Source organism: Corylus avellana, chromosome ca7 (assembly GCF_901000735.1).
Source record: "Corylus avellana chromosome ca7, CavTom2PMs-1.0".
In the NCBI taxonomy this organism is placed as follows: domain Eukaryota; kingdom Viridiplantae; phylum Streptophyta; class Magnoliopsida; order Fagales; family Betulaceae; genus Corylus; species Corylus avellana.
Genome location: NC_081547.1, coordinates 28,003,226 through 28,069,898, shown reverse-complemented (window position 1 = coordinate 28,069,898; position 66,673 = coordinate 28,003,226). Strand labels below are relative to the sequence as shown.

Genomic DNA, 66,673 nt, shown 5'->3' with positions numbered 1-66,673 from the left:
ATATATATATATATTAGAGTAATACAACTTAGCACGTAGTTCACATGCATGGCATTTAACACATTGAAAAATGTTTGGAGTATTGCAATTCTTATAATTTCTTTACAAATCGACTATATTTATCGAAAGACTTTAGGTTTTCAAAGTTAATAGTTTTCTTCTGGAGCAATTTGAAAGAACAAATTTCTAACATTTCTAATATTTTAGTTATATTTGTCCGCGGCATAAAAAAATACCTGAAAGAAATTGGGTATTTCACCAGTAGTCCTTCAGTCCTTCGATCGAAGGTCAACCGACACCCAAGTGGGCCAAGTTAGAGAGCTTCCATGGAGGGAATGCTTTTTGGTGACTGGTGTATGAGAAAGGGGAGAGAGACCTTTCGTTAGGTCTCATGAGCCTCTCTTGGGCTCTTGTGATTGTGGGCCTTATTTTGGCTATTGGGCCCATCTTGGGCCTTATCTGGAGTGGGCCTCATACTAGGCCTTTATCAAGGCTTGACAATTGTGTGCCTTTTAATCGGTTGAGTTCAAGAGTAGACTGAATTCGGAGCTATCAAAAGTTGTAATATTCCTAATAACATTCTTACCATATTAGTCACTAACTAATTAAATTGACAAGTCAAATTTGTTTATTTAATCATTCAAGTGTTTAATTATTTAGTAACTAACATGATAATTGTAATGTTCATGTAAGAATTTTTTAATAAAAACTGTGTATTGGCATCCTGTCGTAGCATATATAAGATGTTGAAAGTGCTATCTATAAAGAACTTCAACGCATACAAGATTCTTGTGGCAAAGACCCCCTTAATATTCACAATCAAAAGAAAAAGTAAAAGGAAAGGAGAAGCATCCCAAGTCCCAACCAGAATAAGTATACTGTCTAATGATAATTGGGAAAAAAGTTGGAGGCAAAGAGGAGAATAGAACAGCATGCCTCCACACTTATCCATTTCTTTGACAACTTATTTTATGAGAAAGAATATTTCTTTTTCATATATAGATAAGAAAACAACCTAGTAAAAACAAGCTATATCTTTTTCATATAGCCAATTTATGTGCTTCTTATAAAATTCGCTTTTTTAAACACCACTTTGAATATATGCCACCAATTTAAATGGACCATTAGAAGCTCGGAACCCAATATAATTTATCAACAAAGATTATATGCTTGATGCTTGTATGGTAATGAGTATCTTCCTCAATTAATAGAAAGCGACTCGACAAGAACAGCCACAGCTTCTAGCTCTTGATCTTTTGGACCATTGAACAACTTTAATTAATTTACCCCACCATTCCGAGGAAGAAATAGACGTTTGATAATGTTCTCTTTTCAAAACAAAAGTATTAAAAGAACATTCGCTTTTATGACATGTTAAAACACTTTTTTAAACAAAGAAAATAGGAGAAAATTCACTTTAGCTTCTTGAACTTCCACGCGATTTGATAAACCCTCTCTAAACTTTTAAATCTCTCAATTTGAACCCCTAAACTTTCAATTGCTCTCAATGTAGTAGACCCCTCCATTAATTTTAGCCGTTAAAAATACCAAAAAAGACCAAAATATTCCTTATTTTTTGGAATTAAGGGTAAAGTTGAAATTTTATACAAAATTCAGGGATATAAACATCATGTAACGTTTAAAATCTAATGGAGAGGTCCACATTGAGAGCAATTCAAAGTTCAGACATTGAGAGCAATTGAAAGTTCAGGAGTCCAAAGTAAGAGATTTGAAACTTTGGGGGGTTTGTCTAATCGCATGGAAATTCAAGGGGCTAAACTAAAGTTTATTCAAAAAAGTAAAATACACCCTTCAAAAGGCGTTAACAAACGGAGCCAAAATTATAATCAAAAAGCAAGGTATAAGATGGAGGGAATGATGACTTTGGGCAACAGAGGAGGGTTGCCAATGGTGCCAAGTATAAGTGTATAACGCAAATAATCGTAAGACCCACAAGAGGAAACATAGTCATTGAGAATGATTGCTGTAGAGACAGAAATTTTTTACAAATCAGCCTTTAAAAGTGATGTGTCCTTAGCATGTGTGAAGTACACATCACATACTCATGACACGATAGCTTTTAAAGACTTAATTGTAAAAAATTTGTGTCAAAAAAGAAACAATGGGAGCCATATATAGTAAGGCCTGTGTTCCATGATGTGCTCAACTTCAAAGCAAGCTCATTTACAATCAACTTTTCGGTACTGCTTTTGTGATATTTCAGCCACTGATTTTTGAGATATTTTAGAAAGCAATGAAAAAATATACAAAATAGGTTGCACATTTGAATTTTAATGATTGTTACGTGCCTTTGATCATTCTACTTTAAATTGCTCTGCAACACCCAACAAGTTATAATTTTTTATGGGATCGTTGTCAAAATTTTAGAATATTGGACCACGCATGAATAAATGTAGGAATCTACAAATGAAAAAAGGGGAAGATTTCCTTTAATAATTTAGTTTGAGCCCAAAATATAACTGAATTTGTTGAAATATATATATACATAGATCTGAAAATTATTCAAAGTTTTTTGTTAGGGTGAAAATTCTATAGAGAACAAAGTGACAAAAGTCGAAAAGAATTATTGTTAGAATAGAATGTAATGTATGTCTCTGACATCTACTTTATTTATAGTCTTGTTATAACTCTTTACCAACAATTATATCTTACCACTTATCACTTATCATAACTTTCATAAATTTTATAGATTCCCTAAATAATCGAAATTGTCATTGGTTGACATGCTTCAAAGAGCTTTGAGTTACATTGATCTTTACTCAAAAGATTATTGTTTGAGTTGTCTTGGCCTACACTTCTTTAAATTTTTGAATAATTGCTTGAACAGTAATACATATTTGGAGTTGCAATCATCTGCTTTGCTATCTCACGATCTAGAAAAGAAAGTCTATCACAATTAAACGGTACAGTTTTCGTCGCTTGTCCTTAGAAAAGTATTTCCTCACCGATTTGACCACATGAAAGTGTAACCAGTAGGCAGGGGGTTTTTTGTTGGAACTTGGGTCATGTTCAGTTCTGCAGCTATCGACGACTTTCTCACGTCAAGCCCTCCTGAAATTTGATTTAACCTAGTGCATAGGCCTTATTGTTCCGTTGATGACCCTAGAAAATGAAAATTGTCCTTATTAAGGCATGACGTTTATAGGCAAAAAGTTTAAAATAACTTTTGTAAGAAATGCTGGTCAGAAGTTCTACTTGGTCAAATTTAACTGGTAGCTTTTTGTTTTCAGCTCAAAGCTAATAATGAGGAACCTACCGCATCAAGACTAAGAAAAGAATCCCCCCCAACTATAAAGCAATGCAAAGCAAGCACACTACTAACCAGTGATATTCTCTTCCTTCATGAGCAAAGATGGAGCTAGAAATGGAGAGAAAAAAGATGGGTGGTCGAGCAGAAAGCGAAGAAGACAAATGGGTGCATGATTCTTCTGTGGATCATAAGGGAAGAGTTCCTCTCCGTGCTTCAACTGGTGTATGGAAAGCCTCCTCCTTTATCATCAGTAAGTGGATACTTAGCCAACATTATTAATCTAAGTCTCCATGATTCTCCGGTTTCTATCTGCTTTGTTATTTTATTCCAACTTTAAGATTATCACACTTCATTTATGATTTAACCCATGATTCTTCCTAATTCGGCCATGTTGACAAGTTTTCTTCATAAGGTGATGGATTGTGGAGGAATATTCATATTAACCCATTTATTTCATTTGAATTTGGGAGGATTACAGGGTGAGGAGTTGAATAGCAGAGCATTTAAATCCTTGACAATTTGCTATATGTGTTTGGCAGCAGCTAATAATGGCACTTTAGAACAATTTTTAGAGTAATTGAGATGTATTCTATAGCATTGCTTGTTCCTAAAAGGCTAATGATTAATGGTATTGAAAACTGTTTTTTGGTTTTGGTTTAAAAAAGTAATTTGAAAAAAAATGTTTCTTATTTTTATTTTGAAAAGTATTCTGAAAAGGGTATTAATATTATTAGTCATGTCAGCTTAATTTGCCATGTATTTTATATTTGGTGCAGCAATTGAGTTCAGTGAGAGGTTGAGCTACTTTGGGCTAGCAGCAAATCTCATCTCATACCTCACCAAAGTGATCCATCAGGACCTCAAAACAGCAGCCAAAAATGTAAACTACTGGGCAGGAGTAACAACATCGATGCCTCTTCTTGGAGGGTTCCTAGCAGATGCCTACACTGGCAGATTCACTATGGTCCTGTTTGCATCCCTCGTATATCTCATGGTACAACCATCACCTTCTTATCATGACAAAATTAATCATCAATAGCCATATTAGCAGGGGTGATCCTAGAAATACATTAAAATTCAAAAGAAATTTTCAAATTTTTGAGCAACCATAAACCCTTCGAAGGCAGGGGTGGTTCCACCCCTACATATTAGGTCCTCTGAAAATTGGTATATGTTAGAATATATGATAAAAATTAAACTACTACTTATTTCGAAAGCTTACGCTGATAAGAGTGTGCCCAAAATCTCTCTTGATAAATGAGCTAGGCTACACATGAATATTTAATTGAAATAAGAAATAAATGATGGAAACTAAGTTCGAATTCAAGACCTCTTTTTTGATATTATGTTAAACCACCAGTTATCATATACTCTAACGATGTCTAATTTTGTTGCTACCAAAACCAGGGTTTAAGCCTGTTGACAATGTCTCAATTCATCCCAAGCCTAAAGCCATTCAACAATGGGAGGTCTCATCATCAGCCTAGGAAGATTCATGAGGTGGTATTTTTCCTTGCATTGTATTTGATCTCTGTTGGAACTGGAGGACACAAGCCCTGCTTAGAAAGCTTTGGAGCCGATCAATTCGATGATGATCACTTGGAAGAGAGGAAGAAGAAGATGTCTTACTTCAACTGGTGGAATTTCGCACTTTGTTGTGGGCTTGTGCTTGGTGTGACAGTAATTGCTTATGTTCAAGACAATGTGAGCTGGGGTGTTGCTAGTCTGATCCTCACTTTCACTATGGCAACTACAATAATAATCTTCTTTATGGGAAAGCCTTGCTACCGATACAGAATACCAGAAGGGAGCCCTTTAACACCTATGTTGCAGGTCTTAGTTGCAGCCATAAGAAAGAGAAATTTACCAGCTCCATCAAATCCTGCTGTATTATATGAAGTTCCCAAGTCTAAGTCTCAAGGAAGGCTTCTGTGTCATACTAGTAGGCTCAGGTAAGCAAAGCCCATGACACTAGCTAATGTCTTTCAAGTGGTAACTGAAGAAACTCACAATGAAAGAAATCGAAAAAATAAAGACAATAGTAGAATAAGAGAAAATTAACAAAGACAGAATTTTTGGGTTGTTCGATGTTATAACCTTATGTTCACCTTTAGGGAAGAGCTCGAAAGGGCAACATTTTCAATATAAAAGACTCTTATTTCTAAGAGAGGATTGGGATAGGTGAAAATAATATAAGTAAATCAAATTCAAATCTGACTACCTAAAAAGTATGAGATTACAATCAAATCTGATCATATGTTCTAATAGTAACACATTGCCATAATATGTAACACATGTCATGGAATCCTAACATTTAAGATATGTTAAATTACCTTTAACACTCTCCTTCACATGTGGGTTCAAACTCATTTTTTAATAAGTAAGGCCTAACCGTGGAATATTTAATTTAAATTGTGGTGAATTGACGGAGTTAACGTTTGATTTCATGACCTTTGGCTTTGATACTATGTTAAATTGTCAGTTATCCTAAAAGCTTAAGCTGATAGAAAAAGGTAAATTTAATTACTTAATCATTACTTTAACAAGATCTTCTGCGTGTGTATTTTGATTCATAGGTTTCTTGACAAGGCTGCAATAATTGAGGATAAGGAGAGCATATCTATTGAGCAGAATCCTTGGAGATTAGCGACAGTGACTATGGTGGAGGAGACAAAGCTTATTTTGAACATGATTCCCATATGGCTAACTTCCTTAACATTTGGGATATGCATGGCACAGGGCTCAACATTCTTCATTAAACAAGCCACTACAATGAACCTTAGGATTGCTGACAACTTCAAGCTCCCACCAGCTTCCATTTACTCTCTTGGGGCAGTTGGAATGATAATCTCTGTCACCACCTGCGAGAAGATTATAGTCCCAATGCTAAGGAAAGCTACAGGCAACGAAAGAGGCTTCAACATCCTCCAGAGGATTGGCATTGGCATGATATTTTCCATTGCAGCCATGTCTGTGGCAGCCTTGGTGGAAATGAAGAGGCTAAGAGCTGCTGAGAAGGAAACAATTGGAGGGAAAACTGGGCCAGTGTCTCTGAGTGTGTTCTGGTTAGCTCCACAAAGCATAATCCTTGGAATGGCAGACGGGTTCACTTTGGTTGGCTTGCAAGAGTATTTCTATGACCAAGTTCCAGACTCCATGAGAAGCTTAGGAATTTCCTTCTATCTTAGTGTGATTGGGGGAGGGAACTTCTTAAGCAGCTTTCTGATTACCCTTGTGGATCATGTCACGGAGAAGTTGGGGAGAAGTTGGTTTGTAGAGGATGTGAACAGGTGCCGTTTGGACAATTTCTATTGGCTGTTGGCAGCCATGAGTGGGTTGAATTTGTGTGTTTATGTGATTCTGGCTATGAAGTATACTTACAAAAAAGTGCAGCGAAGGGTGATTGTGGCTGATTGTAACAAGGGTGATGGGGTAGAGTTGATGCCTTGACATGCAAGTGATGTGATTATAAAAACTCTGTAAAATGCATTGGTGCTTGTTTATTAAAATTATTGTGTTAGATTGGGAACAGAGTGTATTTCCTGATTACATAGCTTCCATTGTAAAATTAACTCCTCCACGTAAAATAATGTTTGAAAAATGTTTTCTTTATTTTTCGGTATTTTTATTATCAATAACTTACTTATCAAAACTAATTAATTTAAAATATTAAGTAAATATTTTCAACCTTTTCTTCATACTTATGAGCAAAGTAACAAAAAATTATCTATTTTTTTTTCTAATATTATTTTTTTTTCTCTCCATGTGTCACTCTCAAGATAAAAATTTTGACTAGTCATAGTTATAATTTCTTACCATTACGAAGAACTTGTAAAGTCTCAAATTATAAAATTCAATTGTTTCTTATATCGAAGACTTTAAAAATGACATCAATTAAAAAGGTAATATGTTACCGAGAAGAATTGAGTATATTTTCATTACGTTCTTCTTTTGTTGTATAAAAATTTTGAGCCAAAAGTTATATTTTGTATTTCGATTTTATGAATAATAAGCATTTCTTGAAAAATAATAAGTCTTTTAAAAGGAAAAATCTTTTTAACTAATTCAATAAGCCTTTTAAAACTTAAAAGGAAATATTTATTAATCCTAAGGGATCCTTTGTCCTAAGAAGCTCACCAAATTCCAAACATCCACCCACGTGTCATTCGCGAGGTGGAAATTGTATTCACCGCCTCGTAACACCAACTTCAGTCTTGCACACCATTACGCACGCCAGCCAAACTCAACTTGAAAGAATATTCGCAAACAAAATAATCAGGTATATTCGGCAACGGGAGATATTAGGTGCGTCCGGTTCTATTTTATCACAACAAGACAATAACAGCTGCAATCTGACTCGAGAATCCTACAGATCAGCGACTCTGGCTGGTGATACCTGCCTTTTGAAATAGAACTGCCCGTATAGAAGGAAAATTACCTCAGCGGTTAAGTTTACGATGACGCACAGCCTAGCGCACTAACTTTGCCCCGTAAGCCAAGCAATGTCCAAACGACGTCATTCTCTAAGATAAAACGACGTCGGATCTGGTATTTCTCTCCTACGGCGTTCAAATCAAGCGGAGGGAACAAAACCAAGTTACAGACCTTAAAGCACAAGCAACAAGAAGGAGAAGAAGAAGAGGAATAAAGTTAGGGTTTCGTAGTCCTTCACTTATCTGCATTAATTTCTCGATCTATGCGATTCAGCGAAGTCTGTTTCTGCTTATGATCAAGTTCTTCTAGGGCACAAATTTAGAGAGATAAAGAGAAGCTTACGCGAGAGAGCTAGGACCATGCAAACAGAGGCGAGAGTAGGAGTGGTGGTGGAAGGAGGAGGGCAGAGAGCTATAAACTCGGGCCACGTCGATGGCGGTGCGAGGAAGCTCGCGCAGCAATCGCAGATCGGAACGGTGTCGCAGCTTCTTGCCGGAGGCGTCGCCGGAGCTCTCAGTAAGACCTGTACGGCGCCGCTTGCTCGGCTTACGATACTTTTCCAGGTTTGAGTCTCGTCTTCGCTTTTCTTTGTCTTTTGGTTCACAGAGTTTGGTTGGTTGAGTCAGTTAGGTTTTTATGTGATATGCCAATGTATGAATTTTGGGTTTGATTTGTTTTGTTTGGGGAAATGTTGGGTAAAGAATGAATTTTTGAGCTATGTGGATTTATGTTTTATTTTTTAGAAATTTGGCTCAAAGAATATGCTTCTGGGTATGCTTGAGTGGCACGAGCCCTTAGGTTGATATATTCTTGTTATGGTTATGCGTGATGAGAAATGTGTAGGAAAAAAATTGCGAGATTATGTTGGTTGGTGAACATTGCGTTCGATGATCTCATCTTTTCTTCTTTTTAGGTGCAAGGTATGCACTCTGATGTTGCAACATTGAGAAAGGCTAGCATATGGCGTGAGGCTTCGCGGATTGTTAGTGAAGAAGGAGTTCGAGCTTTTTGGAAAGGGAATCTGGTTACAATTGCTCACCGTCTACCTTATTCTTCTGTCAATTTCTATGCATATGAGCACTATCAAGAGGTTGGTAGAAAATTTCTATAGATATAATTGCAGAATATGGGGATAGTGCTTCTAGTCATGCCCTTATACCTTGATCATTGATTAGACTGTGTTGCAGATGCTAAGGGTGATTCCGGGACTGGAAAACCACAGAGAAAATATGGGTGCAGGCCTTTGTGTGCATTTTGTTGCTGGTGGTTTGGCTGGAATAACGGCTGCTTCAATTACTTATCCATTGGATCTTGTAAGGACACGCCTTGCAGCTCAGGTAATATCACATTTGGCTGGAAGGAAAAGTTGTGGTTTATTTTTCCAGTTCTTACCGTTCTCATTTTATAAGTTTTTTAAGCATTGATAGGTATGGTTTGGGAACATTACTACTGTTCTCATTGTGATCTTCTTTTTTTGTTCTTTTCTTTTTTTTTTTTCTTTTTTTTTTCTTTTTGTAAAGTTAGTGTTTAAGTTGTTTGCAATGCGGCTTAAACATAGGATGTATCAACTAGATTATATGTTTTTTTATTTTGTTGGTGATTTTATAAGGTTAAATTCATGAGTCAAATTTGTAATTTCTTTTAGACTTTCATATTTACAAAAAAGTTTTTTTTTTTTTTTTTTTAATCTAACACTAATCTGCATTTATATAGATGCATGCAAATTTTCCAATTCAAATATGGGCCTTGTTCAGCCACTATGGACAATAGACATTATATATAATATTCCATATAAGATCTGTGAAGTTTTTCAATTTATATCTCCTTACAATCATTTGAAATGAGATCTGTTCACAAATCAATGTTTTCCAGTTTTCTCATCATATGCCCTTTTGCCTGCCATGGATTGGATAGCCTACCAAAAAATGAGGTCCAGTACTTGTCAAGAGTTCATGTGAGATTAAGGTTTTGTTATTTTTTGGCAGATGTGATATGAATTAATGGCATAATCTTTTGAAGGTGTATCCTAAAATGATGGTCCTAAGGCCTGTACCTCGATTTGTCATGTGTTAGGTGATGTGGGTCAAGTTGGCACCTTAGTCAAGTTTCCATAGGAGTCAGCATTCTATCTCCTTGTCCCAGGGTAGATTTAGTTTCATATTATGTGGATCTGAGCTGTTGTAGAGGGCCATGTATTTTTTTCCCCTTAGAGAACTGGCTTGGTTGGGTTATTGAGCCCTTTATTTGGGGACATGTATTTAAGTTTCTATTCTTGAAATCCAAGTATAATGAGAAAAGGAGTCAAGAAATATTTGCCTTGTTGACTTTAAATTTTCATTTGTAGTTATGAATTCTTATTTTGAATTTGAAATTACTTTCTCCACTAACTCAACTGGTTTGAACTCTACAGACAAATTTAATATACTACAGAGGTATTTGGCATGCTTTACAAACCATCTGCAAAGAGGAGGGCATTTTGGGTCTCTATAAGGGGCTGGGAGCAACACTCTTGGTATTCTTCCGTTTTCAATTGTGATTGCATTCCAAGTTCTTTTTCAGTGTGTAGTTAATTGCTGTTCTGTTGCTAATGCAGGGTGTCGGACCAAGTATAGCTATCAGTTTTTCAGCGTATGAAACCTTGAGATCTTTCTGGAAGTCGCATAGGTATCACATCATTAATTCATTCTGTAATTTTATCGATCTGATGTCGCTTCTTACAATGCTATTGCCTGCATCCCATTTTGTGGCCTATTACCTGATATTCACTATCTTCACATCAGGCCCGAGGATTCTACTGCTATTGCCAGTCTGGCTTGCGGAAGTCTTTCAGGAATCGCGTCATCAACAGGTGAGTGATCTTAGACCTCCTACATCAGAAGCTTCTCATGTGTTAATTATATGTAGGATGATTTTTGAATCTTGTGCCAATTAAACACAATGTTATTGTAGTCTAATAAACGCTATAGTAGGACCAGACCAGGGAAAAAAAGCATTAAAGCTGCAAAGACCAATGCACCAATTGCGGTACACTAGAGTTGTAATTTGCTACTTTCTCTATACTAGCTGCAGATTTTATTTGAATACTCGACCTTTGGATAATAGTTTGTCTGCTCTATGTACTATTACTAAAAGAAACAGAAGAATATGTAATTCATTTGTTTGTCTTTCATATTTCTGTGAATCTGTCTTGGATGTTATGATTCTTATTGGACTCCTTTCAATTAAACCTTGTATTAAATGCAAATTGGGAGCTGCTTCAGTTAATGAGCTTTTGGTTAAGCTATTTCATTTGTTTAATTAGAAATTGTCAATATTAAATAAAATAAATTAATACGTGCAGCTGTGACTATGCTTTTGATGCAGAGAAACAGGGTGTGGTGCAGACTCTGCACCAAGTATCTAACCAGACTGACTGACCCCTAGAGCCAGAGACCAAAGTGGAGTTGTTTTTTAATCTGGCATTTGAGAAATTTAGTAAGGAAGTCAACAAAAAACTACCTTTTTCTTTTCATTCATCTAACGTTATCCTTTATATAAAGATCTTTCTTGGATTGACTTCATCTTTTCAACACTTCCTCGATAACTTGTCTCCCCAAGCTTTGCAGTGGGTTCCATTATGGGGTGGCTCTACTCGCAGGTGAACCTTTTGTTTTTTTCTCTCAGTTAATCAAATGTGAGAGGTGTCCTCCTTGAGGTATGCTTCTCAGTTAGGCTCTGGTTGCAACTGATTGATGGGTGTTGGTATCCTTCAAGCCTTGCCAATACTTGTGAGGACTCCTTTCATTTATTTCTTTCAGAAAATGAAACGGGCAAAATCTTTTTATTTCTTATTTAACTGCAATGACTTCAGAAAGATTCATAAAGGTGGTGGTGGTGCAAATCCAGAAGCAAAAGCCTAACTGACAGTCTATTTTTTGGAAGCAAATTAGTTGCTTCTGATTGAATAGATCTGTTGCATGTGTCAAAACGTTTGCTATGACAAACATAAACCATGCATATCCATAATCTTAATGTACATCCAATAATCGTAGCCTATCCATATTGTGTCAAAAGATTCACCTTTCTAGGTTCGCCTGGTGGACTTGAGTGTCTGATGTGAGTTTGTTATTCAGCCTTCACTTATGGCCTAATCGCTGATAGCATGTACTCTTCCTGTTTAAGTCATTTTACATATGGTTGTGTTCAAATGCTAGCATTATCTTCTGGCGGATCTTATAAAGTGAAGTCTCATACAATCTATGACCTCATCGACAAGAATGAAACCTAGGGTTCGTTTGGTAAACGATTTCGTTTTTGTTTCGATTCGATACTGTAGCAAAAATTGATTGATGTGAAAAAAAGTAAAAAAAGTAAGAATTTTTTTTTAAAAAAAAGTAAAAAAGTAAGAATGTTTGGTATGGAAAAATGAAAAAAATTTGTTTTGTAGTGATTTTTTTTATTTGAATAGTAATAAAAAAATGATTGATGTGATGTAAAAAGTAAGAGAATGTTAGAAAAATGAAAAAGTGAGATGAATAGTATTGTGCCGAAATCATGCCAAAACCGTTTATCAAACGGACCCCTAATTTATTGTGTGCAAGTTCAAAAATCATTCAGAGAGAAGTATATTTATCATCTCTTTGGTAGGATATTATTTTGGATAGAGCTTTAAAGTTTCTCTTAGAGTGCATTTTTCAGTTTAACAGGTCAACCATCATTTACTGCATCTAGGAATGACCATTGAGTCCATTAAAAAATTGCTTCTTCATCATTTTCTGGAAGCTGCTAATGGGTTCAACTTCTGGAAGCTGCTCATGCATTTCAACTTTTCTTGGGCATGTGTACTAGTTGTATGTGGTAGTGGTGTACCACATTTTCTATTGGCATGGAAAGTAGACAATTGATTTGGATGTTAGATGTGTCGTAGACATGATAATTCAGATGTGAGATTTTTGTAGATGGTTTTTAATTCATAATATGTATATACATTTTGGATGAATGAAATTTTTCCAGAAAGAACACATTTACAACACTACAGACGAGTAAATCCATACATCACCCTTGTATCACCCGAAAGTTGATGTGTCGTGGTCCCCCATAGCATGTGGTGTATGGAAATGGGTTTCTTTTGTTTGGGGGACCACGCCACGTTAGCTTTGAGGCGATACAAGGGTGATGTATATCATTGCTCAATCCAGAATCTTTGGAACAGAAGCTACAATCAGTAGCTTTACTACATCAGACAACCAACTATACATCTCTCAACCAAAAGAAAACAATTAAACCAATACAAAACAGTTTCAAACTATAGCAACTATAATCATTCTGCAGCAAAGTATATTTTCTGAAATTCCCCAACTTCTACAAAGCTCTATGTTTCCTTGTGTCTTGTTGAATTTTCCACGAGCCATAATCCTATCTCTTATCTCCCAAGTGAAACTCTGCAACAACTTTTCTTTTGTTTTAATCTGGTTTCCAAATTTTAGATAATTTCTCTGTCGCCACAGGTGATAAACTGTCGCACCCCAGCACATTTTGCATAAGACAGCTTTCATCTTCCTTCCATTCCATTCTTTTATGCCCTGTTTTAGAATATCTTCCGACGCCGTAGGAGGACCATCAATTTGACACTTCTTCATAACCTCCCTCCCAATTCCTTTTACCAAAAACCTCAAGCAAAAAACAAGTGATCTCTCCCCTCAATGCAACAATACAATGACATTACTATGTTAAAACCCCATTGCATCAATCTTTTACCTGTAGATAAACTATCCCTCTAGCCAACCAAAGAACAAACGCATGCTTTGGGATGGCCAATGAGTACCGAACTATATTCCACCAATCAACCGTTAGCATATGTTGCCGAATAACATTCCATGTATCAGAACAAGTGCAAGTACTCTTCTTTGAAATTGACCATACAGGTTGGTCATTTTCCCCAATCCTCACCATACATAATTTTCTCTGCATCCCAAACCACCTCGTCTGATCTAGCAGCTGGCCAACACCATTCTTTATATTTCAAAACACTTGCTAATCTTGCTTCCACCTTACTTCCTGCATCATAAACCAATCTATGACCATATCTCAGATAAAGAAAGCTTTCCGGATGCCATTCATCAAGCCACAAATGAGTATTGGTTCCATCTCCAGACTGAAATTGAATGAAATTTGTTGCCACATCTTGTAGCTTCAATATTTTTTTCCCAACTCCAAGAACATACTGCCAGTATATTCACTTGTCATAAGCATTTCCCTTTCAGCAAATACTCTTTAGTCCAAGCTACCCATAGGGATCCAGATTGTGCACATATATTCCAAATGTGTCCAAGGATTGCAGTCTTGTTCCATTCTTCCAATTTTTTCAACCCCAAGCCACCTTCTTTCTTTGGCACACAAATGGAATTCCATTCTACTTTTGCTGTAGCATGATGAGTATCATTATCTCCCCATAAAAATTAGGAAACTTCTGCTCCATGGTAGCAATGACCTTCTTAAGAAGTTGAATATACTTGACCATAATATTTCTCCATGGTATTATAATGGTGGTTCTCATTTGTGAGCCTTGTGTTTGACTGGCTTCAAGATGTCGTTTGTGTAGAGTTAATTAGTTTTTTTTTTATAAGTAAAATAATATTAACAATGAGACCTGAAAATGTTCATGGCCTTGATAAATCTAGTGTGAAAACTTCAGTTTAACAAATGCCGCCTGGTTATACGAGCATTGTTCATATCTTTTCATATGTTTTTCACTACAATATGCAGCAACATTTCCGCTGGATCTTGTGAGGCGCCGTAAGCAATTGGAAGGGGCAGGTGGCCGAGCTCATGTCTATACAACAGGCCTTTTTGGTACATTTAGGCACATAATCCGGACAGAAGGCTTACATGGGTTGTACCGAGGGATTCTGCCTGAATACTACAAGGTGGTGCCTGGTGTAGGTATTTGTTTTATGACTTATGAGACACTGAAGAAGCTTTTGGCTGCCTGAATACTACGAGGTGGTGCCTGGTGTAGGTATTTGTTTTATGACTTATGAGACGCTGAAGAAGCTTTTGGCTGATATTACGGACGGTTCATAGTTGCCACCACTCTCTGGGAGCCCAGACTGCAATTAACAGGATGGGGTGGTTGAATTGTTATGTAAGCTCATTTCTTTTCTTGGGTTCTCTCATGGTAGTTGATTTTGTGCTGCTGTGAGAATTGCATTTTTGCATGTATAGATAGGATACAGAACAATTAAATTTCATACCTAAGTGTACCGACAGACACTTGTCGTCCTGAGAATTCTCAGTGATCATCCCTTCTCAACACCTTTATTTTTAGTTGCAAATTTTTGCTGTTCTTTATTCATGCATCCTTTATAAATTTGAAATTGTAGGGTGATCAAATCTCAAAGAAATTGGGGTGAATGAGCCATATCTCACCTCTTTTATTTGAAGCTCCTAAGAGTCTTGCTTTACTGGTTCTATTGTCGGTGTTCTTTTCAAACTGCAAATATTGTTTCTGTATGGTCCATGGACATAGTTGCTGAGTTTCAGTCTTTTTGGCGCCTTCAGATTTGGGGCTTGTGGATCGGTTATAAAAATAGCTTAGGTAGCACGAAAATGGCCAAGTTGTGTGAAAGTTGTGTGGGAGAGAATCCTGTGTTTCAATTTATTTGGTGAATTCGGATTAGTTGGTTAGTGTTTTGGTTATGTGGGCTTGCCAGCCCATAAGCCCAACATTTTGTTTCTTGGTTACGCATACACAAATCCAATCTGCTAGTTTTTCTTTAGGGCACCTTGCTCGACCGACAGAATTCAGATGGTCTGTTTGGTTTAAAGGGTGCTAAGCACCAAAGCCAGAAGGATGGTGTGCATGAGCGATTGACCCGTCACGACGAACCACAGGTTGGCTTCAATGAGTAGATCGTTTGTAGCAATATTAACAATCATCCTAAGTAAATTGTGGTGCGTACGATAGACTATAAAAAGTAGGAAAACTTGTTCTGTATGGGATTTGGGAAGTACCTGTCTTTTCTTTTCTTTTTTCTTTTTCTGGGCATTGTTCTCAATCAAGCAAAATGTTCAGAGCAACAAACAGTGAACCAATGACTTGGAAGTTTCAGAGAGTTTATTGAGCAATGTTGCCTGACGTCATAGCCATTTTTATGATGCATAGAGTTTGCTAAAGAGTATCCAGATAAAAGAAATTACTCATTTACTTTACACATTCAGTAAGAAAAGGCATATTATTAGGCTGGAAGAGTTATTTTGGACGCACGTCTCCCCCCCTATGTAAATTGAAGGGGGTGGGGTTGCGTCCAAGCTTTTGTTGCAAGCTGAATTCTTTTCCAGAGAAAGCAGTTTCTTTAATGGGCATAAAAGACGGAGGAGATACAGCAATTGAGAACATTTCTTCCTATTACAATGGGAAACTTCCGGTCATATGGATGTGGTCAAGAGTACGACGTAAACCATACCTATTGACAGCTGCATTAGCGGCCCTAAATCCTCCTCCATATGCCGGGGAAGCATCATTGGCGATTTGGTGCATGAAAAATTCACCCAGTTTATTTTCCACGTCAGACTTTCCACCTTTTTTCGATGATGATGATGATGATGAGGAAGAAGCTACTGATGTAGATGGCATGTTTTTAAATCCAGGCATCACTTCTGACTCAAGCCACATGTATGAAAGCATCTGACAGATACCTTCCTCTACCTCGGGGTTAAGATTACGGTAGCCTGCATAATTCAAAGCAATGAAGATGAGAAATGATGTATATCCAAAGATATCATCCATGGAGGAGATTTCAGAAGGGCAGTCTACCTTTCAGGCGTAACCAGCCATGCATTAACTCATGGGCAAGAATAGCACCTGTGAGTAATCTGTATCCAGCAAAGATATTAAAAACAGTAAGATATGGGATATTTTGTGAAGAAGTGAATCTTCTTGTGTTGCACACGTATAAGACCTCCAGATCTTCTTGTTTTAGTGTTTAAGCTTTTTGAATAAATGTTGTCAATTCAAAAATATACATTTTCATTTCGACAAATAAAAGATTTGAACTGCATGTTCATTTCATTTGAGTTAAAAGCTGCCGATCCAGTTTTTCTTTAAAAATAGCAGGGTAGTGAAGTATCACTACAAGCTAACTTTTCCCAAAAAATTGGTTTCAGCAAACCAATAAATTTGGTTCCAAACTGATGTGTCATCATCCCATGTGATCTGTTATTTTAGTAAATAAAGGCATAAGATGATGGGATGGTGACCATGACACATCGATTTGGAACCAAGCTTTTGGGAAAAAAAAAAAAAAAAGTCTTAAGAAACCTAGCATTTATCACTAAGATATCTCGAAACAAGGAAATCAAGTGAACTTTAAAGCTTTCTTATTTTTCTAATAAAGATTTTATCATTATATATCAAATCCTTTTCGTACATGATAGTCCATCTCTCTCTGCCAAAAAAATCACAAACCTCTTACAAGAATTTTGTTCTGTTACCTAATTGCAATACAGAGTCTTTTTGTCTATATATCAAAACATTGGCATTATAGCAACTCTATAAGAGCTTTATGTTCAAAAAACACAACGCAAAGCCAGCATGTTCACCTAACAGCCACTTTTCACTACTCACTCTAATGTCATGCCATGAGTACTTCTAAATTTGGAGACCGAGTAAAAATTAAAAAAGAAAAAAAACACACACACACACACAGAGCATGGAGGAATTGCCATTGATTATCACCTTGGAAGACCATAGAGAACAAGAATAGCTGTAACTTCACATTTTCGAGTAAGCTTTTGGGGTTGAGTTCTCATTCCCACAAGTCGGTAGCCACCAACTCTCGGCCTTTTGAGTATCTGAATAACATAAAATAATAAATCACAAGGAAAGCACCTCATAAACAATTAATACCCTTATTAATTTCGTTCAAATTTAAGAAAACAAAATTAGATAGTACAAATTTCTGATTACATACACTAGTGACAGTCTGCTCTTCCGAAAGACATAAACCCCTTGTCTCAGGCATGTGATGAAAGCCCTGGAAATAACCAATTCAAAATCAGAGAGGAATTTCATGAAAAAAATAAATAAATACAAACGCATAACAAGAGATCATTTATTACATGCTTCTCCCCGACAATGGCTTCATTAAGTGCTTGTCTTTCAACCAGAAGCATTGGAATTTGCTGATCTAGTTTCATGTTCATTCCTTCATAATAATCTCTTATGGCATGGTAAAGGGGTTGACAATCACCGGTATCCATGATAGCGGATTCCATGCACTCATAGCATAAACGCCGACCATCTTCCAGACAATAGTATCTCGCATTCCAAGACTTGAAGAGGGAGGAAAAGAAAGGGGAAAAATAACAACTATAAGCATATCAATTTGAATTCATACGTATTCAATTTCATCTAAGAAAACATTTTGGAGGTACCATAATATAAGACACATATTCCATTGCTTAAATTATTACCTCTAAACGTTCACAACTACAGCAACGAGCAGTGATATCATGCTCATGTGATGGACAGTATTTTTGAGACCAAAATGGATGGCACCTATACTCGATCAAACCAGCAGCATTTGTTGGAATCTGGATAGTTTTTGTATGTAAAAGTAAGAATGTAAATGACTAAAAAATCATGACGGTAAAGCAAGATTAAATATAAATAAGCTCAACTAGATGGAACATGATGATTGTTCTTCAATCTGGCCCTCCACATAAAAGAGATTAACTAACACTCTTGTTTCCTCACCATATAACTAACAGGATTTCAAGATCTGATCATTTGTAATAGATATGCTTCAGACTTTCTTACATTACTCAGTCATTATAAAACATCCATTTTATGTAGCAAACTTTCAAACATCTCAAAAATTCTCTTTTGAAACTAGTCTAGTTTGCACGTACGTGATATCAAAGGGCTCCGGTATATGAATGAAATGTTGAAATTTTAGGTAAAAAAAATATTTGAAATTTAGCCCTGATCGTTGAGACCTGCGAAACCCATTTGGCATATCCCGGTCAGGTAGCAACCCACGTTTAGATGATAAACCCAAAAAATTGTACTTCTTTAACTACATAAACATACTAGTAGAAGATACTTACAAAAAGAAAACATACTAGTAGAAGACAAGGTATGACCTAGAAATAGCAACAACAACAAAAAAGCAAGCAATAGAGATCAAATGAGCCGTAGTAACTTCTCTTACAAAATGGTGGCAAACTTCACATTTGGGATGGGTCAGCTCTTTAAAACAAGACTTGTGATAAGGGTTCCTTCCTGACAAAGAAAACTTGGATCAACAGAAAAAACTGTAAGAGCTCGTTGAAGGAGAAGTTTCATCATCATCACTTGTATGGCTACTTTACATCTAACTTTAAAAACCTCAAAAATCAGTGATACAAGGGGAACAAAATCAAATAGGAAAAGGAATATTTTATTATAGAAAGCCAAGAAGAACTGATTACCTCATGCTCAGTAATTGGGCGACCACACGCACAACAGCAGAAGCAGTCTGGATGGAAAAATGTTCCCATGCATCCCAAATAATTGCCATAGCCTATTTCACGTTTGCAACCATCGCATATCCTGCAAGTATCCACAAAAAAACACATGATCAATCAAGTTCAAGATTGTAAAAGTCACAACTTCCAGACAAGCAATCAATTTTTTTATCTTTTTCCAAATCATTGTAACAATGGTTACGATGATATTTGACAAGTCCAGTAGCAACTATACTGAAATAAATATGGAATTCAAGCAAGCCATGTACGACCTAGATTATCCTCATCAAATCTCTCAATATACAACCAAAACTTTTGGCAAACTGAAATGCCTTCATTACCCAATCAACAAAAGTAAGTTATGTTCTTAAATGAGTCCAAGGGAAACAAGAAAAATAATAACCAATGAATTTAAACATTTGCAAGAATGTTTGTGAAACTGTAAGTAATATGCTGTGGTCCATTATTGACATTTATTGAAAAAATAACTTTTTAATTCTCAACTAAGCTATATGTTTATAAAATAAATTCTTTAGAAGCTAACATGATTGATATAAATGAAAAAATCTCATCAGTATCAATAAGCAGAACACTACCAAATTATTAGTAACTCTCATCAATTAATCAGTTATGCTTTACTTTTTATAGACAATGAAGAATTACAGAGCTTTTCCCGCCAAGAAACTCATTAATTTCTAATATCAACTGGTATAAAAGGTGGCTTGTCTTGACTAAAAGCAACCAACCACAAACTCAATATTACCAAAACACCTAGCATTTGACATGCTCACGCTGCACATAATTACAACCATGGCTACAAAATCTTACCTATATTCCCTTGGATAATATGGTACATGGGAATAAGGAGGATATGTAGGTGAATGTAGGCTACCCTGAAGTGTCCTAGGAAGCTCTTCATCATTGTCAGTCCGCCTTCTATACCCTGGGAAAAAAGAAAACAAGAAACTCAATTTTAAATCATGACTTTGTGACGAGTGTGTGTGCGTGTGCGTGTGAACGTACGTTTCTAAGAGAGCACATAATTATTTGTTTTAAATCTTCAATACTGTAAAAACTTACGATTTCGTCTCTTTGAATCTTCAGACAAGGAAAGTGCGATTGCATGATCTAATTCCTCTTTTTCTTTTTGAGAGCTAGAGCGATCATCCTGATGACAGTAAAAGAACTATTTAAGGAAAAAAAAAATCTTCCTTATTAACTAAGTAGTAAATATGAAAAGATGAACATTATGTGATGTGAATGAAATGGAATGGAATTTTTTCAACTAAATAAGCATCAGCACTTTTAATTTTTAGGAGATGTCAGATACAATTTCATTGCATTGCTCATGAAGGCGTATTTCTCAAAGCAGAAATATTTGTACATATTTTCATTCTGTCTACAAGCTTTATTCTAGTTATATGTAAGCATAACTCTACATGAATTTCAAATAATTTACTGGCATAGATAGAATAGAATTCCATGCAACAATTTAAACAATTCTACATGTTAAAATATAAAATAAATGATTGAATCCATCCCTTCCCTTCTGGGATAAACGGTGATTTAACATAGTATCAGAACAAAAATCCTGAATCAAAACCTCGTTTTTGTCATTTAGCTCTTATTTTAATTAAATATTCCACATATTATGTCTCACTTATTAAAGGAGAATGTGAGCCCACACGTAATAAGAAATATTAAAATATAAATTAAATGATTAAATTCATCTATTAAGCTTAAACTTTTAGGATAAAAGGTAATTCGACACTACAAACCATTAATCCATGCAAGGTCTTCTGCCCAAAAATTCTACACCACTTCATTAACAAAGATTAAATGTGAAACCGTATTTTTTGTAACCTAGTTATGGACATCCCCCAATGGGAAAAAGAGGACAAGTGTACTAGTAATAGAAACTTTAAAATTTGAGCAACTATTTTAATGAGTAATGCCAATGACCATCTTTTTATCTTCTTTTTATCCTCTTAAAGCTGATATGGCTTTTAAAATTACCATTAAATTTTAGATGAATCATATTTGAATTTTGATCAAATGGTAATTTTGAAAGTAATATCAGATTTAGGAGGATAAAAAAATGGTCCCTACCATTACTCATTTTTAATAGAGGAATTTGTAAAGCATTTTGGAAACTTAAATATGCCACGAGACAAGTAATAACCGAGCTATCCATAAAAATTATAAAAATAAAAAATAAAAAAAAAAAGGTAATATGCAGCAGCAGAACAATATATCATATGAAATTTAATAGAGAAGCTTATTTCAATTGTAGAGATAAGATTAGAATTAAGATCTATTATATTAAATTACCGACTATCCTAAAAACTTCGAAAAATAATAAATTTAATTATTTAACAAATATATAAAAGTATAATAAAACATTTGAACCAATATCTTCGACTAATGATGATAATTAAAATTGAGAACAATAAGAAAACGATGGCGTATTGTTTACCAAGGATCTAGACGGTGCACGCAAAACCATGTTTTCCTCACCGAGGATCTGCGGGTGTCGGCCACCTCCTCCACCCCCTCCTCGACCGGTCCCACTCTTGAAAAGCTTACTCAGCCATTTCATAAACCGAGACTTTCTCTCTGCGTGCGAAGAAACAAACTCCCCTGCTTACCACAAATAATTTCACAAATCTAACTTAAAAGACACTGAAAATAATCAAAATTCAATTAAAGGATTCGACTAAAATTTATATATACATATATGATCTTTGAAGCAATTTTTCGAACAAGTTCAAGACGATCCGTTGGCGGTATGAGTTGCAAGTGCAAGAAGCTATAATTGGTTGGTTAAGCGAGAAGTACCGTAAATACAAGGTTGAGAGAGGTGGCTGACACCAGAGGGAGCCATGAGGATGGCGAGCTATGTATAGAGTTCGCCGGAAGATCAACGGGGTCAAAAGGAAGCGCAAAAGAACGAAAAAGACAAAGAGAAGGAAATAGAAAGAGAGAGAGAGAGAGGAAGGAAGTGACGGGTTGGTGATAAAGGACGGAGGAGAACAAGGCAATAGACATCGTTAATAGCGGCTGGATGAAAAAGAGGGGGAGAGAGAGAGAGAGAGAAGGAATCTCTGAGAGCGAAAGGAAGAGTTTTGGAGGGAAAGATGCTTCGCTTGGAAAAGAAATGAAGGGAAAGTAGAGGGGTCGCTGAAAGTTGGGTTTGGGAAGGAATCTGCTGAGGCGGAGGACAATAAAGTAACGGTGGAGGCCGCAGAGAATCAACTAGAGGATTTTCAGAGAGACAGAGAGAGAGGGATCGATGCGGTATGTGCACGCATGGGTCGGAGCTGGAAGAATTAATTTTCTCTCTCTTTCTTTCTGGTTTGAATTTTTTGAAGGAATTTTGCCGGGTTAAAGGAGAAGGAGTTTCAAACAAGTGGCCAAATTGTTCCCCTGAAATTACGAGACTGCCATGTCGGTTCTTTAATTTTTTTTTTTTTTATTTTTTTTTTTTTTTGGGGTGGGTGGGGTGGGGGTTTAAAATAAAACAAAGGAACCAAGACAAAAACAGAGAAGAAAAAACTAGTTAAGGGGATTAAAGAAGTTAAGAGTGCATTTCACACAACGATTTTGTTGTAAGGCAAATGCACAATTTTAATTAAAATTGAAAAAATGATCTTGACCGATCGAATGAATGTAGCAAATAACCAACTTGAGAAGCCTCAATTGATGCTCAATCGACCACGTGTCTCATAATGAGATTTGGTTGATGTCTCGGTTGATGCGGAGGGTGCATTGACTGAGCTAGCCCAATTTTAAATAATTAGGTTTTTTCAAAGGGAAAAAATTAGTTAGGAGTTTGAGAAAAGTTTTAGGGTTTTCAAATGTTAGTGATTCTAACAAAAGTTGTAAGTAAACTATCTTACCAACAACATCGAGTTATGATTTACATGCAATGTTTTGATTGAATAAAGTACACTATTGTAAACTGTTTTACTGATATATGCAAGTAAATATAAGGCATGCATTGTTTTAATAGTGAGTTGAGACTTATCTTTTTTATGTAATTTCATGATAGCAAAAAGTATGTTGAAATGTTTGACAAAACGTTTTAAGAAAAACAAAATTAAAGAGAAAATAAACGATCTCATGAATAAGAAATAAAGGAACATGTAATGTAACATGTCTTAGTATAAAGTATTAAAAAGTGGAATGGCTAATTAAGCAACGTTAGATGGGAACAAAAAATCAAAATAATATGGTCATGGGATTTGTTGGGAGCTTGACGACAGTCTAATAAATGGGAAATGCATGACTGCCTTTAACGACAACTATTAACAGTCAAAGTGTGATAGCCTACGACAGCGGTCTAATAATCAATCATAAGTGAGTGATCGAATGATCGATTTTCACATGGCGACGACCGTGAACAATCATGTCAAAGTTTTTCCTCCCTCTCCCCCATATCTACATGTGTATATTTTGACACTAAATTTGTCAATATTAAAAACCTAGCGTATGTATATTATGAATGATGGTTGTGCAAAATGTTTATTTCTTAGTGCTATGGTGATTCAATATGTGATGTATTAGTTCAAAAAAAAAAAAGTATACATAGCATTTCTGCTACATTGTTTATCAGGAGAATAGTAGTAGCTAGTGTGATGTGAATAATGTTTAATTAATAAAGCATTTCTTAAGGTGGAGGCGTTACATGTCAGATAGACATTGTTTGGCCACAAAAGTAGTGGTATGGTTTTAAGTTTGATACCAACTATATATTGATTATTATATTAGCTATAGCACTAAACTCACAACTATGACTAATTGCATGTGGTCCTATTAAAGCATTCCATCTGTTATTCTTGTCTCGAATAATGCTGGTTTTTGTCTTCTTTTTTTTTTTTTTTTTTCATTTCCTTTTTCGCCTTTATGGACCATAAAAATAATCCTTCTTTTGTTCCTTTTTAATAACTACTTATATTGCTAACATAGTTTCAATATCTTCTTTTCAAGATTTTCCACTTCCCAACATCACTCTCTAACAAATTCCCCTCTCTTGACACAATATAGAGACAGGAAATCAGGAATCCACTTTCATCACTTTAGTAGTTGGTACTTCAGAGAAAATTTCCCGTCCGTCCACTACATACTGCAATTTTCGTTATTTAAAACTGCTCACTTTTGAGAAAAATAATGTTGTCTACCCTTTGAAAGGTTGAAGATCCATAAATCACTCATCTCAAAATTTAAGTTCATGAATTATTCACACAAGTTGGATTAGTATTAATTGTCTTGGATTTTACTGATATCTTAATGGGGTTAGGTCAAGCTGTAGGTCAATCGATCTTCAGGGAGCGTTAACGGTTCCCAATAAATTTAGGCCCCTTCAAAACATTTCCGAGAAGGTAGGAGCTACCATATTCACACCCAACTATAGTAGCCACAGTTAAATTTTAAAAAGAAAAAAAATTGATGAAAATAGTTAAATTTAATTATTTAATTAATATTTTAACATTTATTTTTAGGTGTGATCAATTCAAACTATTCATTAATAAGTAAGATCAAACACGTAAAATATTTAATTAAAACAATAAATGAACTGCATAAACAAAGTTTGAATTTAAGACATTTATTGAGTTGATAGGGATGGATAAATTTAACAAGGAATGCCGCATATGTTTCAATTTCTCCTTTTAAATATTTTTTAATTAGTTTCCCTTCGATAATGTATTGCTAGTATTTGACATTTTCGGCTCTCGCTCATCTCTTCCACTTTCAACTTAGATTCCTCCTTAAAGTGTGGCTGCAAGGAAAACTCCACCTTAGAAGATTATCAAAAAATTGTCATAACGTTTCGCATTCAATGTCGTGTTTGCCTGCTCAACCTCTACCAAGAGAATTTGGTTCTGATTTGACCAAGTAACGATGAAGCCATACAGAATTAACACAAGAATCTTCTTTACTTTTCAACTACCAAACCTTATAAGGTTTTGATGCGATTGAAGTCGTGTTTGGACAGAGCTTTCTTTCAAATTGAGTTTGAAGAATCTATAAATTTGTCATGTGCACAGTGCGCATGCTTTTTTTAATTGCATGTGAATGGTGAAAAACATATACTTTTTGTAATAAAATTTTCTCAAACTCTATTAACATTGTAAAAAAAGATATGTATTTCTCACTTATTTAAGAGATACACAACAGTTTTATAAACTGGATATGAGAAAATTATTCTAACCCAATTTTTTTTTTTTTTTTTTTTCACAATTTGCTTTGGACTCTTTGAATAAACAAGTAATTCCCAAACACGTATACATGCTCTTTTTGTTAATGTTTTTTTAGATGATGTTTTATTTTTTTTGTTTGAATAAATGTTTTGACGTGACATAAAGATAAATAATTTTGAGTATTTTGAGATTTTTTTTTTTATGTAAAAAAATATATATATATATATATATAAGGTCTAAAAGAGACGGTGATTGTCATACAATACAAGAAAAGAATACGAAATCGTAGCTGGAGCACCTGCAACTAAATTTTTTTTTAGTGAAAAAGAATATAGACCTTTACAACCATGTTACTTCCCTTTTAAGGTTGTACAGAACTACCTAGAATCAACGTAAACCTGCCTTTTAGGTTGGCATGTTTATTTATATTCACGTATAAAAAATATGGAATATATTATGACATTTTTCTTGGCCTATGATAATCAAATCAAAAAGGTTCTTACAAATTAAATTGTGACTCAACACTTTACTGCCAAAGGCCTGGTAGAAGTTTCTTGGAAGTTAATTAGCCCCTATTCTATTTCTTTAATCCATCTGATTCTTCAGGAAAAAAATTTCATTTCCTGCTTCCTTTCATCTTGATTATGCAGTTGATCACTTGATCGTAAGGTCAAGTTCAGTCAATAGAACTAAACTTGTCAGCGAAAAAACACTATAATGCTTACGTTATTAGCATGTGTTTCTTATAAGCTCAAGAGACATATATACCTTTAGAGACATGGTTACAGAAATTCCTACCATCTAATTTGGTAGTTTGTTACAAATTTATATTAGGGGTAACTTCACTGAAAATTCATGAATTTTCACCCGATTTGACAAACCCCATAAACTTTAAAATCGTTCAATTTAGTCTCATGAACTTTCAATTGCAATCAATTTGGACCCCTCCGTCAAATTTTAAATGTCACATGATGTTTAGATCCCTGACTTTTTTATAAAATTTTAACTTTACCCTTAATTCAAAACATTTTTTATTAAAAAAAAAAAATCAGAGATATTTCGGTCTTTTTTTGTATTTCTAAACCCTAAATTTGACAAAAGGGTTCAAATTGAGAGCAATTAAAAGTTTAAGGGACTAAATTGAGAGATTTTAAAGTTTAGGGGGGCTTTGTCAAATCGGGTGGAAGTTTAGGGGTTTTCAGTGAAGTTACCTATTAATATTATAAAACACGTTCTTTCCCTATCATATGAATCTAAATGAGCAATGTTATTTAGTAGACTATTATACAACTGTCATACAACTACAATGACATGACAATAGAAATCGGTGTTTAAATCAATAATGACCGGAAAAAAGAAAAAATTAAGGATTAATTTTTATTATCACATCATCCAAATTATATTACTGTCATATAGCAGTTTACAAAATAACGTTACTCTAATGGTGTGTTTGACATTGCGATTTCATAAATAAAAAAATGTAATTTTAAACCAAATTACAAAAAATAGATTATTTGGGATTGCGTTTTTTAAAAATCATGATTTAAAAACTCAAATTTTGCATTTTTAAATCGCAGGTAAAGAGGTACTTTTTTGAAAACGCAGAATTTTGAAGGCTAAACTGTAATTTTAAAGGCCAAATTACAATTTTGTCAAACCCTTAATTACGTTTTTAAAAATCACCTTTTCAAATCATAAATTTTAAAATTATTCCAAACTCAAACGATTCCATTAATTAAGCATATGCATACCCGGCCCGGGAGTCATGTAAGCCTTGAAACTTTCTCTGCTAGCTAAGAAAGTGTGAGGGACAAGCCAATTTATTCTCAGCTTCAGATTTCCAACTTCTTTTTGGGGGACGACGGCGATGGAGAAGTGATTAAAAGGCAATAATATACCTCTGACTCAAGCCACATGTAAAGAGAGCACCTTGAAGATACCTTCCTCTATTTAAGCTATTCATGATGTGGGAGCTTTTCCAATTTAAAGTGAAGTGACTGGGCTTAGAAAATAACATGAAACTAAATTATTCCATTTTGTAACATAATTGCAACAAATAATGTCACTTCTTAATTATTATTATTTTTATTTTTAAAAAGAAATGCATTAGATAAATACAGGTGTGAATGGAGTACAACAAGGATAAATCAAAGTCTGGCTACGAGCTTAGCTGACAATGTTTTACAAGATTTACAAATTCGACATGAATTTAATATGAAATTAAATAGTTAATGTTAAATGATTAGCTTGTTTAAATAGGTTGGGTTAAATTTGGGCTATATATCTTATATTCATATTTTAATACGATCTGAACTTGGCACGTTACAACTACATAGGAAAAGGAAGGAGACAAATTTTTTCACCTCTTAAACTAAACTTTAGAGAGCAATTCATGAGTTTCAAAGGTGAATCTCTTCGGGCATTGACAACTACACTTTAGAGGGCGATTCGATGGTGGTTTCCCTTGCCCTTCAACATCTAAATTTCAACTAAGATTGGAGAATCTCCTCCCTTCTCTTGGACATATTGTAAGATATTGAATATATATAAATGCTAATTAACAATATAATTAGCAGCGGAAATTTAATATATATATATATATATATGTACCTCCAGCCATTGCTTTGCTCAAGCAGCTTGAAGAACGACTCCACAGCAATCAAACTAAAACTAAACAATTTTATTGAGAGGTTCTTCTGACCTATGCCTTCCAGTGAGTGCTAATTGATGGAATACACAGGCCTTATTTATAGGTAGGTCAGGGGACCCTCAATTAGAGCTGTTACCTTAATTATTCCTCCCATCAAGGAATAAAAAATCAATCAATACAGCTAATTGATTCCACAAACATTAAATCATTAATTAAATCAAATACTTGTTCCACAAGAATTCAATCAGTGATTTAATTCAGAATATTTGATTGAAATCAAATACTTGTTCAACAAGAATTAAATCAGTCATTTAATTCATAATATTTGATTTACATAATAAGCTTCAAATTGGAATAGAATATTGAACACCGTAATTTTATAATTACAATAATATATGTAACATAAAGGACATACTTAAATGGAATTTCTTACACATATGTCTTCCATTGTAGCTTCTTTTTCTTGAGAAGCTTGTAAAATTAAGAGAAGTGTGCCTGGTGTGTCAAAAGAATAATGTTTTAAGGCAGAACTTTTATCTTAATTTTATTTATCAAACATGATGTGACTTTGAAAATTATAAGTAGATCAAATTTTCATAATAATCTATCGTAAATTCAATGATGATTATAGGGAGATAAAAGTCATACTTATAGTTGGTGTACTGTGAAAATATAGAAGAAAAGAAGAAAATTTGTAAAGAAAGAAAAAGAAAGGGAAGAAGAACACAACGATAAAATATAAGACTACATTTTGTCTACATTAAATTCGGTGATTTGAATGTTATAGGAGAGAACAATATATAGGCATATGAAGGGAACACATCCCATATATCATAGCATGAATCATCCGTTGTGATGGAAAGTAATATGTAATCCCATGAAACTTGGAGGAGTAAATCATGGGATTGTTGCCTTACTTAGATATGCTTGACTTGATCAAATTTTATCTTCTAATATATATGAACCAGCAATGGCCTCAAGCCGCTTTTCCATGAAGAGTTTTGTCTGTAAAAGAGGTAGAAGACGTCAAAAGCCCGCCAACCGTAAAAGATTGGAGGGACTCCGATGCCCAAGTTAGTAAGGAGCATGAGAGAGAGCTCTCTCATGTGAGGAGAGTATTATTGATAGACTATATAATCGATAGATATTTGTGTACCTCAAGCCTTATATACCTGCATATAAAACCTTTTAGAGTCCTCTACCGTTTGTTGGAGGAATCATGGTGTCTTGGATCGGATCTAGATGAGTGGCCTTTGGGTTGTTAGCTACTTGGATCACCTAGTGGCTTAAACTCATCCGGTCACATACTGGTTGGACTTGATCTAAGTGTGGGCCTTCTTTTTAGGTGAGTATTTACTGGGTCCTCCACTTATAACATTATTCATGTCAAAATGGGCCTGGTTATCTCTATTTGTAGAGGAAAATATCTCCCCCCTAAGATTGTTAAAATTTTTGAAGATTTTTTTAAATTTTGGTGGAGCCGAGGTCAGGGTATTCTTGCCCCTGCATAACATTATTTACATCTATATCATTTTTTTTTTTTTGGAAGAACATCTATATTATTAAATACAATAATATTAAATTCTAACCATAAAATAACTCATTTCTATTTTAAAATAGAGATGATTATATTTCATACGGAGAGAAGAGTACAGTGTCAAACGGCAATTTAGGAATTAGAAAAAAAAAAAAAAAGGGACAATTTAGGAGTAATTGATAAATAAAAAGCAAAGTAAAGATCACTAGGAGGCTAATTGTGAATTGCAGCAAATTGGAACACCCTTATGTTGAGAGGGCAATTGCGAGGCCCACCTGCCCCGGTCATACTTGGAGTGTATTTTTCAAATTTCTTTTAGATCCAAGATCAAGAATGTCCTTACCTGTCAACCCTAAAGCCCAATTATTGGCAACATTCTTTTGCGCACTATTCAATTCCTAAAAACAACACTAAATTCTTGGGGGGCCCGGGCTTCTTTGAAGTGCTTAGGTTGCCCATCAATGCGTAATTACGAATCAATCCAGTAATAATATTGATAACCCGGATCGAAAGGTGTCGTAAAGCTGAAAATTTCAAATTTCTACGACGCGACGCCGTTTACTAACTCTTCCAGTTTTCCACATACTCTATCATACTCTCTCTCTCTCTCTCTCGGCCTCCGCCACATAGGAGTTGCAGCCCTGCATCTCCATCTTCAAAGCCTTTGACGCGCCTTCATTTCTCCCTCTCAGAATCAGAAAATCTCACCCAAAATAAGAATATATAAATTCTATTTCCCATTCTCACTTTCCTTTCCCGAGAATATATTCTATATCACCGAAAAAGTAGACCATAAAACTCTCAAACAGGACCTTGAAAACTTGAGCAACCCCAAACCCCCCCCGGGTTTCCCTAATTTCTAGTATTCTAATCGTAGCCGTCGAGGGGGGGTGGGGAGGATCGGAGTCCAATGGCGACGCAAGGGCAGGGAGTAATAGACCCTGCGGTACTGGACGACATAATCAGACGGCTGACGGAGGTCCGATCAGCGAGGCCTGGGAAGCAGGTCCAGCTCTCGGAGGGGGAGATCAAGCAGCTCTGCGTTGCTTCCAGAGAAATCTTTATTCAACAGCCCAACCTGCTCGAACTCGAAGCACCCATCAAGATTTGCGGTGCGCACTACTTGTCTTATCTTTTGCTTTTGCCTTTTCTTTTTTTCTTTGGTGAAATTTTCTTATGGAAGCTTCAAGATTGGATGGTTTTTATGTGAATATTCTTTTTTCTGATGTATTCTATTTCTTCATATGATTGGTTGATGGATATACAATGTTATCTTTTAGAGTAGTTGAAGAAAATTGAGCCCTCAAGTTGTGGCAGAGTAGTAGTTTGACATTCTATTAAACAAAGAAAGAAATGGTTCTTGGTGATTTTTTTTTTGTTCTTTTTGGTTTTTTGGTAAAAATATGAGGGTTTCAATGGAACTGAGTTTTGTTCGCACTGCTGTGTTTCCGCATGTTTTCTCTTAAAGCTAGTTGTTTGATATCTACTTTCTTGTAGGAGATTATGGTTATTTCAATGAGCTGAACAACTTTGATTAATCCAACACTTTAAGAAGTATGTGGGAACTTGGATGGAGGTTGGGGCCTTTGTACTTTTTGGTACCTTTTGAGGGGAGGGGTTGCAAGATATGCTGTTAAAATCCGTGGTCTATTGATACCTTAGCCAATGTATTAATATGAGTGTCCGATGGAACCGTGAAAAATGGTAACATGGCTGGTTAGGGAGTAAGCAATTTGTTTGAGAAATCCTTGTTATGTCCCGGTTAATATCATTAGAGGGATCAGGGCAAGATGATTTCCTTTATCTGAATTCAACCCAATTTAGTTTTGAGTGAGTAGAGCAGGCTTTGAACTATAATTGGCATTTCAAAACAATTTCCAGTAGGACTAAGGACTAATTCTGTCCATCTCATGCTCAGAGGCAATTGTAATTGTTCATTTGTGTGTGTTAATTGTCCTAATTTACTGGATTTGTATTGTCTGACTGCGTGAATTGTCCTTTCTATTTTCAGGTGACATTCATGGACAATACAGTGATTTACTTAGGCTTTTCGAATATGGGGGATTTCCTCCTAGTGCTAATTACTTATTTTTAGGGGACTATGTGGATCGCGGCAAGCAGAGTTTAGAAACAATATGCCTCTTGCTTGCCTATAAGATTAAATATCCTGAGAACTTCTTTCTTCTAAGAGGAAATCACGAATGTGCTTCTATTAATCGGATATATGGATTTTATGATGAATGTAAGCGGCGATTCAATGTGAGACTCTGGAAAGCCTTTACAGACTGTTTCAATTGCCTTCCTGTGGCAGCTCTTGTCGATGACAGAATATTGTGCATGCATGGTGGTCTTTCACCTGATCTGACAAACTTAGATCAAATTAGAAATTTACCTCGTCCAACTGCTGTTCCAGACACTGGATTGCTTTGTGATTTGCTCTGGTCGGATCCTGGTAGAGATGTTAAAGGATGGGGAATGAATGATAGAGGAGTCTCATACACCTTTGGCCCTGATAAGGTGTCAGAATTCTTGGACCATCATGATTTGGACCTTGTCTGCCGTGCCCATCAGGTCATTGACTTTGCCTTTTCTTTTATTTATTTTTCTTATATTTTCACTCTCGTGTTCTACTCACTAATGCTACTCAATCTGGACACGTAAATAATTGCTTTGGTATAGGTTGTGGAGGATGGGTATGAATTCTTTGCCGACAGGAAACTTGTTACAATATTTTCAGCCCCCAATTATTGTGGTGAATTTGATAATGCCGGTGCAATGATGGGTGTAGATGAAAACTTGATCTGCTCTTTCCAGATTCTTAAACCAGCAGAGAAAAAGACCAAGTTCATGATGTCAAACAAAATTTGATGGTAGCTACATCCATGCTCTTCGTCTTAACCAAGGTTAGCTGATTTTTACTGCTTCCTTCCCTTATTTTGTGATAAGTATGCGTCTTGGTGGTTACACAATTTTTTTTAGTATCATTATCATGTTATTTCTCTTGCAGAAGGGTTGGGGACATTGGGAGGGGGATTGTTGTTCAAAAACTTTGTAGTTTTTCCTTTTAAATCAAGTTGTTCAGTTTAAATTTTATGACTACGTGCTACTTTTAACCTCTATTCAAAGGTTTGAAACAAACATTGAACATGCATCTTTGTTGGGGCCTCATAGATATTCTATGGTAGAAGCTCTTTTCCAAGTTTGATTTTTATAAAGAGATTTTTGAGAAAACATATTTTTCATCAAATATTTATTTTTTCCTTGTTTTTGTTCAATTTCAAAGGTTTTTTTTTTTTTTTTTTTTTTTTCATTCTAATCATAGTTTAACTCTAAATTATTGAAGATGCTCAAATGTACTTCTTTCTTTGTTTGAAACTGAAATTTTTGGACAGGCGAGATAAGTTGGATGACTCATTTTTGCCTCGAATACCATATAATATATTTTATTTAACTTAGGCTGTGTTTAATAAGATTTTGAAATTTTTGTAAAATTTTCGAAATGGCAGGATTTAAATTGATGAGAACTCCAATCCCATGAATTTAAATTTTCATTCTTTGGGTGAATATTTTAAAATAAGAAGAAGAAATTAGAGCATTATAGTAGCAACAACAATGATGTTAATATGTTAGCAATGACCTAATGATGGTAGTAGTATGGTGCCTTGGGGGGGGTGTGGGGTTGATAATGTACTTTGTTTTTGCTGTACTCTCTACCCAGCAAATAACTTAGGTGGTGTTTAAGAAGATTTTGAAATATTTGTAAAATCTTCGAAATGGTGGGATTTAAAATTGATGAGAACCCCAATCACTTGAATTTATATTTTCATTGTTTGTATAATAATATTAAAAAAAAAAAAAACAACAATGGTAATGATAATAGCAATGACTTGATGATGGTAGTAGTACGGTGTCCTGGTGTTGGTGGGTGGCAATGATGGTAGTGGATGGTTTGGTGATGATAATAGTGGTTTGTAATATTGCCGGCAGTAGTGGGTAATGGTGGTGGCAGTGGTAACAGTGGTGGTGATAACAATGTAAAGAGTAATAGTGGATGGTATAAGAACGTTAATGGTGATAAAATTTGTACAATGATGTTTTCCCAAGGAATTTAAACTTGGAAACTTAGATGTTCGAAAATTTCAAATTCAAAATTTAACATATTTTTGGAAAAATCTCTTCTCTGCTTACCTAAACAGAAGAAATTTCTCAAGTTACAATGTGAAGTAAAATCTCAGTTGAAAGTTCCTCATTTAAACTCAACATTTGTATTTAGGACAAATACGGGTTCTTGAACTCGTAGGCTATCATTATGAGCTGAAATTTGCATGAAGCATTCTGTTGATCTACATGTGCATTATCTCATCTTTAGCAACAGTCTTAACAAGGGTCTCTTGTATGTTTTGTTGGTGCTTTATTATATCTTGCATCTCAATCAATGGTGTATTTCTTCACCATTGTTTATTTGTGTTTTCTCATGCAGATGTCTTTTCCCTGTCAGGTCTTAGGACCAGTAGTGTGGAGGGCACAAGGCAGAACGTTACTCTTTTTGCTCGTTTAGCTTTACCTGTAGCACTTCACCTGTGACACACTCTGTAGATATATTTGACTGGGTAATTCATACTTGTGCTTTTTCCACTGTGAGCAACAGAAACGAGGCCGTTTCTGTTGCCCACAATGAAATGTCTGTGAGCTGTTTGTCTCGATGAATTTAGGCTATTTTTTATGTTAAAAATCGTGATTGGTAGCCTTTTATTACTTACAGTTTTTTAGTGTCATATTCACGGTCTTCTTGCTGGCTATCCATATTTATGGCAATTTGATTAATTTTTCTGCTGTTGCTTCATAGCACCGGATTTTGCAGTAGCAAGAACGCTTAGAACGAAATCTGTATTTCCTTGCTACGCATTTTGTATACATTTCTTAGAACGTTAACACATTATAATTTATATCATGGTCTTAAAAGGAAAAATAATTTTTACGTATCTAACTTGAGCCAAATACGCTTTATATATCAACACTATTATCATTTGCATTAATGATTTTAATATTTAAAAGATTAAATTAAAACTATGAATAGTATAAGGATAAAATTAAAATCTGGTAAGAACCAAAATTGTATTTTGGACATATTTTATTTTACGAGGAAGAGGAATGCCGCGGTTTTTCCACGTGTTTTTGGCTATAAAAGCTTGCCTACAATTACAGATCAAATGATGCCAACAAGACCCATTCGAGAAGACTTCAATGAATATTTTTTAACCTCTTATTTTCAATAATGTTACCTTTGTAATTCTAAAACTCATATCAAGTTCAAGTAGTATACTCATACTGTGATCCAAATAATAATTTTGGGAATTAAATTAAATCCATATTTCAAATCTCAAACACTGCAACAGCAAATCCATAGCCAAACAAAACTTTGAATTTGGCTTACATGCTGTTATCAAAATAACAGCATGTATGCTGTAGTTAAATTAACGGTTAAAATTAAATTTCTCAAAATTTCTTTTCATTTTCTCTCTCTTATTAAATGCTTATAAAAGTAAATCAACTTTAAAATTCAATCTTGACCGTTGATTCAAGTACATTGTTATTTTAGCCAGATCCACAAACTTTTACTTATTTGTAAAGAGTAAATTTTAGTTGCATTTGGTTGCAGCAAACTCTTAACAAATTTGATATGACAGATCAGAATTCTTCTCCAAATTAGATATGAGAACATTTGGAAAAAGAAAATTCAAATTAATTTTTATATATTAATTTAATAGAGTGAAAGTAGGAAAAAATTAAAAGAAAAGAGATCTGGGCTCGTCGATCAGAAAGGCGCCCAGTTATTTACCTCTCTGGCATTTTAAATTTTCGTTCCCAACGGCCCAACACCTTTCGCTCTTCGTGCGTAGGGTTTCCCAGGAAAAACCAAATCCAAAAATGTTGAAAACGATCTGACTTTCCCTTGAATTCTTGTCGAAGTAAAATGTGCTGATTCATCTCTGAATTTAATTTTCCGGGAAAATCCGGGTTAGGTGGTTCCCTTAGCTTTTTTTTTCTCAGTTTAGTGAAGTTTACAAGAACGTAGGGAAAAGAAAGAAAAAGAAAGCGACGATGAATTTGACGGATCCATCAATGGCGTTACTGGCGGCGAGCGGAGGAGACACCGTGAAGCTCTTCGATGTGTCGGTGAAGGCCGGAGATCCCTGCACTTTGAGCTACACTCCATCTCCTGGTTGCCTCGTCAATTCAGTCAAGTGGAACCACACCAGTTACTCTCTCTCTCTCTCTCTCTCTAGATTTGTTACTTATCTGGTTTTTGGTTGTTTTCCTATTTTCTTTCTTGAAATTGCATTTCCTGAATTTGTCATTATTAGGTTTTGTTTGGTGGTTGAGAAAATGAAAGTATTGAGTTTGATCATTTTCCCCTTTAAAAACGAAAAATCAACTCAATTAAGCATGTAGTGAGATTGTACTTCGTTGATTAGGGTTGGGTTGGTAGCTGAGCACATGGAAGTGAGTACTGATTTTGATCATTAGCGTTTTTTTCCTCTTAAAAACGGAAAGTTAAACTCTATTAAGCCTATTAGTGGGGTTGTATTTCGTTGGAAGGGGTACTTGGTTCTAGGTTCCCAAGCAATGGAGACAATTAAGACCTAATTGAATGAATTATTACTTGACTTTTGCAACTTATCGGCAACAGAATGGGGGGTTTTCATTTGATCCAACTGGGAATGTGATTGTTGCAGATTTGGTTGTGGCCAGTGCTGGAGACGATAAGAAGATCTCATTGTGGCGTAAGAATGGGCAGAGCATGGGGACTATTCCCGTGGCTGGTACCGACAGTGGAGACAACATTGAGGTAATTTAGTTGTCTGGTCAGGTAGACTTGTACATTTGACTGCTCTTTATGAATTTAGGAGTTGTTTTAGTTTAGCAAGTGTGGGGTTGTTCATTTTAATTTGTGCTTAGGGTTTATAGCACCAGTATTCAAAAACATGCACAAGTGTGAATGGATATGTGTATGCATGGTATAATGTGTTTGAATAAACAGAGTTGTCGATGAGAATAAAAAGTGATAGCTGTTCAATTGTCAATGGGCTAAAATTTCTGAAGAGAGGTAAGGAACTGAGCTCTGACATCCTGACATACAAATTGAAGAATTTTTTTCAATAAATGTTGTGGAGTGATGGGAAACCATGCTCTGCATTGGTGTTATTAAAGGCCCAAGGTTCCGTTAAGCAATAAGGCCTCTTAGAGCAGTGCAATTAAGAATATATTTTGCTCTCCCATGTGTGCGTGTGTACAAGGTCCAGAAGCTGAAAACTGAAATCCTCCACACAACTTCTGGAATTTCACCTAGGAAATGAAACAAAAGAAATTTTCAGAATCTTCGTGAACCCTGCATTCAATTACCAAAGATTTAAGAAAACTATGTTTTGCATGAGAGGAGGGACCTCCACCCTGTCGAAGATTTTTGTTTCTTGCTTTCGAGAGCATCAAATTAAACATGACCATGGGTAGCCTTTTTCCGTGTAAGAATGCTATATATACTTATATCATCAATTATCCAACCTTCTAAGGGATACAAGATAGTATGAGGTACCACCCAAATAACAGAACACCTGATGGAGAGAATGTAGGGTACCAAATTCTTGTGTGTGTCCTCATACAAGGACCATTCATGGTGGTGAGTCCTTGATCTCTCTTCATTTGTATCTTAAATTTGTACACCCATGAGAACTTGGGTTAGTTTTTTAGTTGTGGTTGATTTTTTTTTTTCCTTTAATTTTTATAGGAGACTATAATGGCTATCAGCTTCAGCAATAAGGTATCCAGATACATATGTTCTGGTGGAAGTGGTCATGTTGTAAGAATATGGGATTTACAAAGGAAGCGATGTATTAAATGGTTGAGAGGTCATACCAATACAATAACGGGTGCAATGTACAACTGCAAGGATGAACACTTGGCTTCCATCAGTGTTAGTGGGGATCTCATACTTCACAACCTTGCATCTGGTGCCAGGGCTGCTGAACTCAAGGATCCCAATGAACAGGTTGTTCAGTTTGTTGCATATTGATGCTGTTGTTGTGGTGTTTATGGTATCGAGTTCTGGTTTTCAAGCTGATTCTCTGTCTTTCGGATTGTAAGATCAGGTATTGAGAGTGCTTGATTATTCCCGGATTAGTCGACACCTTTTGGTGACAGCTGGTGATGATGGGACCGTACATTTATGGGATACAACAGGTCGCAATCCAAAGGTTTGCAGTATGTTCTCTCATAAAATGAATACTGAATCATGTTCAAAACAATAAACGCCCAGTGCCACTGAATAAGTTGTATGCTTCCTTCAAATTTTCATAGCCATCCAAGTTGTGGTTAGGCTGGTTTGATTTGGGAGTGAATCTAGAGTTTTGTGCTGGAAAATACCTGTTGTACTTGTGTTTGTGTTTCCATGTGTATTTGTTTTTTATATGAATGGGGATTAAGGTCTGCTGCCACAGATTGCAAAGCAACTTTTGAAATACAGAGAAATTAAATCTCGTAATTATTTGTTATGGCCTTTGCTTTTCTTCCAGCAGAGCATGATCTTCTCCAAAAACAATACTAGTAGAATGTTGGACCCATATTCTTGGACTGACTTTCTAAATTACCAACTGGAACCATATTAAATCTAGGCGTGTTCATTAAGTTGGTAGAATTGTATTACTAACTTCTTGTGTTACCCACTTAATAAAAAATATAAAAAAGCTTGTGTTATTTTTTTTTTTTTTGTTCATTCCATTAGTTTTATGATTTATATTTAGGTCTGCAACTGATGCGTTAGGAATTAATTATACACTTAAGTTTTGTTTTTGTTGTGTTTTTTTCTTTAAAAAAAATATATTTTGCAGGTTTCTTGGTTGAAGCAGCACTCAGCGCCAACTGCTGGTGTTAGCATCTCACCATCCAATGACAAGGTCTCATTTTTATGGCCCTGTTATGCTTTATATAGATATGAATGCAATTTTGTTGTATTCTATGAAATTGTGAAGATTTTTTTTGGATCCAAATATCTGAATATATAGTTAAGCATTCTGGCCTTCCAAACTTTTTTCTCATGACAGATAATTGCTAGTGTTGGTCTGGATAAAAAGCTATACACTTATGACTCAGGGTCTAGAAGACCCTCATCTTGCATTCCTTATGAGGCACCTTTCTCATCATTGGCATTTAGAGATGATGGTTGGACTCTTGCAGCTGGAACAAGTAATGGCCGGGTGGTGTTCTATGATGTTCGTGGAAAACCACAGCCTTTTGTTGTTCTTCATGCTTATGGTGGTTCAGAGGTAGATTTCCTCTCTATATAAGCATGTTTTGTTGCTTTATGCTCACAAGCAACATCGATTCAGCGTACTTAAATTCTTCTTTCCTAACCATAAGATTAAGGAAGTTTATATATAGTGTGTAAATGTTCGATTTTTTGTCTTTCCTAACGCTATGTCTAAGGTGTGGTATGTGGCATGTGTGCAGTATGAGAATGAGATGTGTGATATTAAAGGGAGAGAAATGGCCAATGAGCTGCTTCTTTAAAGAGGCATGATTCGTATACAATTACCATTTCAAGATATTACACAAATTTTATGTTGTTTGTAATTTTTAAGAAATATAAATAAAACTTGTAATTTTTTTTAGTCAAAGACTGAGATTGAGATTTAAGGGTAGATTGAATTATTTAATTTAGTTGTCGTGTGGTTGTATTCTGATTTTAAAGATTGACTTGTTAGATTCTTGGACTTTTTGACCATGCTGGTGCTCTACTTGTACATGTGTCTACACATTCATAGATGATCCCCTAAATCTCTATGCATGTAGATAATTTGTTTTTTTTTTTTAATAACAATGTTTCAATGACAGTTGCGTTGCTTAGGATGATTCAGTTTATGGTTCAGTTGTTATAAGACCTTTGCCCATGATAGTGAATGGAATTAGATGGAGGTTCAAATGCTATGTTAACTAATTGGATGCTAACATAAGGAAAACCATGAGAGCTAAAGAACGTTATGCATGGATGTCAGCATGCAATAGTCCGCATTTTTCCAGTTTTTCTGAATTTTTGTACTTTTCTTTTTCTTTTTCTCTCTAACAGGGGTCTCTTTTGTATACTTCGCGCCCCTCTATGCTTTCTAATGAGATTGAATTACTCGTAAAAAAATTAAGGTAAAACTATGAGAGTTTGTGATAAGAACACACTTTCTATGCAATTGGATTGTATTGACTTGGTCGATGGCCATTCAAGGGTTTTGCCTCTAACTACCAACAAAATGGTGTTTTCCCTTTAAATGGTTTGCATTAAAGACATAATAATGTTTTCTTTCTAAGGTACTTTTAGGACCTTAATGTCTTGGTCTTTGTTTATACTAATCATTCAAAGTATTCATCAGGCTGTTACAAGTTTATGCTGGCAGAGGTCAAAACCTGTTATTGTAAATGAAAGTAACTGCACTGCCGAGACTGCCCTTATTGGAGATGCTGTTGAAGATTCAATCCTTATGCCTGACCCACTTCCTTCTGTGACTTCATCAAGCCTTTCTCTGTCTACAGCAGTATCCAGTTCTCGGAATTCTGGCCGATTGGGTGCCTCAGTTGAAGCATCTTCACTCACTGCAACTGGCTCTGTATTTGCATCTACTGGGGAGGAAACGCCACATCGAAGCCTTTTGTGGCCAGGTGGAACATTGACGAGGTTACATGCTCCTCATTCCAATTACAACTTCAAGGATGATATGGAGGTGTTTTCCCCTCTTGTCGATGTTCAGCCAATAACACCCTCACTTGACAAGTTGTGGGATGACCGTGAAGGAACCAAGAAGGATCATCTAGTTGTAGACAGGAAGCCTTCATCGCTGTTGTTTCCTCCATCCAGTAGGAGATTCCCTATTGCAGAGGATAGTGGCAATGATCATCCAATATTCGATTGGAAATCCAGCTCAACTTCTAAACAGGTCTAATACTCCCTTTGGCTTTAGTTCCATTGGACGAATGTTCATTGCATGAAATATTGAACTTTTGAATTTCAATGCAGAGTTTTAAGTATGCATCCTGACCTAGATGCTCATATCCTTTAATTTTATGCTGTTTAATTCATAAGCAGTTATCATTACAAACTTATAGAAAGTAAAAACTAGTTGAAAAATGTTTTATAGTTGGACCATTAATGAATTAATTTTACGTAAGATCACTTGTTCTAGTGCCTTAATCTGCAATGCCCTAAATGCCATTCAAAGCTTTAAAGTTTAATATGCCTTTTCTAAGTATCCTTCTTATTAACTGTTTTGGTTTCTTCTATCTTGCTTTTGAGTGAACAATTGAAATTCCATTGAATATGATTTTGGACAATTATCTCATTGCATCAAGGTTGAACACTGTAAATTGATTCTAAATATATAGGCCATCTATGGAGTGTAGTTGCACCTGTGTAGTAGTGATTTGGTTCTTTTAGTTATTTCCAAGGTTTGACATATACTGTTTTGCTCAGTTGGGTTGCCCAATAAACTTGGTTTTTGCAAATCCTATATGCCCTTCTTTAAATTGAATGTTTTTAATGGTGATTTTTCTTTACCACTTTGTGCAGGATGACACCCAATCTTCCTTTCCACTGTTGGGTTCAACTCCTACAACATCTTCGAAAAACGAAGACTTCTCTATCACTCCTCCAGAAGCTTGGGGTGGCGAGAAATTGCCCGATAAATATGCTCAACTACGTCAGCAAGGCACATTGCCATCTCGTTTTGGAATGTTGGGTTCTGCTGCTCAGTCTTCAGGGTCAATGTTTAGTGGATTACAAGATCTGTCCTTGTCAACAAGTCAGACGAGTATTAGCTCCTTGACAAATTCAAATTTCAGTTTTGCAAATTTACGCACCAAAGATGTCTCTTCAAATCAGGAGACCTCATTGGGATTTCCAGAACACTTATCCCCTAGTTCCATGTCTCTGTCTATTGGTAACAAAGGCATCACTGGACAGGCTAACCTTGATTCCCTAGGGCCAGCTTCTATGACCCTGCCTCGAAGATATTCTACTTATGCAGAGAGAATAAGCACTGCATCTTCCTTTAGCGACGGGACATCACTTTCTGGAGGTTCACCAAAATTGAAGAAAACAGGAGCTGAAACCAGGGAAGAACTTTTAAATAGCTTGTTGGCAAAATCTGATACAATGGTTGCCACAGAATCAGGAACTCTTTCGACAGTGAATGTATGAAGATTGGGTGCATAAGATAATTTTTTTTTTTTTCTATGCTTGCATGTAAATAGCAGGTGTTTCCATTAATAGAAGAGTGCAAGCATTGATTGATCATCTTGATGCTTTGTTGTCTTAGATACCTTCACCATTGTGCATTGGCTATAGTACAAGTGGCCTGTGGGCCTTAGTTGATATGGGTGGTTTTGATTGTGTGCTGCCATTGAAAGTGCTAAATGGTGATGGAATCTATGATGACAAAAATCAGACATCTACAAAGCTAGTTTTGCTCTGCTTTTTGTTAGATTATGGCAGTTAATTAGTTAATTGATGTGCATTTCATGTTACAGGGAGGAATCTCACAACCCCTGAAGGCCCCACAACCGGATGCACAGCAGGGATCCTCCTTCACACTTCAGCTTTTTCAACGCACTCTTGAAGAAACTCTTGATTCCTTTCAGAAGTCCATACATGAAGATATGAGGAACCTTCATATCGAAATTCTAAGACAATTTCACATGCAGGAGGTAAACCTGGTATCAGTTTCCTTGTTTCCTTTGCTTTTGTTTTTTCCTTGAATTGATTTCTGACAACCTGGAGCAGATGGAAATGTCAAGTGTAATGAGCTCGATTTTGGAAAACCAAGCTGAGCTAATGAAAGAAATTAAGTCACTGCGGAAAGAAAACCAGCAGCTCCGGCAATTGCTGTAAGCATCATTAGTGAAGGCTGCCTTGTTATCGTGATTTTTGTTTACCCTTAATTTTTGGGAGTATTTGGGGGCCCGTCAGTTTTTTCATTTTATAATTCACACATTAGCAGTGGCCCTTTCTCTTACTGGTGCTAGGATTGCTTTTCTCAGCAATATAGTGGAGCAGAGTGTGACCGCACGGAAAAAAAAAAAAAAGGAGGAAAAAATAGTGAGAAAAAGAGTCAAAAGAAAAGAGGGAGAAAAATGCATGGTTTTGGAGGTAGGGGGTTTTGGAACATGTACAGAGATGTATATTTCAGCTAATGAATGAGATCTTTGACTTGTGTGGCTTTCATCAAGAATATGTGATAATATTAGTGTCTATCTATTTTAGTTGCCATGAAGGTCTTTATTCTGTTTTGATGGAAGTCATGAAGCTTTGAATTAGATGTAATGAGCTCTGGTTTGCTTTGCTGTCTCTCAATTTAAAATCATTAAATTCGTATTGCTGCTCCGAGAATTTGCAAGTAGATGATGTTGGCAGAGTCAAGTGTGATCTATTTTGCTCATCGTAATTCTACTCTGCCCAATACTTTTTAGCTCATTAGGAAATATGGGGTATATTTGTTAATGTGTTTTGGGGAGTTTTTTTGTTTGAAAGTGTTTGGTGAGGCACGAAAGTGTTTTAGGAGTGTTTATTAATTTTTTGTTTTGAGAACATAACCCATAATAGACAACAAAAATTTCAACAAACAGCCATTAACAAATATGTTTTCTGTTTTTATAAGCCTCTTTTGGTAACAGTGTTCAGTTTTTAAAACTTTTTTTTTTTTTTTAAAGCCATTAACAAATAATTTAAACAATTTTAAATGTAAATCCCACATTAAAATGCTTCTCGCCTTAATCTTGCAGACGAGAAATAATTTGAACAGCCAAAGTAAGCTAATTTCTTTTTAATTTTTTTTTATTATTATTATTTATTTCCCTTTCGAAATATCTCCCTGTTTATTATTAAAAACAGAGAAACCTGCCTTTCGACAACACAATGTGTTTTTTCAGGCCCACTTTGAGCTTCTATAATTCTGTTCAAACATTCCATCCCATCATTTTGCTCGGTAATTTTTGGATGAGGTGTTTTTCGAAATATACAGTGTCGCTGCATTTCAGGAAAATATTAAGAAAAGAATAAAGACGGACTTCTGCCCTTTTGGAAAATATTACAAATTTGTGCTGTAAACACTATTGAAAAGTCTGTGGACCCAATTTTCTGGATTTAGGTTCTCTAGCACACTATCAAATCAGCTCATTTTCTGGAGGCACTGAAACAACGCAAAAAATATTCCCCATATGAATGAAGGCATTAAAGAACTTTATCAGCCGAGAAGGGTCATCTCTCATGCCCCCAAGGAAGGTGACATGAATGGCTAGCAGTTCCAACTGCACACAGTGAACGCAAATTAACATGCACTTAATGTCAGAGAGAACTCACTAGAAAGTTAAGATGACCCAACTCTTCTTGCCTCCAACCATGAATTCCAGCACATCTTGCAATTTGCAGGTACAAAGAACATGCAATTACAGGACTTCAAGTGGTCCCGAGACTCACTTCTTGACTAATTTCAACACATCACCCACAAGATGTAAAGATCCGGTCACAAGGACCTGAAGAATCAATTAAAACAGTGTTAAAAGACAGTCAAATAAACGGAGTAAGATACTTAATTCCAGTCTAACAAAGTTGTATATGAACATGAGGAACACGATACAGAGACAAGCAAGAAACTCGGTGCACTTCCCATGATACCCAAGTCAAATAGTTGTAGATGAAACAAAATATCATTACGTTAGAGTATAAATTAAATGATTAAATTCATCCCTTCAGCTTAAGTTTTTGGAATAAGTGATGATTTAACATAGTATCAAAGCAAAGGTCATGAATTCAAACCTTGTCTCTGTCATTCACCTCCTCTTTCAAATAAATATTTTACATGTTAGACCTCACTTATTAAGAAAAAAATTGAGCCTACACATAAGGAGGAGTGTTGAAACATAAATTAAAGAATTAAATTCAGTACTTTCTATCGACTTAAACTTTTAGGACAAGTGGTAATTTAACACTACTAGTGGTTTAATCCATTGAAAAGTAGGCTTTGCAAATTTTAGCAATTACTCAGCACAAGTGTGATGAATTGATCAAAGCCAGTATCATGATCAAATCAATCAGGTTGTGGGTCAAGGAAATAAATAAAATTGTGTAACCATGATTTTCAACTGGGCACTGTATACATGGCGCATTCAGATGAGGTTCTTAAATTTCACAAGCACTCCCATTAATTCTGTCAAACTTCATGGAAATGGCAGGAAACATATATATTTTACATTTTGCAAGTACTATCTGAAAACTCCATTTAAGTGGCAGGCTTATACCAGCAAAATAAGGCATTCCACTTGTTATCAATATGACTACTCCACAACCGCAACAATAGTAGTGAGGAACCGACTATATGTTCCAGAGAGGAAAATAGATATTTGCCAAACAGGTTTTTTTATACCAAACATGTAATATTCTCCAACAAGAAAAGGCATTACCTGAAGACGAATAGATTGATTCTGTTGGACAGTGTCTCTGAGCCATTTAATAGCTATTGGGAGAGAAGAAAACACTGCACTGTTCTCACAACTTTTAACACTAAGTTTTGTAGCATCTTTTACTTCTTCACAATCAGCATCTATGCTCTTGGCATCACCTATATTAAGTCAAATGCAAACCAATTTAAACTGTCTCAAATGCACTCTGGTCTATATTATGTATATCAAAGACAGATAAAGTTTTGGAGAACTTATGTATTAGGCGGCCCAAGTATGAAGATTTCAGCCCATGCTGAGAATGATTTAGTTCACTCAAAATTAAGGTGATATATTAATTGATCAGAAGAAAAAAAAAAAAAAAGGTGCCTTCAATTGAAAATTTTGGAGCTCTAAAATCTGCAATATAAGAAAATTATTTACAACATATTCACTTGATACCTTGGTTACCCTGCATGAGGTTTTCCCACACTCTTTGAAGATTGAATTGCCATGACAAATCAACTTGAGAATCAATGGGTAGTGAATCATGGGATCCAACCTTATAATACACTGATAGATTTGGTACAAATAGTGCCTTCTTGAAGTGTACACCTAAAATTTAAACCAAAAATTCATTACTTCCATGAATATCAAAACTAATTTGTTTTTATTGAAAATTTCTTGATGAATCCCATCAAGATTAAAGGCAGATTTTCTCTTCTTCGGATGCGTTGATCCTTATTTTTGGTTTTAGAGCATTTAGCACTGGATGGTTCATAATCTTATCTATTGATCACCAGGGAAAATTTTGTAGCACTGCTTACATGCCATGCACTTTGTCCAAGTCATACTATTCCATTACTAGGTCATTATGTTCTGTGAAAGATTTATATCTAAAGATGGTTCTTCCTCAATCACTCACCATGATTGGCACATGTTTTCATCAGGCGCGGAAGAAGCAATTGAGGATCTCGCACTGACATACAATTAAACAAGAGTATCTGCAGGTATTTTTCAACAACTTTAGCTCAATACCACCCAAAAATGAAATGAAGCGTCAGAGTATAAAGGTCAAAATATTGGTATAATTGTATTGGTATAGAGTAAAAGGGAACAAAATATTATTAGTAAATTTCAGCATATTATACATTCAATTCGAGCATGGAATTGCTTACGTGGATTTGACTTCCATAAAAATTTAATTTCAAATTCAAAACAAATAATGTATATTTGGAATCAGGGACTTCAAAATCCATAATTAAATCTCCCGTTCCAAGCAACCAAATGCAATCCAAGTGTTCTTCAATATCAATTTTAAAATTAATAATGCTCTCAGATAAGTACACAAAAATAGATAAAAAGCACACAAGAGCACAGATGAGTGTGAACACAAATATATTACAAGGCTTTTGGGTTGAAAGCAACGTTAGTTTCTAATTTAAATGTTGGCAATGGGGTGCCCTATGCTTTTTATGATATCTCGATTACTAATAATAAAAAACCATGCTGACAATGACATTTATTTGCCTTCACCTGAGTTAGATGTATATGAAAACAATCATTACTATCTCAGAAGTTCTTGAGCAAATGAACATTCAACTCATTTGGAGACATCATCAAAATGATACGGACTTAACTGGGTTCAGAATTCTGTGCTCTACCTGTGCGGAGTTCTTCCTGGATCTTTCACCAGGGTGCCTTTGTATCAATTCATGAGAGGATCTAGAATTATCCTGCGGCTGATAATTCAAGTTCTGTTGCTGGCTGTCCTCTTTAATGGCAAGAGAAAACCACCCTGCACATACTTCCATGCTTTCGGGACTATGGGCTCCATCTAAGTAGAACACCAGATCTCCTGGGCTCTCAATGTCAATTTGTCGGTCAGGGACAATTTGAGCCCGCCCTTGCAAACTAGCTGCTGTTAGACCTTTGATGAACTGCTCTGGCAAAGAGCTCTGCCCCATGACAATTTTAAATTAAATATATTGAGATGACAAATCGTGGGATGAAGATGAGAGCTCTCATGTATAGAACTTACAGCTCGTGCCAGGTAGTTGAATTCAAGATGGCCAGTTCTCTGAAGCCAAGTGGAGCATAGTGCAACAGCAAGACCGGCATTCAGATATTGATGCTCACCTTCAAGACCAAGTTTCATACCATTCAGTAAGTCAGCAACTAATGGTGGTGCCACTTGAAGATGTACCTGTACACCGCATGATTTTCTCGGCTCATTAGAGGATGCTACCTTTTATTAGGGCAACCAAGACAGCTAGATTTAAATGGGTAAAATGCACTTCCTCACCTTGTTAAGAATCTTATGCACATTGAAGATGCTCTAAAATAAAGGTCAGAAAACTGAAAAGCAGGAAGATGGAAGGTTTTTTTCAAGCTAAAAGACAGGCCTCAAGTTCTAATCCTGTTTATCAGTTAGCAATTTTTGACAATCCAAAACAAATCTACCTCATGAATATTAGGACTTCAACATAATGCAATATAAGCCATGATTGAACAACCAAGAATACCGATGAAGACTAAACACCTTTTCAAAAATGTCATTACTTTGTCAGGTTTGGAAAGTTCTAAAGAGAGAAAAAAAAATCAGAAAATTTGTTTCAACACTTCTACCTGGTTGTTTGACAAATAAAAAGAAACTCAACTAAGCATAATAGACTAACCAATTTTTCATTTCATGTTATAAAAAACACCTATTTCTTCATTAGACCTGCAGACACACTAGTACTTCAATCATTGTAGTCTTGAGCCTAGTTCACTGTATGCACATTCCAACTGTATGGGAAACAGAACTAACTAATGAAATAACTGTGCAGCTTACATCCAGATGGGAAGCCTTCTCTTCAAGTACATGCATTGCTTCATCAGGTTGAGGCACAGTAAAGGCTGGAACCCCGTGCTGCAACAGAAGAAAGGACAGACAAGTATAAAGAAGACTCATAGAAGTGACTGAAGCGTTAACATAAGAAGCAACTTCTATAGCCATATTTTTTAAGGACTTCAAACTCTAAAGAACACCTTGAAGATGCCAGCCTTCTCCCCAGCAATTTCTCCTAGAGTGTTTCCTGTTTGAAGTGTCCAGCAAAGAAAACCAAGCACTTAGACGTAATACAGCAAATTAGTCTTCTAGCACCACCTTCAAACATATGTTTACAATACTTTTTGTACAGTTGCGAAGTCTAACACAAGCATATTATTAGTTAAATTCTGACGTAAGCACCTAGAAGGCTTAATAATAAAATTCAGGTGCAAAACATGTCCCAGCATTAACTATGCCTTCTTCAGCTCAACAGCTCTTAAGGGCTTACAGACAGACAAGCTTCCCAGTTTCTTATCCCCACAAAATGTGGCAGCTCATGGATGCAGACACAAGGTTCCGACCAATTCATTGAAAGAAAACTAAAAATCTTACAACAAAAAATTATGTTTCAGGTCTAAAGGATATTTCATAGTTTTTGACATTACCAGCTATGTCAAAGCAAACCTGACAAGTTGGGACCACAGTGCAACAATGAAGAAGCATAATATAGACGACCACTTGCCTTTGGAGAGAAAGGAGCGACAGAAGTTTTGAAGATTGTGAGAAGACTTTGGAGAAGATTAAGTCATTATTCTTCAATATTTTGTATCTTTGGGCAGCTGCTTTTATTTTTCGATTAGTTATCATGATTTCTTTATTATTTTTGCTCTTATTAGTTAGGTGTTTTTTCTTGTATACTTCATGTGTACCAGGTCGCGCCTTACACTTTTAATGATATTTTGATTATTTATATTTTTTTTTTAAAAAAAAAAAAAAATTTCCTCATTTTCAACTACTAGTGAGCATATTGCAAATCACAACTCAACATAAAATATTAGCTCTTTTATAGAAAAATAAAAATTATATATACTCATGATTTCCATTTTGCAACAGCTTCACCTTAAGTATTTAAAAGAAATTGCCTAGGCTACAGAATTAGAGCACTAACCGAGAATCTCCATGTGGTCATACCCAAGGGAAGATATACCACACACGGTAGGTGCCTGAACCTGAAATGTTATGGTATCAATATCAGGTTATCCTTGATGTTAACTCTATAGGAAATATCAATGGCAAACCATGTTCAAGGTGAATTTAATCTAAACATCTTACTGACTACAATACACGTACCAGATTTGTTGCATCAAACTTTCCACCTAATCCAACCTCCAAGATAGCAACATCTACCTACATTGAAAATTAGACTTAAGAGGTTGTTTTTTATTCCACTTCTCTGATAGCAACAAAGTCTATGAATTTGTTCATACAGAAAAAACCCTGTGCAGAGAAGTTGGAAGATACACATCAAACATTCAAACCTGCTCTGCTGCAAATATCTTGAAGGCAAGTAAGGCAAGGAAACGGAAGTAAGTGGGCATGGGTACATCCTCATTGGTGCTTTCCTAGATACCAACAAATAGAGAAACCACAAGAATTAAGCATATTAGGTAAACTTATTGTATGAAAAACGTTCAAAAATAAAATCAAAAGCATTTTTTATTTATCAATATGATATTGCAGCAAATAAAGCAATTAAAATAAAATTAAGATACCACTTTTCTTTTTCAGAACATGAATTTGTTACGATGGTTTAAAAGCTTGGAAGAGTGTGTGAGAATAAGCTAATTATTACATTCAATCTTGTTTCATGTTGATCAGGTCAGACAACTTAAGCAAACCCAATCACCAACCAAAGCCAGCTATTCATCTCAGATTGTTCAGAGATATGATGCCTCAACTTAATTCAACAAAGACTTTGTAGAAGGCTCACGAGTCTGTTTTCACTTGATCACTATCTTGTCATGCACTACATCCTTCAATTTGATTTTAACACCTCTCTTTTTTGGTAAGTCAAAGTTAACATCAAAGAACCACCAGAAACATATACCAAGAGCTCTGCAGTACTCTAATTTTGGTTTACTGGAAATTTACTGAACGTATTGCACTAAAAAGACTAGTGATATACTATGCCAAAAATATTCATTTTGTTGATGTTGGACACTTCACACCAGCTATGCCACTTTGAATCGTCTCACAGGATTTCATCTGTATTTTTTCCATTAATCTGCCACTTAAAAGCAGCTACAAGAGTTTTTAAATTACATTCTTAGACCAAATATCACTAACATCACTGGTAAATGTCCTTTCTAATACTCCCGTAAATAATTGCTCAATTTCTTCTCTGAATACCATGTCCAAGCTAGAGTGCAGGAAAGATTTAATTAGAAAAAAGGGGAAAAACACAAATCTGGGCACAAACATACCTTCAGTCTATCATAACACCACCAGAAATATGCTAAAAATTTCTCTTCACATATGTCAACACTGTGGGAGCCAAATGGAACAAGAAATATTAGTCATAGCACTAACAGGTATGATGCAAAGAATTTGTGAAATCAGAACAGAGAAAAAAAAAACTTTATAAGAACAAAAAAAAAAAACTTTGTGCCTCAGGAGAGACATAAGGGCGCTAGGACTTCTAGTAGGTCCAAAAGGTTTGCTAAAACAATGAAAGCACGAGTGCACGACCATTGAGAAGAACTAATCACTTAAAAACAAGAATAGACAATCATTTTGAGTTTAAGATAAAACAGAGCACACTATGAGTCTAATTTTACTAAATAAAAACCTGAAATCATATAGTTCACTAGTATGAACCCGCATAGTTAACATATTAGACAATTACTAACATAATTCTGAGAAAGAAAAGAAACCAAAATATTTGATTTCACCAGTTAACGTATGTATAATACGAAACAAATCTGTTTGAGGATTTTAAAAAACTCACCCATCCAAACGAAATCTTTCTCGGATGTCAATGAGGTGAGGAGACGTGAAAAGCCCAGTGTGGAATCCGCAATTACGTAATATAGATTCCGTGAAGGTGCATGTGGATCCCTTTTCAAGCCCCAAATAAAAGATTAATTAGTGTAACAGCATATGCAAACAAGTTCGATGAGTATAATTAATCTCTCCATACATTTCTGCTATGAATTAGGTTTAATTGATAAGAGTAGTGCAGGGGGTAATGCAAATTCATTCACACATTTCAAATTGGCAAGGTATAAACCAAATGACATGAAAAGTAAGAAAAAGATTCCCGTTCAAAATAGAAGAACACACACTCAGGAAAATCACAATGAAGTTAATTCTTCAATACTTACTTATCAAAAAAGTTAATTCGTCAAAACTTAACCCTTATATCACATTTTGAACAACACAATTCATTGAAAAACAGAAAAATGGAAATGGAAATGCAAAGAACAAATTAGAGCAAAAATTCTTTCCGAAACAAAAGATCTGGTACCTTCCCTTTGGTGCCAGCCACGTGGATAATCTTCATTTGTGAAAGTGGCTCCTCCAATTCCAGCATCTATTACAGTCCAAACACCATAACACATTCAATTTTTACCGTATTTTCCGTTACTCCGATTTGTAGCAAAGAAAGAAATTCCATAACCAAATGGCACAGATTTTCACCTTTATGTAATCGAAGAGGAGGTCAAAGCGGTCACCCTTGTTGCTCTTATCAGCACGACTGCGTTTCGTGATCAAAGAGGACAAGGCATCCAGCGCCTCCTCATACGGAGTCACTGAAGCTTTCTGCGAACCATCTCCACCTATGGAGGCTCACACAGACACACATCATTAGCCGCAGAAAAAGCAAAGGATTCAAAATCCTTACATGTATATATACGTATATCAGATATGAGATAATGATAGAGACGGTGGCCAATACCTTCCTCCATTGCGCTTTGGCTGGAACCTGAATTCAACGGGAGAACATTGAGTTATATATAATGAGACGCACACACGCACAAGCACAGAGAGAGAGAGAGAGAGAGAGTGAGAGAGTTTACCGACTGGTTGGTTGGTTCGTGAGCTGAGGATGACGGGTTTGGGGCTGGAAGGAAAGCTAAGATGGTATTAAAGCGGAACGACGGCATTTTGGGACCAAGAGAGTAGCGCATTGAACGCAATCGACTATTTTATTTTGCTGATTTTGTAGCTGTGCCCTCACTTTTTATCTTATTTTTCACTCCCACCAATTACAGGTTAATGCCCTTTTTTGTTTTTTTTTGCCGCTACGTGTTAATGCTTTAGTTAGTAATAAATAATACTACTTTCTTCGCGCCAATAATGATTCTGTCACTAATTACATATTGAGCGTCTTATTTTTATTTATTTATTTTTTGATATTGAGCGTCTTATTTGTTTACAAGTGTTCTACCTACTTCTATTATCAGACACATAGTTTAATTTCAAAAGGGTCTATTTATTTTTATTTTTTTTACATGTCCATATAAAATAAGGAAGAGAAAATATTCAAACTAATGACTTTCGCTTTATGAGGTGTAGTCCATAACCGATTAAGCTATCTCATAAAAATACAGGTCTTTTCTTATTAATAGATGAGATAATACAAGAACACAATGGAACAAGGTAAATACATAAATAGGCCAACAAAAACATAGGCCTAATGAAAAGTGAATTTCGACGAAGAACTGCTTCAAATTTTAATCGACATACATAGCTCAAGAAATGACTTGAAATTTTTTTGTTTATATGCCAGGAAATTACTTCAAAAAAAATAGCTTGATTTACCACAATCCAGTTTACGCGATGTCAACCATCCAAGTTTGATTAACCAATACAACAATATCTATACAACAGAAGTGAGTCCATCATCCGCCCAAGCAGTGGCAGAGTCAGACAACTAAAATTTTTTTAGTGTCTTAAAATTTTCTCCACTTTAAAAATTTGGTAATTCACATAATATATGCAACATAAAAAAATATTTATAAAAGTTCATAAATATGTGCTCAAATTGATATATTAAACATGTAACATGTCAGCACTATATGTATCAAAAAAAAAAAAAAAAAAAGTCTAAAACTCTACTTTACGGTCTCTTAGAAGTACAAAATTATCAAGTATTGAATCTAAATTGAAGCTCTTGGCAAGTTAAATCAATCAATTCATAAACCTAAAGTTTATTCATGAACCTAAAATTTTCAGGTTAAATCACGACCTCGTAAGAGACAATCAAAGTTTATAAACATTAAACAACAAAATAAACAATGGATATTAAAATTTATCATGCATGTGTATTAGATAAGGATTTTTTTTTGGTTACCATACATATGCATAAAGAATGAAGGGATTTGGCTGGGGAGCTATGGGCATGTTCTGCAGGAGGCAAAACAGAAGCTATCTCAACACATGGAATGGAAAGTCTCTCACGTGCATCGCCAGGGTAATAGTGTGGCACATAGCCTAGCACAATTGGCTTTTACTATCCAACAAGCAATTTTATGGACTGATAATTTCCCCTTATGCATTAGGGATCTTGTACTCACTGAGCAAGGCTCTTCTTAAGTAATGAAATCTCCTTCTATTCAAAAAAAAAAAAAAAAAAAAGTTTCAGCATTATTAAAGTTTACCATACACAGCAGCTTGGAAATTTATTTATTTATTTTTAATTTTGGGAAAAAAAAATTTAAAATCTTTGGCACCCCCAAATGCCTATGTGGCTCCGCCACTGCGCCCAAGACATCTTGGGTATCCTAATCCCTTTCTCTCCGAGGGTATCTTATGGTATGCCGTCTCAGATACAGCTGATACATCACCGTATGAAACGAATCCAACGGCTGTGGCACCCTGTTCCACACAAAGTGCTCACTCGCCTTCACACCTAATTTGCTCATTTGCTCGTGCCGATCTCCGTACGTGCGCCCTAAGACACGCTTCAGTTCCTTGACCCCTCCCACAGGGACAAACACCGCGATCTCCTGCCACCTCAGCACGTCCAAGAATGGCAGGTCCTGGATCGGACGGTCAGTAATCACCGCCGGTACGCACCCGAAACGCAGCGCCTCTCCGATTCCCGAAACATCGCCTCCGTACTCGAACAAACAAAATTTACTGCTCGCTAGTCTCTCCGTGTAACTGAGCTGATCTGACGGCTCGGATTCGATCAGAAAGTCTGGATCATTAACCAACTCGTTGACCAAACTGGACTCTTTAACCCCGCTGTGCCCAAAATAACCCAGAAACCTCGCGGTTCTGTTCGCCGGAGCCTGCGGCACGTTAGATTTCGGAAATGGAGGTAGGGCTATGTCCTTGTGAGGGATAAACTTACCAGCGGATGCAGGGAAGCACGAGATCTGCACCGAGTTTTTCTTCAACTCAACGAGATTTCGGTTCGATTCATATCCCAAACCGGCACACGAGAGGTAAAAATGGTCGGCACCGAGCGTACGGTTCCAGTACGGAAGCTCTTCCCGAAGACGTCTAATGACACGCGCGATGGATCGCGTGGAGAGACCGGAGGCGAAAGGGACGAAGAAGAGGTGAGCCTCTTCGGCGTCATGGGTGACAAACGGGCTGTTCCGAAGAGAGGCGTAGAAGAGTGACTCAGCAGGGGTGTTGAAAGTGAAGGCCTCGTTTGGGGTGTAGATGAAAATTTTGAAAGTTTTGAGCATGTTCTGGTAATGGGGGAAGATCGTGGTGGGTGAGAGGTAAGGTGAGGTGACTGGTTTGGAGTGGATAGTAAGGAAGGTGAAGAAAGGGAGGCAGAAGAGGAGAGAGAAGCACGAGATGGACATTTCGAACTAACAAACAGACAAACAAGCCCTAGGACTAGAATGCACGATCTCTGAGCTGCTGTTGAAGACGAACAGAAAATGGTTTTACTGATCGATACGCTTCCCAGTATGCTGAAAAAGAAAGAAAGGGGCAAAAGACCTTCAAAAAGTCATCGGAATTTTCCATATTTTATTCAAATATTTTATCCGGAAAGAAACCTATATAATAGTATTAACGGAAACATTTAACATCTCGTCTGGGTGGTGTAGTCGGTTATCACGCTAGTCTCACACACTAGAGGTCCCCGGTTCGAACCCGGGCTCAGACATTGCCTACATTTTTCGTTCCCTCTTTCAATTTTTGGCTGCCTCCAATACCAACCAGCTCAGATAAGAGATATCCCCTTCGAATCCCATGAATGCTCGAAGTGAACAGAGCTGGTTAGAAGACTGTCTCGAAAGAAAGAGAGAGCTTGTAAAATTGTAATATTTTAAGGCTTTTAGAACGTCAGAATTCAGATTTGAAGGAATGCCTGTACTTCAGCGTAATTATTGTACCCTGTTAGCAATTGAAGGTGAGTGAACCTAGCTATGTCTATGTCCTGTTTCTATAAGCAAATGGGTGTACAAAATGGGCTTGTGCGTTGTGATTGCCGACTGCCGCCAGCGTCTCTTTCTTACTTAATATTTAGAAACATTTATGACAATTCTTCTTTCTTTTCGGCTTTAAAAATTAGGAGAAGCAAAAATCTCTTTTCTAATTTGTTTAATTTTTTTTGTTTGTTTCCTTTCTTTTCCCCAAGTTGAATAAAAAAAAAAAAAAAATTGGTGTACATACTTTGCCGTGCATACTTTTTTCATTACATAGTCAGTCATGGGTTAATAATATGCCCTGGGTTTTTTTTCTCAAAGATGCAATTCCCTTCAAATTCAGTTACTTAAACTAGGAGCGTCAAAAATTACCGAAAAACCGGAACTAGAATTAGAAAATCGAGAAACCGGAAAACCATAAATTCGGTTCCAGTTCCGGTTTGAAAAATCCAAAAACCGGGTACCCCGGTTCCAATACCCGGTTTTTACCGAAAAACCGGGAACTAGGTTTCTATTTTATTTAACAATATATATATATATGCTAAGTTTAAATTTTCAAACAATTAGTTTGAAGAGTAGGAAAAATGGAAAACAAATAAATATATTGTTTGAATATTTATATACATATATATTTATTGTTGGTAGTTTATAACTTTATATTTATTGTTGTAATATTTATATATATTATTACTTTAGTGTATAATATTAACATCTAAACAAGATTTGATGGAATTTTGATGTTGGGTTTATTGGGTTGATTGTAGTAGTTGTTCATTTTCTAATGTTAGGGTCTTAAGCATCTGGAAATTTGGTCAATTTGGTTACTTATTTGATGCATTTCTTTGCATAAAATTTGATTCTTACAATTTCTTAGGCTCACAATGAAATATACTGTTTGAATATATATAAAGTATTTATTGTTGGTAGTTTATATTTATTGTTGTAATAATTATTAGAACAATCAGAATAAAGCTCCTTAAATTTAGACAAAAAGACTAATAGATTTTTTTTAAAATGAGCCAACTTATGAAAAAAAAAAAAAAAAAAAAAAGGGGAGGGGCTATTTTGCCCAATACAAAATAAGCCAAAAAAACAATTTTCTTAAAAAACCGGTCACCGAACCGGGAAAAACCGGAACCGGCCGGTAACCGGGACCCCGGTTAATCGGGGTCCCGATTCTAGTTTTGAGCCCCGGTTCCGGTTTTCGGTTTTGGCCAAAAACCAAGAAACCAGACTAGGTTGACACCCCTAACTCAAGCATGCTAACTCTAGAAGAATTGGAACTCGGAAGGCCTTAACTCTTCGGGGAAATGCAAATATGCACCCAAATAACATGAATAAAAACCCTTTTCATCCAAGTTGCACAACTGAAATTTAATAGGTTTCGCACTAGCACCAATATTAGCTAAACTCAATTGAAATAAGGTTCCGAGATCAATACCCAGATCCAAAATCAAAGTTATTCTAAATTCCACTCTAGAAATTGCACAAATTTGAAATAAAATTCAGGAATCCGAGCTCAATTTCACCTAAAAACTACAACCAAACCCTACAATTATAACTAAGGCTCCGTGTACTTTGACATAAAATGGTTTTCAGAAAATGATTTCCGCATTTTACAGTTTACTTCGATGTAAAATAGTGGTTAACGGAAAACATTTTCATTTTGACCGAAAATTCTTCTTTCATTTTTGAAAAATGGTTACGGTTTCGAAAACCATAAACCATTTTCCGACTTTGAGCATCATCTCATTCTCAAATCGATGGACCTTGCCAAGACCCGCATAAAACCTCGCCGAGACTTGACTGGAACTCGCCTAGGACCTGCTTCGGACCCCCCTAGGACTTGCCCGAAACCCGACCAGACCAGCTCGGACCTACCCAGGACCTGACCGAGACCTGCCTAGGACCACGTCGAGATCCGCTCGGGACTGAATCAGACCCACCTGGGACTTGCCCGGGACCCTGCCAAGACCCGCCCGGGACTTGACCTGGACCTGCCCGGGACTTGCTTGGGACCTGCCCAGGACTCGCGCCGAGACTAGTCCGGGACCCGCTTGGGACTTGACTGGGACTCGCCCAGAACTTGACCGGGACCCGCCTGGGAATTGACTGGGACCTGCCCGGGACTTGACCAAGACCCACTCGGGACTTGCTCGAGACTTGACCGGGACCCCTCTAGGACCTGACCGAAACTCGCCGGGGACTTGACCAGGACCTTCCTGGGACTTGCCCAAGACCCACCCAAGACCACGCCGGGACCCCCCCGGGTCTTGATCGATGGCCACGCCAGGACCGAATCGGACCTAATCGGGACCCACTCGGGACCTCGCCAGGACCCGCTTGGGACTTGATCGGGACCTACCTGGAACCCCACCGGGCCCCACCCATGACTTGACCGAGACCCACTCGGTCAAGTCCTGGGCAAGTCCCGGTCAAGTCCTAGGAGGGTCCCGGCAAGGTCTCGGGCAGGTCCTAGCGGGGTCCTAGGCAAGTCCTAGGCTGGTTCCGAGCAGGTTCCAGTCAAGTTTTGGGTGGGTCCCGGGCGGATCCCGACGGTGTCCTGGGCGGGTCCTGGTGAGGTCCCGGGCAAGTCTCGGGCGAGTCTCGGGTTAGGTCTCGGTGAGGTCCCAGACAAGTCTCGAGCGGGTCCCGGTCATGTCCCGGTGGGAACCTTATTGGAAAAAATATATATCAAAAAAATAATTATTTTCCGTGCGCGCGATAAACGCCGTAAAATGTTTTTGACATAAACAATTTCAGGGAAAATGGGTTCCCTGAAAATATTTTCCGACGGAAACCATTTTACGCATAAAAGAAAGATCTTCACAGAAACAAAATTGTATAACTATCCAATTATACACATGAGACACACATATAGGAGCATTAAAAACCTTAGACAAGTTCTTGACGGGCTGGGGTGGCACAGGTTCTTTTCAAGAAAATTGGTGAGGACGGAGCAAGCGGTGGTAGAATCATCGGGCTTGAGTCATCAGTGGTGATGGAGCAAGCGGTTGTACAAAGGTGGTGAAGTCTTAAATGCAACCATACAACTGTACCCTTATTTTTTATCGTGACCTGCTCAACAGTTGGTTTCATTATTTTTGTGGTGGTTCGACTACCTTAATCATTTGTAGGTATGTAAATTACCCTCATAACTATGAAGATGATTCGGTCACTCATAACGGTCCATTATGGGATGACGCGGCTAACGTGGATGCCAAAATGAATTAAGCTCGCAAGGAAACCTAGTTTAATAGCACCATTTCGAAAAGAGGCTATGAACCAAGGCTAGTAATGACAGCACAATTAGAAAAATGCTACATATAGTCTCACTTAGGAGTGGACAAATTAACCGCCTACCGATTATCGATTGCCTACCGAACGATACCTACCGGCAATGCTAAACAGATGGCCAGCAGACAGTAGACTTTTGCTATTTCCTACAAACTCGATTTGGTAGGCGGAATAACATTTTATAACTGAACCAGCTTGACCGACCGACACCAATTGACTTTGCCGACCAATTTTTCATTTCTTTGCTTATCGACATTATCGACCGATATTATTGAATCAACATTATTGACTGCCATTCGGTAACAGAACAAAAAGTTGGTGGAATAAGTCGGTGAAAATTTCGACTTTACCGACAATAACGATGCGAAATGCAAAAACTCCATTTTCATAACTGAATTATCCGACTCCCACCCCTCAATATAAACAATAAAAATTATTATTAAATTTTGGGTGAATTACTACTAAATGTTAGATCCAATCATTTTTTTTTTCCTAATTTAAAATAGAGAAAAAGACTCAGGAGAGAATTCTTCTCAAAAGAGAAAGAAAAAAACATTAAAAAAAGTTATAGCAAATGCAAGGCGAGTAGCAGCATGTTTAGCTAATCATAGGCTTCATTTGCCAACAGTGCGAAACGGCACTATAGTTGGAACGGTACTGTTCCAGCTACAGTACAATCCTGTAAAAAATGATTTTTTTTTTTTTATAAAGTTTTTTAATATTTTTGAAAATAAAAAAATTATTTTTTAAAAGATGATACTGTAGTTGAAACAGTATCGTTCCAGCTACAGTGTCATTCCGCACGGTTGACAAACGGGCCATAATTTCCCCAATTTCAACTCTCACATAAAAAAATGTGAAGTTGAAAATATAAGGCCAGTGACAATCACGGAGGCCCATGGGGCGCCATGATGAGCCCAAAGTACATCGCTACAGGAAGTTAATCATCTGCTCCCGCTTGCTTCGCTGACTCGATGTAAAGTAAACGAATACGTGAGACCCAGACGCCTTGTAGGCGCGTGTCAAGATCTCCCGCCCCTTAAGACAGCTCTAGTACCGGTCAGTCTCCCGTTCCCTGCGTTCCTTCCAAACTACGAAAAGCAACGTCTAGGGCTCGCTTCGTGGCGCGTTTCAGCGTTCATAAACCTCAGATTCTCAACCAAATTATTGAAGACGCATTGATTCTGTGAGCAACAGATCTTACTCTCTCACCTCTCTTTCATGGAGGAGTCCTACACAAGCCTCCCTACCAGCCATTTGCTTGGCTCAGTGCCAGTACGTTCTGATTCGTTTCTATTTACTATTATTTCTAATACATACGTCGCAAACTGCCGTTTTATATGATTAATTCTATATAATTTGACATTTTTCGCGTTTCTTTCTTTGACTTGGAGGCTAATTGATCTAGTGCATGTAGTAATCGAGATCGATCGCTTCCCTTTTTTTTTTTCTTTTTAATTTTTCCCGCTCTGTTTGTTTGCTGAGAACGCTCGGGAAAACGAAGGAAAATTTCAAGCGTTGTGCTTTTAAGTTAGTTCTTTCTGTATTTTTTTATTTTTTTTTATTTTTATTTTTTACAATGAGACGAGAACTTTAGCTCACAACGATTAAATATAGATAGCGGTCGATTAAAATTTAATACATATAATTGATTTATTATATCTGTTGTCTCCTTTATTTTTATTTATCTTTGTTAGTTTTGTTTAGTTGAGTAGAAACCTAGAGTTTACTGGCAAGAAGCCTAAACATTTGATGAAGAAATTTGTGTAGACATTTCATAATAATTTTCCCCTTGTTGGAAGGCGGCCATGGCCTGCACGATTTAATGTATCCATCTCTTGCTCAATTGTTTAAAAGGAGGAAACATTCAACACCAATTCTGCGACTATAGTAAGTGACTGTCGGCAAAAGAAACTTCTTTTTCTATAGTTTCCAAATGTGTACTTGTGCCGTAAATTACTAGGTTTACTTTCTTTGGGATTGAAAAATCAGCCTGTTGATAATTTCTATAATTCTTTGCTCTTTACTTATAATCCTTTTTTGCACGAAGCAGGCATATGTTTGAAGCGGTGTTTACTTATGAGCTTCTATTTATTTCGTTTTATTTTTATTGTTGTTATTACTATCGTCATCATTGTTATCATTACCGAGGTTTTAATGATAACTGTTTTTTGGTTCATAGTCGGTTATCAAAGAAGAAAAGAATGCGACAAACTATGAGGGTACGAGTTTCTATTTTTGAAATATTTATTTTCAATACATTGAAATGTTTTCTTGTTCACTATTACCATTATATCTGAACCATTCTCTGTTTCTTCCCCTAAAAATTTGTTCCTGAACTCATATGCAGTCCCTGAAGCAAATATGCAAATATTCCCTCCAAATAATGCAGGGCGGGGTTATCAAACTCTTGGAAGTCCACCTGGTATGGTTCTTAACTTTCTCTTTCCTGGACTTTGGGGCCTTGTTGGAAAGTTGCTTTAAAAATTAACTGGTTTAGCTTCCAGTTAGACATGTGGGATCCTGATCCCTACAAAGCTTTTTGAGTTTTAAATGAATACCTCCTCTATTGTTCACTTCTTCACGTGTAATGAGATATCTTCATTGCTTTATTTAATATCTCGAGAAAATGCCATTCAATTGTCATTTAATGTCAAAGAAAGGCTTTCTTTCCTTTTTATGGTCATAACACTCATCTAGTTTTCTCTCCCTCTTAGGTGCTTCTATTTATACTTCCCGTGTATGTGAGTTGCGCCCCTCTGCGCTTTTGATATATAAAATTTTTACTTATAAAAAAAAAAAAAACACTCATCTAGTTTCAATTTCAAAGAGGCGGTATTTGTAGTGTGATAACTTTTGTCTTCCTCTGTCCACTTGGATGAGGATGTTATACTTTCGCTGAGCTTCTTTGTGCTCCATTAAGGTCTTTGGAACTTAAAGAGATTGCAAGCTTGGATTCGATTACGGATATCTAGCTCATGACATCCATTTGTTTTATTGTGGATTTTTGGCTCAATGGAAGAATCATCATATTGCTAAGAACTCTGGGTTTGGGACTTTTGCCGTAATTAGAGAAAAAGGACTTTTTATGAACAGTATTATCTCTGTGTACCATGGTTTGCTTGGTTGTTTGTGCCTCTGTGCATGTCCGTGTGTTTCTTTCCAACTATTACACATTAATGGGAATCATGAAGAATAGAATCATGATAAATAGGATCAATCCCACCCCCCAAACATCACATTGGGTATTGGACTGACATCTTAATGGGTATGTTATTTGGTATTGTTGTTGAGGTGAGAACTCTGACTGGAGGTTTTTTTGGTAGGAGAATATAATCTCGACAGCCAATATGTCAAATTTTAACCAGAGTGTTTTTGGTTTTGTAACTTTTTAAAAATATAGCAGTAGAAAACAGTAAAATGAGATATACATTTTGGCCAAAATCCAGAATAACATTGAGTGAAGGGACAAGTAGAGAAAAGCTATCTTCATCCGCTAGAACTGTCTTTGCCTTCAATTACTTGCTTGGTTGAAGGACCTTTTGAAACAGCAATGCCCACTCCCCCCCACCCAAAAAAAAAAAAAAAAAAATTCATAGACAATTGGGAAAAGGTATGCATAAATTGAGATGCAAACGAAATGGCGAGGCATTGGACTGTAATGCAATCAAATGAGGTTTGGGCAGGAGTTCATTTTTAGTAATTTATCTTGCAGTTCCATAAATAATTGGGAGATTCTTTGAACGTATTGGAGCTTCCTTGTGTCTTATCTACATAAGGAATGCGTAATATTTATATCACTGAGTTGATACTGACAATTTAGAATGTTCAGTCGTTTTAATCCATATTTGTATTTGATGGAAGTGCTATTAGACCCAGGTGTCATTTTTATGGCACTGCAGGCATTTTCAGTTACTGCTACTACATTCACTTCGTGTTTAATTATCTCTATCTTTCTCTCCTTGCAGAAGGATTTGAGCAACAACCAGCTAACGGCTGGAAGGGAGTGTTTAATATCTCGTCATACACACAATATTTCAATGTTGATACAGACATTGTCTTAAACCGACTGATGAGTTCTTTGTATCCTATTAGCAGAGATTTTTTCAGCAAGATTGACGCTAACCCTGATCTGTGAGTAGTGATTTTTTTTTTTTGTTTGGTACTCCTTTATTGAAAATTTGGTCTAATAGACGTATCAAAAAGCAATTTTGAAACTAATAGACAGTTGGTATTTCTTTGAAAACGTGTGTGAAGGAAAGTTCTTTTGATATTCTAACATTTGATACAAAGTTTTAAACTATTATGATCAGAGGTTATATTGAAAACGTATTTTCATACAAATACATACTGAAAACTTGTTAGGATATTATGAGTTAACAGAAACTGGAACTAAATTTTGTCAGGAATAGTTGCAATAAAGATATAAGATTCAAGAAATACCATTAACAAAAAACATAAGTATGGCAAAGCAGACAAAGCTATCAGGTTAACAAACTTAGTAAGTCAATGAGATTGTTTCTTTGCTTTGTAATGGTCTGGGGCAGTTAGAAGATGTTGCTAAGGAAAAAGAGAAGAAACAGAAAGCCGGGTGGGGTGGTCTGTCTTTCAAGGGTTGTTTCTTTTTTTCTTTTCTTTAATCTCTCATTTTCTTCCTCCGGATGATCTCTTTCAATATGATTTGAGACAAGTGGAGGTTGTTTGAGATCTATGTGCCAATTTTCCCAATGTTTCCTTTGTTCAGAATGTGAATTCACACACCAACAGCAGTGACAACCACAGCAGTGATTTCACATGAACATCTAATATTTTGGCTTCTGTTTTTTCTCCTTGTGTGCTAGATATGGGCTTATCTGGATTTCCACTACATTGGTATTTGTGCTTGCTTCTTCTGGGAATTGTGCAACCTACCTCATGCAGAAACGTAGTGACAGCACTACGTCTTGGAGTTTTGACGTCAGCTACGTAAATGTGGCAGCAGGTTCAGTCTACGGCTATGCAATTGTGGTGCCCCTGGCATTTTACTTCTTGCTGCAGTATCTGGGTTCAAATGCTAGCCTTGTGCGATTTTGGTGCTTGTGGGGATATTCTCTCTCTGTTTTTGTTCTGGCCTCAGTAAGTTGCTGTCTTCTCTACTTCGCTATAGGCTCCCCCCTTCCCCTTCTTTCTTCGTCTTTGTCCATTGGATAGATAGACTAGAGGGCACATATGTTTGCTTTGCATATGTTCCCTTTGCAATATTTGAACCCTGGGTTGCTGCATGGAACCAGTATACCTTCTGTTTAAGCTAAATTTAACTGCCTTGTTCTTAATGAACGGTGGACACCAGGAAGTAACTTTAGAAAATATTGGTGATCACCAAGGGGGAGTTTAATTTGCCAAAACATGTGTATTTGCAAGTCTCACGTTAAACAATCCTCACTTCATAGCTTGTCTTCCAGTATTCCAATGATCAACTAATATGCATGCTTTGGAATATTTCAGTTTCTGTTGCTCATCCCGGTCGAGATTCTTCGGTGGATCATTATACTTCTCACGGGTTCCGCTTCAGCATGTTTTGTTGCCTTGAACCTCAGGTCTTATATAGAGGGAAATGATCTTTCACTGATAGCGATTGCTGCATTTTTCTTGCAAATGGCTTTGGCGATCTTCATCAAGGTCTGGTTCTTTCCATGAGCTCATGTAGCGTGGCCGGCTGCTGTGTCCAGATCTAAAACCATTGTGTTTACTTTGTTTGTGCGACATTTGATACGACATAATAGCTGGAGTGGAGTTTGTCTGGAAGACGAGTTTTCCTGTGTTTGGGATTACTCACTCGGTTGCATTTGCAATTTAGTGAAGAGTCTTGAGTCACGGAATGGTAGAAAGAATTTTAAGAAGAGGCAGTGTCATTGATGAGTGGTAGTGTTTTTTGTTTCAGTTTCTGCAACACCAACGCTAGCAGAGGGCAGAACGAAATCTTTGGATTTTCCATGTTTTAACCTTGTGTAAATATACACTATCTTCGGTACATTAATCATAGCGACTGTTCTGAGCAGCGAACAAGGTAATTTTTTTTTTCTTTCCCAAAAAAACAGAATCACATATGCACTAATGCACTATATGATTTACAAAAAAAAATGTATTCTAAGATCAACTGATGGCGTTCATGGAAATACGAAGATTTGGTGTTGCAGAACGTGTTACTAGGATTTTATTTTATCTTTCAAGAGTCAATGGCATTATTAAGTGATGCCCTACGCAATTCGGAGTATGATTATTTTCATAAATGAATGGTACATTCATTTTAGGGTTAAGTTTTAAAGTTTGTGCATTTAATGGGAAATATGATTTTGAATAAGATTATCTCCATTTAAAATAAAATAGAGAGTATCTATTTTATGGTAAGGATTTAAACTAAGTGCATATATATATATATATGAGAAATAATTGTTGTCAATATTTTGCTCATATTTCTTTTATATCATCTTACAAATTAACCATTAGATTTGTTGACTTGTGTGGATTCAACATAAATTAATAGTGGACCTAACAAATTTAATGATTGATTTATTAAAAAATCAATGTTGGCACTTTTTTTTTCTTCTAAAAAATGTGAAATTATATACACCATTAGGCATTAGAAATGAGTCAAATGAGTTGTTGAAATATAGATATAACTCAAATGTCTCTTCTAAACTTAAAAATTTGCAAAGTGATATTCTAATTTTTCAATCATTTTTAAATTATCCATACAGTTTAATTTAACAATTAAACTAAACGGCTAGCATGTAAAATATTTGTCACACCCATAAAATATATAGAAATATAATTATTCCCTTAGTTAAAAAACTTTTTTTTAAAAAAAAAAAAAAGAAAAAAACTGCATCCGAGGAAGGCAGCCATGCAAAGGGAGAGAATCCGGTTGGGTTCACCTAACTCTTTACCACATCAAGTAAAAAAAAAAGAAAAAAACTGCATCCGAGGAAGGCAGCCATGCAAAGGGAGAGAATCCGGTTGGGTTCACCTAACTCTTTACCACATCAAGTGCACCCGAAGAACCCCCATTTCTCTCTCTCTCTCTCTCACGAGTCTAGCCGCCCCTTCATTTTGGCCGGACTCTGACACACCCGCATGACTCGGATCTATCATCTATGAACAGTCACAGAAATTTGTCGTGCCCTTACTAACCGACCACAGCACGGAGCACTGCTGTCCTTTTTGACAAACAAATTTGCCTATAAAAAATGATAATCCCCTATCGGCTATAGCTCGTATCTAGTATCTATCACCTAAAACATATGCCACCCATTCACCAAGAGCCACCTCACGGTCCTCGCATATACAGTCCATCCTAATAAATGCTAAGAATGAATAAATTTTCTATATTTTACCTATATTCTTGAAATAGGAGTCTATATATATTCGGTTAATAGTGAAGATTTCTCTAATTAATAAAAATAATAATAAAATAATATATATTTTAAAAATAATTAAAAAATAAAATTATCAAAAAGAAAAGAATGGCCGGACCACCCCAGTTGAGGCAATGGTGGTTTCAGCTACCCTATGCCCAATAGAAGTGGTTCGACCACCCCCAAGAGCCAAACAAAAAACAAATAAAAAAATTTGTTTGGCCCTAGCTGCATCATTCTCAAGTAGGCCGGGCTGGGATGCATTTCAACCACCCAACATGCTTCATTCTGAGTATGTTCACCCCATTGGCCAAACGATATATATATATATATATTTTTTTTTTAGACCAGACCACCCCAAGGGCCATGGGGTGGCTTCGCCGGTCTAGGGTGGTCGGGCCACCCCCAATGGGTGGCCAACTACCCCTTAGTTTTTTTTATAATTATTTTTAAAAAATGTATATAATATTTTATTTTATTTTTTTATTAATTGGACAGATGTCCTGCTTATGCCTTAAGAATCTCTTTAGCCTGGCCATTAACTAAATATTCTTCAGTCCATAAGAGAATCCTATTTCAATATTTTCTTAAGGACAAGGATCCTCTCTAGTCCAACAGGACTTGAGAGGTCTCTAGTTAATGGCCAGGATGGCCCTAGGATTTTTCCTAGGGCCATCCTCATGCCACGTGTCCCACCCATTTATATATAATAAAATATTATTT

At 36.2% G+C, this 66,673-nt stretch overlaps 8 protein-coding genes and 1 non-coding gene across 16 annotated transcripts; 6 read left to right on the top strand and 3 right to left on the bottom strand.

Annotated features, from left to right (window-relative positions):
* The first annotated feature begins 3,334 nt into the window (after positions 1-3,334).
* Positions 3,335-6,811, top strand: LOC132187104 (protein NRT1/ PTR FAMILY 5.6-like). The gene is made up of 4 exons (XM_059601278.1): positions 3,335-3,521; positions 4,048-4,265; positions 4,679-5,223; positions 5,848-6,811. The coding sequence occupies exons 1-4, from the start codon at positions 3,374-3,376 to the stop codon at positions 6,719-6,721; spliced, it is 1,785 nt and encodes a 594-aa protein (XP_059457261.1). The 5' UTR covers positions 3,335-3,373; the 3' UTR covers positions 6,722-6,811.
* A 1,025-nt stretch (positions 6,812-7,836) lies between these two features.
* On the top strand, positions 7,837-15,032 carry LOC132186722 (uncharacterized). 5 transcript variants are annotated; one of them, XR_009440767.1, is made up of 9 exons: positions 7,837-8,268; positions 8,619-8,795; positions 8,881-9,042; positions 10,116-10,217; positions 10,299-10,369; positions 10,486-10,553; positions 11,069-11,179; positions 11,303-11,342; positions 14,450-14,537. XR_009440767.1 is itself a non-coding variant. In XM_059600745.1 (8 exons), exons 1-8 carry the CDS (start codon positions 8,065-8,067, stop codon positions 14,765-14,767), a joined length of 1,014 nt encoding a protein of 337 aa, XP_059456728.1. In that variant the 5' UTR covers positions 7,838-8,064; the 3' UTR covers positions 14,768-15,032. The 5 variants fall into 5 exon arrangements, 3 of the variants coding, with proteins under 3 accessions (XP_059456728.1, XP_059456727.1, XP_059456729.1); XR_009440768.1 differs by lacking the exon at positions 11,303-11,342 and having other exon boundaries at positions 14,450-14,520; XM_059600745.1 differs by lacking the exons at positions 11,069-11,179; positions 11,303-11,342 and adding an exon at positions 14,703-15,032 and having other exon boundaries at positions 7,838-8,268; positions 8,893-9,042; positions 14,450-14,626.
* An 872-nt stretch (positions 15,033-15,904) lies between these two features.
* On the bottom strand, positions 15,905-22,504 carry LOC132187152 (protein DA1-related 2). Of its 3 annotated transcripts, none has more exons than XM_059601350.1 (12): positions 22,031-22,504; positions 21,669-21,835; positions 20,273-20,360; positions 20,021-20,135; positions 19,157-19,277; positions 18,898-18,981; positions 18,158-18,277; positions 17,804-18,016; positions 17,656-17,718; positions 17,421-17,536; positions 16,500-16,558; positions 15,905-16,414 (listed from the first exon to the last, which is right to left on the bottom strand). In XM_059601350.1, the coding sequence occupies exons 1-12, from the start codon at positions 22,074-22,076 to the stop codon at positions 16,092-16,094; spliced, it is 1,515 nt and encodes a 504-aa protein (XP_059457333.1). In that variant the 5' UTR covers positions 22,077-22,504; the 3' UTR covers positions 15,905-16,091. The 3 variants fall into 3 exon arrangements, with proteins under 3 accessions (XP_059457333.1, XP_059457334.1, XP_059457335.1); XM_059601351.1 differs by having other exon boundaries at positions 21,669-21,832; XM_059601352.1 differs by having other exon boundaries at positions 21,669-21,808.
* A 7,640-nt stretch (positions 22,505-30,144) lies between these two features.
* On the top strand, positions 30,145-34,376 carry LOC132187402 (serine/threonine-protein phosphatase PP1 isozyme 4). Of its 2 annotated transcripts, none has more exons than XM_059601702.1 (4): positions 30,145-30,691; positions 31,591-32,150; positions 32,259-32,482; positions 34,078-34,376. In XM_059601702.1, the coding sequence occupies exons 1-3, from the start codon at positions 30,490-30,492 to the stop codon at positions 32,445-32,447; spliced, it is 951 nt and encodes a 316-aa protein (XP_059457685.1). In that variant the 5' UTR covers positions 30,145-30,489; the 3' UTR covers positions 32,448-32,482; positions 34,078-34,376. The 2 variants fall into 2 exon arrangements, with proteins under 2 accessions (XP_059457685.1, XP_059457684.1); XM_059601701.1 differs by having other exon boundaries at positions 34,060-34,376.
* Positions 34,377-35,427: 1,051 nt separating this feature from the next.
* LOC132187789 (protein NEDD1) lies at positions 35,428-42,824 on the top strand. The gene is made up of 10 exons (XM_059602227.1): positions 35,428-35,838; positions 36,317-36,429; positions 37,366-37,626; positions 37,727-37,831; positions 38,465-38,530; positions 38,678-38,899; positions 39,995-40,555; positions 41,185-41,808; positions 42,144-42,320; positions 42,397-42,824. Exons 1-10 carry the CDS (start codon positions 35,682-35,684, stop codon positions 42,502-42,504), a joined length of 2,394 nt encoding a protein of 797 aa, XP_059458210.1. The 5' UTR covers positions 35,428-35,681; the 3' UTR covers positions 42,505-42,824.
* Positions 42,825-43,663: 839 nt separating this feature from the next.
* Positions 43,664-52,052, bottom strand: LOC132187084 (folylpolyglutamate synthase). The gene is made up of 17 exons (XM_059601253.1): positions 51,942-52,052; positions 51,821-51,847; positions 51,562-51,701; positions 51,389-51,454; positions 50,870-50,979; positions 50,346-50,406; positions 49,401-49,484; positions 49,213-49,269; positions 49,031-49,091; positions 48,081-48,127; positions 47,884-47,961; positions 47,089-47,253; positions 46,712-47,005; positions 45,973-46,051; positions 45,510-45,662; positions 45,072-45,229; positions 43,664-44,144 (listed from the first exon to the last, which is right to left on the bottom strand). Exons 2-17 carry the CDS (start codon positions 51,828-51,830, stop codon positions 44,085-44,087), a joined length of 1,623 nt encoding a protein of 540 aa, XP_059457236.1. The 5' UTR covers positions 51,831-51,847; positions 51,942-52,052; the 3' UTR covers positions 43,664-44,084.
* Positions 52,053-53,512: 1,460 nt separating this feature from the next.
* On the bottom strand, positions 53,513-54,813 carry LOC132187637 (probable glycosyltransferase At5g11130). Its single transcript, XM_059602022.1, has one exon. It carries the CDS (start codon positions 54,687-54,689, stop codon positions 53,649-53,651), a length of 1,041 nt encoding a protein of 346 aa, XP_059458005.1. The 5' UTR covers positions 54,690-54,813; the 3' UTR covers positions 53,513-53,648.
* Positions 54,814-54,923: 110 nt separating this feature from the next.
* TRNAV-CAC (transfer RNA valine (anticodon CAC)) lies at positions 54,924-54,997 on the top strand. Its single transcript has one exon. It is a non-coding gene; the product is annotated as a tRNA-Val (tRNA).
* A 4,558-nt stretch (positions 54,998-59,555) lies between these two features.
* Positions 59,556-64,593, top strand: LOC132188617 (uncharacterized). Its single transcript, XM_059603131.1, has 6 exons — positions 59,556-59,831; positions 60,739-60,778; positions 60,907-60,981; positions 62,525-62,690; positions 63,398-63,671; positions 64,041-64,593. The coding sequence occupies exons 1-6, from the start codon at positions 59,778-59,780 to the stop codon at positions 64,230-64,232; spliced, it is 801 nt and encodes a 266-aa protein (XP_059459114.1). The 5' UTR covers positions 59,556-59,777; the 3' UTR covers positions 64,233-64,593.
* Positions 64,594-66,673: the final 2,080 nt, after the last annotated feature.

Coding starts and splice junctions, on each gene's coding strand:
- LOC132187104 (XM_059601278.1), top strand. CDS start 3,374: ATGGAGCTAGAAATGGAGAGAAAAAAGATGGGTGGTCGAGCAGAAAGC. Junction 4,266..4,678: donor CATCCCTCGTATATCTCATG/GTACAACCATCA, acceptor TACCAAAACCAG/GGTTTAAGCCTGTTGACAAT. Junction 5,224..5,847: donor TGTCATACTAGTAGGCTCAG/GTAAGCAAAGCC, acceptor TTTGATTCATAG/GTTTCTTGACAAGGCTGCAA.
- LOC132186722 (XM_059600744.1), top strand. CDS start 8,065: ATGCAAACAGAGGCGAGAGTAGGAGTGGTGGTGGAAGGAGGAGGGCAG. Junction 8,796..8,880: donor CATATGAGCACTATCAAGAG/GTTGGTAGAAAA, acceptor ATCATTGATTAG/ACTGTGTTGCAGATGCTAAG. Junction 9,043..10,115: donor GGACACGCCTTGCAGCTCAG/GTAATATCACAT, acceptor TGAACTCTACAG/ACAAATTTAATATACTACAG.
- LOC132187152 (XM_059601350.1), bottom strand. CDS start 22,076: ATGGCTCCCTCTGGTGTCAGCCACCTCTCTCAACCTTGTATTTACG. Junction 18,017..18,157: donor GTAGTTGTGAACGTTTAGAG/GTAATAATTTAA, acceptor TCCCTCTTCAAG/TCTTGGAATGCGAGATACTA. Junction 17,719..17,803: donor CCATTGTCGGGGAGAAGCAT/GTAATAAATGAT, acceptor GGTTATTTCCAG/GGCTTTCATCACATGCCTGA.
- LOC132187402 (XM_059601702.1), top strand. CDS start 30,490: ATGGCGACGCAAGGGCAGGGAGTAATAGACCCTGCGGTACTGGACGAC. Junction 30,692..31,590: donor AGCACCCATCAAGATTTGCG/GTGCGCACTACT, acceptor TTCTATTTTCAG/GTGACATTCATGGACAATAC. Junction 32,151..32,258: donor TTGTCTGCCGTGCCCATCAG/GTCATTGACTTT, acceptor GCTTTGGTATAG/GTTGTGGAGGATGGGTATGA.
- LOC132187789 (XM_059602227.1), top strand. CDS start 35,682: ATGAATTTGACGGATCCATCAATGGCGTTACTGGCGGCGAGCGGAGGA. Junction 37,832..38,464: donor CAACAGGTCGCAATCCAAAG/GTTTGCAGTATG, acceptor TATATTTTGCAG/GTTTCTTGGTTGAAGCAGCA. Junction 38,900..39,994: donor ATGCTTATGGTGGTTCAGAG/GTAGATTTCCTC, acceptor AGTATTCATCAG/GCTGTTACAAGTTTATGCTG.
- LOC132187084 (XM_059601253.1), bottom strand. Junction 47,006..47,088: donor TCAACTACCTGGCACGAGCT/GTAAGTTCTATA, acceptor GTCATGGGGCAG/AGCTCTTTGCCAGAGCAGTT. Junction 44,145..45,071: donor ATCAATCTATTCGTCTTCAG/GTAATGCCTTTT, acceptor TTGATTCTTCAG/GTCCTTGTGACCGGATCTTT.
- LOC132187637 (XM_059602022.1), bottom strand. CDS start 54,689: ATGTCCATCTCGTGCTTCTCTCTCCTCTTCTGCCTCCCTTTCTTCACC.
- LOC132188617 (XM_059603131.1), top strand. CDS start 59,778: ATGGAGGAGTCCTACACAAGCCTCCCTACCAGCCATTTGCTTGGCTCA. Junction 59,832..60,738: donor ATTTGCTTGGCTCAGTGCCA/GTACGTTCTGAT, acceptor TTTGGTTCATAG/TCGGTTATCAAAGAAGAAAA. Junction 62,691..63,397: donor ATTGACGCTAACCCTGATCT/GTGAGTAGTGAT, acceptor CTTGTGTGCTAG/ATATGGGCTTATCTGGATTT.